The sequence below is a fragment of the Lissotriton vulgaris genome, chromosome 1_2 (genome assembly GCF_964263255.1).
Source record: "Lissotriton vulgaris chromosome 1_2, aLisVul1.2, whole genome shotgun sequence".
Lineage (NCBI taxonomy): Eukaryota > Metazoa > Chordata > Amphibia > Caudata > Salamandridae > Lissotriton > Lissotriton vulgaris.
In genome coordinates, this window is record NC_141686.1 from 362,420,094 (window position 1) to 362,492,182 (window position 72,089).

At 46.4% G+C, this 72,089-nt stretch overlaps 1 protein-coding gene across 1 annotated transcript; it reads left to right on the plus strand.

The window, feature by feature from the left end:
* Positions 1 to 11,887: 11,887 nt before the first annotated feature.
* On the plus strand, positions 11,888 to 43,629 carry LOC147736872 (uncharacterized). Its single transcript, XM_086953828.1, has 2 exons — positions 11,888 to 13,721; positions 42,758 to 43,629. Exons 1-2 carry the CDS (start codon positions 11,888 to 11,890, stop codon positions 43,627 to 43,629), a joined length of 2,706 nt encoding a protein of 901 aa, XP_086809954.1.
* The last annotated feature ends 28,460 nt before the right edge of the window (positions 43,630 to 72,089 follow it).

Below are 72,089 nucleotides of genomic sequence, written 5' to 3' on the forward strand. Positions count from 1 at the left end.
ACTACCAATATAACTCGGTGAGGGTTTACTGCATCTATCTGTTTGCATGTTAAAGATGTGGGCAATATATTTTATTATTAAAAAGCACTGTCCGCCGACCTGCATGGCCAAATTAAACCTTGCGAGGTTGCACAACGTACATTATTTGGTGAAACACTCCCCCCTCCAACCCCACAAGAAACGCAAATGAACTTCAAATGTTTTCTTTTTACAATAACTTTGTCTCGTTTATTTTAACATAATGTAATATATATATAAAACTGAAGATGATACAAATATATATATAAATCCTACACCAAGCTGTCCCCCTACCCGCCTCCCCTAACCCCAACCAAATTCCCACGCTCAATGTCATGTAAAAAAATAGTAAAAACCCAACACCCAATTCCCACCCACCAACAAAAGGATTGAAAAAGGGGCAAACAGGGTCCATCTCATAGCCGGCGGGCTTTTAAGTGTTGATCCACCAGGATCTTGACACGCTCCTCTATCTGTTTTTTAGTCTGACTGCTTTGAGCCTCCAGCCTGGCTACCCGGAGGAGAATTTTGCGCTGGAACTGGCGGCACCTACATTGGCAGCCATGTTGTTGTGGGGGGGTGGACGATGCAGGGAAAATCTGGCGGCGGGCGGCTGCCTGAGCACGCCGACGTACTCCTGCAGGCTTGGGGGCCGGGGCATTGGAAGAGGCAGCAGCTGCTGCCGCCGCCTCCTCCTCCTCCTCCTCGGCCTGAGCCACCAGCCGGCGGTAGGCCTCAACGATGGCCTGCAGTTTCCGCTGACGGGCCCGGACTGCCAGCTCCTTCCTGGTTGGTTTAGAAGGAGTAACTATAAAGAAAGAGACAGAATTGTTGTAATCAAAAATCCCAGCAAATAAAGAACGCAAAATGGATCCAACACATAGTGGGCGGCACAGTACAGTAGCAATAGCAAGCAAGTTGAGTACCTAAAATGTTGTTTTATCTATCTTGAACATTCTATTCTACGCCTTATATACTTCATTTGTCTGCCTTTTTGGCACGGCATTATGCCTGCCCTAGTAACATAGTATGGGTGTACTTGAACGGTCACATACGAACACCTGTCTTTTTCATATCTCGTTCTTTTATATCATATACTCTGTGCTTCCGGGAAAAGTGACAGTCTCAAACTAACATTAAATTAACAGTGGCCAGCTAGTACTAATAAATGTCTACTCTAGAGACTATCATTCTTTATATCGCCAACAAACGTTAGGTGGTTTGTGTTTCGCCAGCAACGACCCAGAATGCATCCAGTGGTCCCCTCCTTCCCTTGCCTTTGTGTTTAACCAAAACACCGCTGCCAACACTAGTATCCACTATCCACTAACCACCAATATTGGATGTGTCTCCCACCCACGCAGGCAGCTGTGTTTTCCACTTTCTATGCTTCCACAACAACCCACGCATCCAACTGCTCTCAAACACCTGCATTGCTGATTCCAAAGTATCCTTCTATATTATATGATTAGAGCTTTTTCCTTGCAACTTTCATCATACTTTAGTTAAATCAATCTCATGTTAATCCATCGCGGTCATGTAATGTTGTGGATAACACTTTTTTAGTCTGCCACCAACCTTTCACAGCTGAGTTGTAGTCACATAGAAGAGGCATGTATAACTAATTTTATCAATTCTGGCCGGTGGTAATGCTTTTGCTAAGCTTGGTAATGAGAACAGTGGCGTCATATATTGTCCAGTAGAACTTCAAGTTCACTATAAATATCAGAGTACAGTGAGGAAGTTTTCCCCACCCACCAAGTAATGCGGATCACTATTGAATGTAACTTACCATCGCCCACCGTTGTTGTCTCCTCCCCCGCTGCTGCCGGTGCTGCTGTAGGTGCCTCTGGTGGTCCTCCATTCCCCTCCGGGATCGCCTCTGCTGACGGCGTTGCAGCGCCGCTGCCCCCGTCGGCACTGGTGGATGGTACCGGTTCTGCAAAAATAAAAATAAGTAATTAAGTACACCTTTTTAGATGGATGCACAGCCCCCATTGTACTTGTTCACCAAGAACGGAGTTCTGCAAAACAGTTAAGTACAACGTAATCACTAGTAGTCCACATTGCCTAGTACAGCAGAGTAAGTAACACACTACACATATCAGCATTTATTTGGTATGGTATGGTACCCAAGCTCATCTCATCTATTCTATACTGGTACTCTAGTCCTTGGAAAGTTAGACTGAACCATGTAACCTAACCAGTTTACTTTGTACATCAATGACATGTCTACAGTTTTGCGCATGCTACCTCACAGCTTGTTGCGCAGTACGAGGAGACGCCTTTGAGGCCACATGATAGTTCAAAGCATACACCTGAAGAGTTTGGAAAATAGAGGCCCGTATTTACTTTTTGAATGTGGATTGTGGAGTCCAGTTTCCTTACAGCCTCAGGTTACACCTTCTTTTTTGCATGACAGCTAAAAAGTTGAATAAATGTATGTAATGTTTTCATACTGTCTAACGTGCACCACTTTTGTCATTATCTTTCGGCAGATGAGAAGATTTACTTCTACGAAGCAAAGATTTGCAGAGCTTACCAACAAGAGGCATATGCAACCAGTATACGCTCAATGGTGAGGGGTCTCGGACATTTCCCACATTTCCCTATCGTGCACTGGTAGCTGTACAAATGTAGGATACTTTTTATTGAGCCTTTTTTAACTCTGGATTTCTTCTGGTGGCCCTGCCCTTGACGTATTTGACAGAACAACTTAAAAACATTGATGTTACTTACTTAGTTACTTCTAACAAAATAAAGGTTTTGAAGTACCACATTGACTCGGGAGTATATTTTCAGTGTCTGTTGTCTTGTAGACTTACACGAGAGAGTGAGAAAAAGGGGGTTACTTAGGTTATGGATTGTGTAATAAAAAAAGCATTTGGCATCTTCATATTGGGGTTCAGGAAAGGGGTAATTGAATAATTGACCAATGACTGAGCCCATATAGGTTGTCGTTCATTGAATTGTGGGTTCCTCTGAGTTCTGTGACTGAGGTGTAAGACTGTAAGTAAGTAAGGTCCAACCTGCCTATCAACAACAACAACATCCAATTTTGGGGTGCATACATAGTTATGTATGTCACTGCATAGAAGAATACCTGCAAGAGTAGTAGTGGTATTCTTCTTACTAACGCTTACAAAATAGTAGACCATTATCTGCATGCATACTTGGTTGGTGTCAATTGCCAAAGAAGAGACATTATAGAGGAAAAAGCATAAGACAGGAGTGGACCCTGTGCCTTCCGCTATTCGATCACAGATTTTTTGAAACGATTGATACCTTAACTAAACAGTTAGGTGAAATGTCATTCGGTTGGAAAAAAAGCTCCGTTAGAAAGTTAGGGAAATATCATTGTTCCAAAAGAAAACACTGTTGGACTTACTAGGGACAGCAGCAGGATCCTCAGTAGAGGAGCTCTGTGCCTGTGGTTCACAATCACGTTCACCCGCCGACTCGGTCCCAGCCTTCTGCTTGCCCCTGGGTTCTGTGGTTCATGTAAGAAATAATAAAGAAAGAGAAAACATTGAGTGCTGTGAAACATAGACAGCAAGCATTTCAAAAACCACTGCTACAACATTAAAAGAAACAAACATTGGTCTACCAAATGACTACTGCCTTGCATGATTCACTGACTAGTGTACTTGGTGAAAACAAATCAAATGTTCCATAAACATTCTGATTGCAGATTACTAAGTAACACAGAGGCAGTAAGACCTGAACAACACCACAGATTCAAGAATGTAAGTAGCCATTTCTTTTTCATTTTTTGCCAGCAAAATAATTAGATCGCAAGGAGGAGACAAGCTTAACTTTGTGCATACTAACTAACACGAAATTGTACGTTCATGGCATCATATTTTGTTTTGCTACTGACTGAATGCTACTGCTGCCCTACCCACTCAATAAACAAACTACATCAGTTCTATGGAGGGCTGCGGCAGGGGCAGCTATAGGCTCATGGTGGTCCTGGACTCCTGGCCAGGGAGCGTAGGTGGGGGGCCCGGAAGAGGAGGTCGGGGCGGAGCACGGAGGCCAGTGAAGAGGGGGGAGTCAGGGTGTTTGGAAGTGGAACAGAGCCGGAGGCACCAAATCCCTGCCAGGGGCCGCCACGCAAATATGTATCCATCCTCTGAGGATTATTAAATTAAGGATATATATTGGTGGGGTGGCCCCTGGCGTTTGGTGGCCCTGTGCAGTTGCACAGCTTGAACATGCCTAAATCCGGCCCTGGCTGAGGTAAGAAGAACAAAGTAACTTTTGCATTCATTGCCAGAGGAGTATTATTCATGCAGAAGAGAAGGCCGTGAAAAAAAGATACAATATGCATTGCAAACACGTACAATTATCCATCAACGGCTATTTCACTGACGGACAAAGGAAGGACAAGAAGACTCTATTAATAGCATTAACTAACTTCAGTTCTCTACAATAAAGAAAATCTCACACCAATAAACAGCAAAAGCTAGCGCCAAATTGAACACGCAAGAGTCAGTGAAGATGAAGAAGCGCAGCATAGACCAGTGGCATACAATTACAGTAGATATAATAACGGAATACACCGGAAATGTAACTAGGAGCACCAGTCATTGCGTTACTTATTCAGCCAAGATTTACAAAGATACAACAACAATACTTATACTACTATAGTATAGAGATATATTACACACACTTTTTTTTTGGGTAGCCACTCACCAAGACCCACGACCTCGACGCCAAGCAGGTCCAACAGGTCCTGCTCCCGGTCCAAAATGTCTGCCCAACGGTGGGTCAGCTGGTGGTGGGTACGCCGGATACCGGAGCAGCGGAAGACTGCCCGGCGCACCTTCACCCACCGCCGGAGACGCTCCTCAATATGCTGGTAGCCGGAGCCGGGCCTGCCACCTGCTGCCAACATCAAGGGGAGGTAGCGCTGGATAAAAAAAACAAGGGCAGCCACCTCCTCCTCCCCAAAAAGTTGGCGGGGCCTCACCCCTTGGGGGCGCATTCTGCCGCAAGGCAGCCTAGTTTTTTGGGGCACTGGCGCCTTGCCCTTTGAGCCGCCGCTGCTGCTGGCGCCCTTGACCATGGTTCTGGGTGGAGGGTAGAAGAAAACTAAAAGTTCAAGACAAAAAGGTAGGGGAAAGAAGAAGCAAGGTAAAAGAACAAGAAGGAAGTAAAAAGCAATAGAAAAGTTGTAAAAGTAGAAATAAAATGAAAAATATAAACCTAGGCACAGAGAGAAATAGGTAATAACTAAAGAAAGTTAGAAAAAGTGGGTAAAAAGACAAGGATTAAAGAGATTTTAACAGGATGCAAAAGTAGGCCCAAAACCATAGCCAGAGTGTGTGATCCACAAGATGGCTGCGCCCATCGCGACCGCATGGGTAGGTTCGCGCGATATTTAGCGCGATCACGCACTTTTGTAGTGCGAACGAGAAGATGAGTTCCCGAACATGTCTTGCACAACGCGACCACGTTAATTGTGACCCGGAACAGGAAATAAGGGAACGCAAGCAGGCGGGACAAACCTCTGTGGTAATTTAGCGCGCTAGCCATCCCGAGCATGCAGGCAACGCCCCGAACACGCGCACCGCGCTCCCGAAGACGAAAAACGGCGCGCGAACGGGCCCAGCAAGCAACTCCGCATGTTTGCGGAGCTACGCGTAGTTCGCGGAGTGCAACTACGTCTTCGCGTAGCTCCGCGGAGTCCGACTCCGCGAACTACGCCCAGGGTTATTATTTATCCAACATTCACACTGTTGCCTCTGTAGGTCATTTTCTTGAAGGAACGAAAAGCTGACTGCAGAGCGCAAGGAGGCTAGTCGGGGGGGAATTCTCAATTTTTATAAATCCTGCTTAACTGTAGACCACGGGGAAGCTTGAAAAAACCTGGCGCCACGAACGGACAACAGAAAACCTGACAGCCCTCAAGAACGCAACTCGCGAACACCACCAGCTGATCCGCACCACCAAAAGAGCATCCTTCAAAGAGGGGCTAGACAACAACACCAACAACAGCAAAGAACTCTTCAGCAGCGTCAAAGAGCTCTCCAACCCGAGCGCCTGCAACAACGACATCACCCCATCGCAAGACCTCTGCAACTCCCTAGCCACGTTCTTCCACCGCAGGATCGCAGATATACACGACAGCTTCGGACCCCAGACTCTGCCTCCAGCCACCGAAGTATCGACCCCCCCACCACCCTCCGCACCTGGACCCCCATCAGCACGGAAGACACCAACCACGTCATGAACACCATCCACTCTGGCTCCCCCTCCGTTCCTTGCCCCCATCATATCTTCAACAAAGCCGACAGCACCATCGCACCCCACCTCCGGTACATCATAAACAAATCCTTCAAGTCAGCCACCTTCCCTGAGTGCTGGAAACACGCAGAAATCAACGCCCTTCTGAAGAAACCCACAGCGGACCCCAAAGACCTCAAGAACTTCCGCCCCATCTCTCTCCTTCCCTTCCCGGCTAAAGTCCTCGAGAAGACCGTCAAACAGCTGACAGCTTTCCTCGAGGCAAACAACTCGCTCGACCCGTCTCAGTCCTGATTTCGAGTCAACCACAGCACCGAGACCACCCTCATCGCAGCCACGGACGACATCAGGACCCTGATGGACAACGGAGAAACAACCGCCCTCATCCTCCTAGACCTCTCGGCAGCCTTTGACACTGTCTGCCACCGCACCCTAACAACCCGCCTCCACAACACTGGGATCCAAGGAAAGGCCCTGGACTGGATCACCTCGTTCCTCTCCGACAGAACCCAGAGAGTCCGGCTCCCTCCCTTCCGCTCAGCGGCCACCAAGATCATCTGCGGAGTACCCCAAGGCTCCTCGCTCAGCCCTACCCTCTTCAATATCTACATGAGCCCCCTCGCCGCCATGGCACGCAAACACAACATCAACATCATCTCCTACGCCGACGCCACCCAACTGATACTCTCCCTCACCAAAGACCCAGACACTGCCAAAACCAACCTCCATGACGGAATGAAAGACGTCGCTGTATGGATGAAGCTCAGTCGCCTGAAGCTGAACTCAGACAAAACGGAGGTCCTCATCCTCGGACAATCCACATCCGCCTGGGATGACTCCTGGTGGCCCACAGCACTGGGCTCAGCGCCAACACCCACGAACCACGCACGCAACCTGGGATTCATCCTGGACTCCTCCCTCACGATGACCAAACAAGTCAACGCCATCTCGTCATCTTGCTTCAACACCTACGGAAACGCCCTATACGCAGGAACCACAGCCGAACTTCAGACACGACTTCAACGCATACAGAATGCCTCCGCACGACTCATCCTCGACATCCCTCGCCACAGCCACATATCCGCCCACCTGAAAGACATGCACTGGCTCTGCAAGAGGATCACTGTCAGGCTCCTCACCCACGCACACAAAGCGCTACATGACAAGGGCCCGAATACCTCAACAACTGCCTCTCGTTCTACAACCCCACCCGCCAGCTCCGCTCCGCCAGCCTCGCCCTCGCCACCGGCCCACAAATTCTTAGAACCACCACCGGAGGAAGATCCTTCTCCTACCTGGCAGCCAAAACATTGAGCTCCCTCCCCGTGCACCTACGACTGACCCAGGTCCATCTCACCTTCAGAAAACACCTCAAGACCTGGCTCTTCGAGCAGTAGCGACACCCTCCCTCCCTTCAGCGCCTTAAGACCCTCACGGGTGAGTAGCGCGCTCTATAAATGTATTGATTGATTGATTGATTGTTTGTGCTGTAAAGTGCAGGGCAGGTTGTGTTTGTGCTGTGAAGTGCATGGCAGGTTGTGTTTGTGCTGTGAAGTGCAGGGCAGGTTGTGTTTGTGCTGTAAAGTGCAGTGCACATGCAATGTGTGGAGTGTTTGAAGAAGTGACAACGTTTCTCCGTGTTATCACCTGATTCAAGGGTTTTTTACATAAAATTCACAGATCCTCAGTACTCTCACAATGCGATAGCGAAGCCTTGTACATTTTTCCATATTTCCGTGCGTCCCTAATATATGAAGTATCGCGTTTCCATGGCGGTGATAGAAAGGAGGAGTTTATTTCTTACAGAATACTCCACCCACAGATCTGCTTCCTCCTCAGATACTGACACCTTCCAACTCCATCAGCAGCATTCCACATTGGGTGTTGTCTAAGAGACTCTGGGATGTCACAGCTCTGTTGAAGAGACTGCAAGAACTTTGTGTGAATAGTGAGCCGTGATTATTTGAGGTGTTACATATGATTGTGCAGATCTGTGCCCACCCTGTGTGTAGTTCTCTGGGAGTAGGTGATGCCCGTGAATGGCTTGGACGAAGTCTAACCTTTCACTACAAAATGTATGGAAGTGATTTGTGTGTGTGAGACTGTGTGTATGTGCTGGTTTGTGATTGGTCGTCTTGAGTGGATACATTATATATGAGCGTGTAAGCGACTGATCCGTTTGATGACTTATTTCCAGTGTGTAGGTCTTTGTGCCTGGAGATGAATTGTGTTTCACATGTGTGTTTATTTATTTATTTATTTATTTATTTGGCATATTTATATAGCGCTGATCTGTCACCCAAAAGGCATCCTGGCGCTGTTTCACGTGAGTGTGTGCACTGGAGAGTACAATGCCTGTGTAATTGTGCAGCATTGAAGATGTGGTTAAGAAATATCTGGTTTGTTACATTAATCCATTTATAAATGAGGTGTGAGGCTGTACGAGTGAGAGTTGGAGTTTGTGTCACATCTGTGAGTACACATTTGAATGGACTTTTTAAAGAGCAATTTTTTGTGTGTGCGTGTGTTGCAAACATTTGGCGTGTGTGTTGCAAGCATTTTGCAAAAGACACGCCTGTCTGCTCCCAGGCACCCCTGGCCGCCACTGCTGGGACCAGAAGTCAGGTAGTATACTCAATATTTTTCATATTCTGCATAAGATCTAAAGTCTTCCAGGTACACAGATTTTAGTATCTCCCCCATGTTTGTCTCGTTTTTAGAGGCAAATGGTGTGTATGCCAGCCACACATATAGAGTAATCTGGTACTCAACAGACCTCAGTTTGGACCAACAAACAATAAGACTCTTCAACATCCTCAGATTGAGGAGTCGTTAAAAGCGCTTTACTAAACCCACCCTCCCTAGGCAAAGATAAGGTGGAAATACTCAAATTATTAGAATCTCCTAAGCCGGATATCCTGTTCTTAACTGAAACCTGGTTGTCAGAGGAATCTACTCCAAATCTCCAGAAGCCATACCCGAAGATAACCAAAAGAGTACGAGCTCAGAGAAAGGAGGTGAGATAGCAGCAATTATTCACCAGTTGATTCACACATCTCTTTTACAAATTACTCAAATTGAAGGGGTAGATCTGCTTTCCTTTCTCAAGTTTCGAATTGATGACGACAACTCGGTCCCTAAAGATAATGAATTTGCTGATTTAATGATGTTGAATTTACACATTACATGCTCAGATCACATAAAATAAAATCCCTTAGATCTGATCTGGGCGTATAATTCGAATTGACTGAATATAATCATCCTTCCTTGCATTCAGTCCAATCAGTATTTGATCAGCGTTTGTATTCCGGTAGATCTTTCTAACTTGATCCACAAGCAGGAAATGAAACCATACACACATGGCAATACATTATTATCAACACTTTCAAACCCCTCTCCCCTCTTCCCATCAATTGAAGACATTCTCTCCAAAGAAAAATAACCCACTATGTGGTTCGGACATGCTAGTGACCAACACCCCTCAAATTTACCAGCGTGTTATAAACCGCACCAGACCAGTGCCCTGGTACAAGCCAGAGTTAAAGGAGGCGAAACCTGCATTGCGTCGACACTGGTGGGAAAGGGATGATGAAGAGAGGAAAATCACATTTTAAATTGAGCTTGAGGAATATAAAGGCTAACCCATTCCTTGCAAAGTCCTCTTAATAGACAAATAATAAAAATGGTTTTTTGATATCCTGAATGATTAGTCGCCCCCAGATGAAATGAGAACTTCCCTGACTCCTGTTGAGGCATTCTGTGACAATCTAAATACTTAACAAAAACATTCTTTAAAGATAGTATAAACAAATACAGCAGTAATAATTTTGAAGTTGAGTCTGATAAGAACTCTACTCTCCTTATCCTAGTTTGAAGAAATAAACAGGCTTCATGAATTTATGATCAAGGTCAAATCCGGGTCACCAACTGACCCTTGCCCTCCAGCAGTCATAGAATCTCTGACCTCAACAATCAATCAATCAATCAATCAATCAGCATTTATAAAGCGTACCCCAAGGATATCTGAGGGCTGATGGTGCTGCGTCTCAGTCGAAAAGCGAGGTCTTGAGCAGTCCCCTGCAGAGCGTTTTCATCAATTCAGCATCTCAAGCTGTCGTTTCCAAGCGCGTTTAAAAATGCTGTAGAGCTTACGATATTGAAAAACCAGGGAGAAATCCTGGATATAACCAAGAATTATAGGGCAATACCTCTGCTCCCTTAACCTGCAAAAACTATTGGTCAGAGAACTGTCTTCAAGAGGTTCCAGGCTTTATAACTACACCAGCTCTCAGATGATTCTTATCAATGGAATGTCCGCCTCACAACTCCAGGTTCAAAATATGATGCAATTTGATGATTACTTCATGAGGTTGAATCAACTAAAACTGAATATTGATAAAACTGAGATTGTAATTCTAAAGGATAAGACCAATCTTTAGAACCAACTTTTCTCTCCAACAAAAATGTGATTGTTACCGGAGCCTAAACCCACAGCTAAAAGCATCTGGGTGATAATCGATATCAATCTTAGCAAGAACCAGCTGCTGGAGCAGTAGGATCTAAATACAGATTTATACTGAAACTACTTAAGAGAATAACCCCACTCCTCCCACTTAAGGCAAGAAAAGCAATAGTGGTGGCCGCAGTCCTATCTAGATCGCAGTATGCCAACCGAGTATATGTAAGAATGCCCAGTATCACCATTCATAGACTACAAGTTATTCACTGCGATGCAGCTTGTTTACTACATCATCTTCAGAGGTGGGCACACGCCACACCTATATTGAAATAACAAATCCACTCTAAGACCCTCTGCCTCAGCCCTAAAGGGTCGAGAGGTCTAGCCCCTCACTTCATTGCAAACCAGGCGGAAATACATAAACCCGTACAAAACCAGAGATCACCTCACTTGAATTTACTTTCTATTCCAAAATTACAGAGGATCAGATCAGGTGGACGCAGCTTTGGTACAAGCTCCTTCCATTCGGATCTCTCTCCCGGTTAAATCCATTTGAATCTAACTTCAAGTGTTTTCCCCGAAAACTGACAACTCACAAACCTATTCTTCCCTGGTCTGATTAGTTGTCTCCTCTTTTATGTGTTTCTGATTCAGTTCCAAGAAACCCCAGGTTGAACATGCTCTCTAAATATGTAATGACATGACACGCGTTTTGTAGATCCTGTAGAGGTTTGGTGTGTTGGCGCGTGCTTCAGTCACTGACCTGAATATTGCAAAAGAGAGCTGTACAGTGCAAGTGAGGATGTTAGCGCAGCCTTGTCTGCCAGGATATTATAAACCTTCGATTGCTGCAAGGCTGTTATAGTGTCCAGTTTTTGTGGTAGCACAGTGTACAATTTGAGCAGACCAAGGAACAGACATAGTGTTAGAAACATTTCAAATCCGTGCCTTTCATAATATATGAACTATGTTGCGGGTATTGTGACATTTTAATGATTCATTTTTTTCTGGTTTTAGAAATGAGCGATGTTCTCTGATCACACTGGGGTTGGTGAGACAGGAAGGAGGATTTTGACCTAACTGTCCTGTGATAACGTGTTGTCTTTTCTCTTTTCCTCTCCTCTGCAGACATTGAGACTTGAACATCAATTTACCGGAATGGGGAGAAGACGGGCTCCAGGAAAGAAAGTGACAGCGCAGTGTTCACATGAATCCGTAAGAGCCACAGTCCCATCTTATACTCTTCATGACGTCTCAGCTTCAAGATCCCGAAATGATGCTCAGAGGGACCAGGACCTGGAACCGCTTTCGGAGAACCTGCCGCACATTATCCTTCTATCCATGCTGGAGGAGTTGGAAGCCAAACTGGATAACTTGCTGAATACTGTGGAGGGCGTACCTTCTAGAGTCGCTGGGCTGATTAAGAATATCTGGATAGAAAAGGATCAAGGTTACCTAGATAATGGTACGGTGTCTTTGGAGATGGTCTGTCCGGTGAGCATTAGAGATTGTGCTGTTAGCCGGTCTCCTGCAACACCTCAACTGGACAGGCCAGTGGAACCGAGCTTGTGTCTTCAGACAGTGTTTCCTGATGGGCATGCACCAAAGCAGGAGTGTACTCTCTCTTCTCCGACCAATTTTCAAGGGTGTCCAGAGGAGCCAAACCTTTGTCTACAGCCAGTGTTTCCAGATCGACGTTACCCACGGGAGGACCAGTGCTTGCAACCTGGGTTTCCAGATTTACACGGGTCGAAGCGAGACCAGTGCTTGCAATCTGGTTTTCCAGATGTACACGAGTCGCAGCAGGACCAGCGCATGCAGCCTGGTTTTCCAGATGTACACAATTCGAAGCGAGACCAGCGCATGCAGCCTGGGTTTCCAGATGTACACGAGTTGCAGCAGGAAGAGTGCATGCAGCCTGGGTTTCCAAATGTACACGAGTCGCAGCGAGACCAGTGCATGCAACCTGGGTTTCCAGATGGAAATGGACAACAGCAGGATTGTACTCTATCCAGATGCTCTCAGATGGATCCTCCAGGCAGATCACTGGAGGCAAACCTGTGTCTTCACTCAGAATTTGTTGTTGGCCAGGCACCAGAGGAAGACCAGAGCGTACAGTCAGCGTTCGCAGAAGAGAGGGAGCCAGATGAGCCCCCGAATCAAGAACCCTCCTCATTGTCTAGTAAAAGCTGGGACCAGCAACAGAACCTCTGCCCACACCCACTCTTTCCTGAAGGACACAAACCACAGCAAAACCAATGTATACAACCCACGCTACCAGATGGGAATGGACCTGATGATCCCTTGAAGGAAGAACTGATGTGTTTTGATTTCCAAGATCCCCTGGAGAACCGCAGCCTACAACCCGTGTCATCTGATGGGATGTCATCAGACGAACACTTAGAGTCTGGGCTGTTGTCCTTTCATGAGTTGGGGTCACAACAAACCCAGTGCCTACAGCAACACCTATGCTTGAAGCAGGAACTTCCTTATGTGCAGGATCCAAACGTGAACTACGAGCTAGAAACAATGTGCCCTGAAATACAGGAACCAGAGCAGAAAGACAAGCTAGAACAGACCTGTGCAGATGCACCGGGGTCAGATCAGAGCAACACGGTGGAACCGCTGCACACTGCGGCACAGGACCGAGAGAGAGAATCAGTGCTTCCTGAAGCACAAACAACAGATCAGAACACAGTGGAACTTCTACACCCAGAGGAGCAGGATTCAAATCAGAACTACAAGCTAGAACCAGCCTGTGCTGATGCAGAGGGCTCAGATCAGAGCTACATACTCGAACCACTGCACCCTGAATCACAGCATCAACATCAGAACTGCAAGGCAGAACTGCTCTGTCCTGAAGAGAGGGGTCAGCCTGTGCCCCCATCATACCTAGAACTGGACACAATTACTGCAGATGAAGACGTCCCCTCAGACTCGATGGAGACAGGACCAACACAGTCCCATTTATTGATGTCCAAAGCCACCCCAGGTATGTGTTTCGCTATACATGGACACGCGGAGGGCATACTAACGCATGTAACCTCTTGAGAATGCATATTAGCAGAAAGTCTCCGAGGGGATCATTTGGGTTTGGGTGGAACCCACTGAGCGATACTGACCCCAGAGTACACTGGGTGCAGATGTGTCGCTGCATTCTTCTCTGCTTCCACACAGGACTGCATCCTTCCTGTGCAGTAGCAGGCCTGGTAATGGGACTCTGCATGAGACGAATAGGCCAGTAGCTCTCGTCCTTCCTTGTCCGTCCCTATTCAAGGCTGAGGAACTGGAAATAGAGCTATTCATGGGAGGAATTACTGGGCAGAATCACACGTAATAGTCGGATACAAGTGATGTGGTGTTCATTGAGAATAGCAGACATGCGCAGTCTAGAGAGGGAACTGTGTTTCCAGTTGCACAGTTACATTGGGTAAGACGCAGTCGTCTCCAGTTCCTGGTATAAAAATCCTAGTCTGTATTCGGCCTCAACAGCAGGGTTGACTAGGGATGTTCTTGCCACTGCAGGGTTCTCCAAGAGTGCACACGGCCTTGTTGTGAAAGACAGATACACTACGTGATTCGTTGTATGTGACTTGTGAGTTCACCCACCCGAATTCTAGCTCAGTCCCAAGTGTGCTATTAATGGTTTTAAGGGAAGATAAAAGAAGCCATGATCTCCCTACAGCAGCATCCTGCCTTTAGTAAACTCTTTAACTATGTAAAATGTCATCGCATCATCAAACGTAACATGCTGAGTTAGGGTTTGCACACCCGTAGTGCAAATTATGGATTGTGGTTCTAACTATAAATTGCATATTGCAGTGGTTTGTTCAGTTTTAAGTTTTAACTATAAATGCACTTTACCCTTGTGTTATAACAAAACCAACTATAATTTCACTTTAACCTTATTCAGTGGAAATATTTTAGGGATAAAGTATCTCCGGCCACACATGATAAGGATATTGCATGTCAGCGAGGAGTTCCATAACTATATAGAGGAACGAGGACGAAGGCAGAGTTACTTTATAAGGTTATTGGACTCCGAGGTGACTTGCAGTAATCTTATAAGGTGCGCCAGGTGGTACTTTATCTCATACTAGCAGCCTTCCCGACATTGTCCGGGTATGAAATAGAATGTGTGCAATGTGTGTAATAGGCAAGGGAAATTTATTTTAAAATCTTGCGGTAGATAACATTTTTAGCATGAAGTGTCACAATAGTTAGGCATGTGTGTGCAGATACTGTGAGTACCTCTGAGTAAGAAGTATTAGCAGATGTCTCTAGTGTGTATGTACTCCACTTCCATAGGTAAGCGTGTGTGAAAGTGCATTCAGTTGTAAATTTTGTGTCCCCGCAGGCCTGCTGAATCGCGTCATCCCCCGCTTGAGGCCCGGCTCCAGTTTTGTTTGATGTTAGGCTTGTGGTGTAAAGTCATTGATGCAGAGAGTTGAGTGGGTGACAGCGCGCGCTAGAGACCCTGCGCGTGTGGGAAAGTGCAGTCGGTTTAACAGTTAGTGTCCCAGCAGGCGCGCTTCGTCTCGTCATACGCGCATGGGCGTATGGATATGGATAATACATGTTCACACCATCACCTTTCCCACAAACCACTTAAAACCTTGTAGGGTAGCTCTTTCATATGAAAGAGCAAACATGTTTGCAAACAATAAAAATAAAGCCTCTAGTGCAAAATTAAAGGCATCAAAAACCTGTGGGATATTTTTTGGTATATTTTTTCCCACAAATATTAGAAACCGTTTAATACAAGTCATTAAAAAAAAGCTGCAGTACCTCAGAAAATGTAGATAGAGATCGGAATTCAGAGCATGGGGAGGGGTGACTCTTCCATCTGAGCAAGGCCGTGCCTGGCAAGTGAATGATGGCTCCACCCCCCCACTGGGCGTCTGATAGGAGACCCCCGCATTCTGAAAGAGCAGGATGTCGTCTCGTAAACCAAGTGCGCCCTGACCCCACCAAACTGGTTCTGACTGGATTTAGTGATTTGTGGCTTTAGAGAACAAATACTATTTTGGTATAAAACGCTGCGCTGGAACCTTGTCCAGGTGTGTTCCTTCTGGATGTCAATATGAAACTCTGTCCGAGTGAACAGAGGAAAGGACTTTTGAAACTTTCACCAAGCTTGCTGAAGAAACTACCCGAGGGCCTGAATCAAGAGAGCCTCCTACCGAAGTCTCAGGAACATTAGACTTCACCCCATCAGCCGTCGGAATTCCAGTGTGAGGAATTCTGCTTGCAGGTGAGGCCTCCGTCGAGCCTCTAGTTCTACTGTGAGGAACGCGGACTGGGAACCTTTGCTGAATCTGTGTGACCGCTGCAGCTAAGAGAGAGCTGTCGCAGCTGAGAGTTTGCCTGAATTTGAACCTCCGGAACCTTCGATGAATCTGTGTGGGCCGCTGCAGCTAAGAGAGAACTGTAGTCGCTGAGTGCCCACCATTGTGCCAGCCTGGTTGAGACCATCCTTCATCCTGTGGGCCGCCGCAGCTAAGAGGGAGCTGCTTCCGCTGAGTGCTCGCACCTTTGCCAACTTTGCATCATTGTGTTTCGTCCTGTGGTCTGCCGCTGCGAAGAGCGAGCTGCTGCCGCTGAGTGCCCGCATTTTTGCCAACTTTGCATCATTGGGATCTGTCCTGTGGGCCACCGCAGCTAAGAGAAAGCTGCTGCCGCTGAGTGCCCCCACTTTTGCTAACTTTGCATCATTGGGATCTGTCCTGTGGGCCACCGCAGCTAACAGAGAGCTGCTGCCGCTGAGCACCCGCACCTTTGTAGTATCGGGTTCCAAAGGCCTACATGCTCCGTAGATAACCCACTTACTCTGAAAGAACTATTGGCACGGAAACTGAAAAGTACAAAGAACAAGTTTATTAAGACCCCATGGGGTGGTGGTACATTCCTACAGCACCCTTCGGCAATGCAAGAAGTATCACACCGAACGTTGGTGTGATCCGGTCTTTTATATGATTTTACAGGTAATAAAAAGATAGGCGGTACAAAATTACAGAGCTTTATGTACATATATGGTCATTTTTGGAACACAGCCAACTCATGGGAGGGGTTACAACCCCACTGGTCAGTTTGGCGGCACATTCCTGAGGGGTGACTGGTCAGTTGGAACTGCGCATGAGCGGGCTTGACCGTGGCTAAAAATAGCCTGTTGCTGGGCAGAGTCGAGTGGTCAGTTGCACGGACAACGGACTAAAGGGCATGCTGACCACGAGGCCGCTCATTCTCTAAAATGGCCGCCGCAATTCACAAAATGGCGTTTCCAAGTATAGTCAAGTTAAGGGGGAAAAACGTGTAGCACAGCTAAGCGCTAACTCAGCCATCGTCAAATTACGACAGACGACCCTTTTAGCGTTTAGGTGAAGCTACCTCATAGTGGACATAATCAGGATGTTCATCTTCAATATCAATTAGCATTATTTGGGCTACTTCTTTATGAAGCATCAGTTTGTTTTGAGTAAGAGCTCGTCGTGATGGTATACAAGCCGATAAACACATGGAACATAAAGCTGGGCCACATTGTATACATAAAGTCAAGTCAAGTCAAGTCAAAGAATTTATATAGCGCACTACATACCCAGAGGGTCTCAAGGCGCTTAGGGAGGGGAGGAGGATTACTTGTCGAATATCCATGTTTTTTTATTTTTTTTTTATTTTTATTTTTGGTGCAAAATAAAGATAGTATTTACATCTTCATCCATCGCGTTTTCATACATTAATTACTAGGTGAACGAGGTAATACAATATACAGAAATGATGAAACGTATATCATCCACATTAGTGTCAAAGCATTTCAGGCCTCATCGGCGACGTGATGAATAGGGATATATATGTGTCGTAGAAATACAGTTTGCAATTTTGTGTTTTGTTGGCTACTATTCGTCTGAGTCTTGCCTTTTTTTGTCCTTGCAACAAACATAAAACTGTAAAAACAGCACACTTAGTCCGGCACGTACATGAAGTAGTAGCTTTCGGCACTCGTAGCACAGTCCATCTGTAAAGAGAGCAATTAATCGTATCAAAGCCCCCCAATTCCCACACCCTCCCTTACCACCTCCTGAAAGTAGGTCCCACCCAATTCCGTTGCACACACCCTACATACATATGTACTCCCAATCAATGCTCCTCGTCACTCTCAGATCCTTCGAGGTCATCCTCATCCAGTGGTTCACAGATATCCCCTCTATAGGAGTTCCAGGGTTTACACACCCCATTCCATTTACGTGGATTACCTCTCAATTTGTACACCGCCCTTTCAGTCAACATAAGCATGTCCATGTTGCGGAGCCATTGGGACAGTGTGGGGAGATCAGCCGACCCCCACCTCTGAGCTATGTCCCGTTTCGCTGTTACCATCCCCACTGTGACCCAGGTCCTTGCGTAAAAGGTGAGGTCAGTCGGCTCCCAGATGTTCAGCAGGCAGAGCCGTGAGTCTAGAGTGAGGGTGGTGTGAAGTGCCTGAGCCATTGTGCGCACTACCCGTTGCCAGTAACCGACAATCAGCGGACATTCCCACACCGTGTGTATGAAGGTCCCTTCTGCTCCGCAGCCCCTAAGGCAGTACGGATGATCAGCCCTGTGCAGTTTATGAAGCATCGTGCGGGTGTAGTAGATTCTATGTAGGATTTTTAGCTGCACTAGGCGAAATTTGGAAGATATGCCTGCTTCACGTGGGGATGCCATGGCTGCGTTCCAATCAGTTTCGTCCAGGTCACCCACCTCCACCATCCATTTGTCCTTCAGTTTCCCCAGTGGATCAGGCATATTGTTAACCAATTTGCGGTATGTTAGCGATGTCGCCCCTTCTTGCATGTAGTCAGTAAGTAGACGGTCCTCCAGAGGGGAGGATTCGGGCGGGGATGTGTCGGGCGGGATCGCTGCTTGCAGCGCGTGTCGGACCTGGATGTATCTGTAGAGCTCTGTGTTCCCCAACTCGTATTGTTCTTGCAGAGAGGCAAAGGAGATCACTCCTCCCCTCGTCCACATGTCCCCCACCGTGGAGATGCCGATGTTGTCCCACTGCGTGAAGCCCTTAGAGCGCCGCAAATGGCCCAACGCCTTCGCGTCCCATAGGGGCGTAAGTTTCGTAATGATGCCATCCCACTTCAACTTTGCCTGTGCCTTGTACCATATGCGAACTGTGTGTTTCGTAGGCCCATTGAGTTTTGCCGCCACTCCACGGTGGTACAGTGGGGCCAGTAAACTGTTCGCACCCAGTTGTGCCCTGTCTGCCTTGAACGCTGGGTCGTCCTGTGGGGCATGTATCCACTGGTTAAGGATTTTGAGCTGAGCCGCCCAATAGTACAGCTGTACGTTTGGGAGTGCGATTCCCCCGTCGTACCACCCCCTGTTTAATTTGGCGTGAGAAATGCGGGCTGGCTGGTTGCCCCATAACAGGCCCGAGATCTGTGCCGTTATTTTCTGGAGGAAGCTATCTGGCACCAAATACGGGGCGTTTTCCAGCACATATAGGAAACGTGGCAGAGCCATCATTTTAAATAGCGCTGCCCGGCCAAGTAGCGTTAGGGGGAGGTCCTTCCAATGGCGCACGTCCCCTCGGAGCCGGGCCAAGGGAGGTTGTAAGTTCAATCGTGCGAAGTCCGCCTCATCCCGGGTGATATGAATCCCCAGGTATTTGAACGACGTATGCGCCAGTTCTAGTGGACAGGAGTCCGGGAGAGGCGGGAGCGGCCCCCGCAGTTCAAAAATGATGGATTTGGCCCAGTTAATGGTGTAGCCCGAGATTCGCCCATGAGCTGTACAGAGAGCCAGGAGGTTAGGGAGACTCTCTTCCAGGTCCGTAAGATAGATCAGCATGTCATCTGCGTAGAGGGATACTCTGTCCTCCCATAACGGGGTCCATTGTATTCCTTTCAGGAGTTGGGTGGTACGTATCGTAACCGCCAGCGGTTCTAAAACTAATGCGAAGAGCAGGGGCGAAAGCGGGCAGCCCTGTCGTGTACCTCTGCCTAGGCAGAAGGTCCTCGAAATGTGGCCATTGGCCGTCACCTTCGCTACGGGGTCTCTGTACAGCATGCGTATCCATGAAAGGAATACCGGGCCAAAACCCATACGTGCAAGCACTGCAAAAAGATAGCTCCATTCCACCATGTCGAACGCCATCTTGGCGTCCAAGGAGAGGATGGCAGCCGGTTCCTGCAGTAGTGGAACTCGCGCCAGTACTCCATGTACCCTGCGGAGATTTAAAGCAGTGCTACGATGTGGCATGAATCCGGATTGGTCCGGGTGGATCAGGTGGGACAGACTCGGTAAGATCCTGTTCGCCAACACCTTAGCAATAATTTTGGCCTCCGGGTTCAAAAGGGAGATCGGTCTATATGACGAGCATTCGTTGGGGGGCTTACCAGGTTTCGGTATCGCCACAATAGTTGCCATCCGTTGATCTGGCGGCAGTGTACCCTGCATTCTAGATTCCTCGTACATATTGAGTAGGGGTGTGCTTAGGGATTCGGCCATGATTTTCAACCATTCAATGGGGATCCCGTTAGGGCCCATCGCCTTGCCCGGATGGAGGGCGCCTATAGCCAGCTGGATCTCCTCCACCGTAAGAGGCGCGTCTATGTCCTTGGATATCTCTGGTGTCAGCTCTGGCAAGGGAACGTGCGCAAGAGCAGTCTGGACCTCACCCTCCCTCACCACTATCTCTGGGTTATAAACTGTGGTGAAATAATCGGCGAGGACTTCCACTATCTCGTCGGGGCGGGTGTGGTTGTTGCCATGTGAGTCCGTAAGTTGTAGGATATTCTTCCCCCCCCCCCCCCCTGTCTCTTGTCCAACCACGCCAGCAACTTACTGGCCTTGTCCCCAATGTCATATACCCTGTGCTGTGTAGCCGCAGTGTCCGACATCGTGATCTTGCGCATGTGGTCTGTAAGGCGGTGCTGGTGGACCTGGAGTTCATGGAGCGTGTCCTCTGAGGGGTTAGCCATATGGGCTGTGTTGGCCCTCTCGAGGCCTAACTCTATATCTAGGGCCTCTTGCCTGTGCGCCTTTTTGTGATTCGCGATCACAGCTATGGCCTGACCCCTGAACACTGTCTTGTATGCCTCCCACAATATAGAGGGGGAGTCCACCGAAGACTGGTTTTCCTCGAAATATAGCCGTGTTGCCCTCTTCAGGTCCTTATTAATCCGAGGCACTTTGAGATAGCCAGGGAAAATCGGAAATAATCTGTGTCGTGTCATGGTCGTAGTGGTGAGTGTCAAAGTGAGTGGCGAGTGATCGGAGACCCCCCGTGGCTGTATATCCGTTTCCGCTACTGTAAGGTGACCATTGATCAAAGTAAAAAAGTAATCTATCCTAGACAGACTATTGTGCGTGGCCGAGTAGTATGTGTATTGTTGCTGAGTAGGGTGTAGAGCGCGCCATATGTCCACCAACCCCTGTGCAGTCAGGAATGTCTGGAGCCTGTTGGGCCCTTCTGCGTGCGTACGTGGGGGAAAACGGTCCACGGTGTTTGTAAGTGTCATGTTGAAGTCCCCACCTATGAGCAGTTCCCCATCAGGGAGGGTCAGCAAGAATTTGCCCAGATCCGGTAAGGCCTCAGAGTGTAGGGCTGGTGGTATGTAGACAGAGACTATGTTGAAAAGCCTCCCCTCCCACTGGCCATGAACCGCCGCGAATCTGCCATGGTCATCCGTTGCAGTAGATTTGACAATAAATTTGGATGATTTTTTCTGCAGGATGCCAGTGCCACGGGACCCCGAAGTGAACTCAGCATGCACTATCATATGATAGCCTCTCCTATCTAGGGCCTTCGTGGCCGCTCCCGTCAAGTGTGTCTCCTGTAGGAGAATGAGAGCCGGCCCCCGTCTCCTTATCCCCTGCAACACCAGCCCTCGCTTAATCTTATCCCCTAGGCCCCTCACGTTCCAGGACATGACAATCAGCGGGTTCTTCGTGGTTGGACTATCCGTTGCAGCCATAGTGAGACTCCCAATCAGACCTCCCTGTGCCGAATATCCATGTTTTAAGTTGCTTTCTGAATGCTAGGTGGTTCTGGGTAAGGCGAAGGTAAGTGGGGAGTGAGTTCCAAGTTTTAGCTGCCAGGTATGAGAAGGATCTTCCTCCCATGGTGGTCTTGTTGATGCGGGGTACAGTGGCGAGGGCTTGGCTGGAAGAACGTAGTTGGCGGGAGGGGGTGTAGAAGGACAGTCGTGAGATGAGGCATTCTGGTCCGATGTCGTAGAGTGATTTGTGTGCGTGGGTCAGCAGTCGGAAAGTGATCCTCTTATCGACAGGCAGCCAGTGGAGGTCTTTCAGGTGGCCAGAGATGTGTTCGTTACGCGGGATGTCTAATATGATCCTGGCTGAGGCGTTTTGGATTCGTTGGAGTTTCTTCTGGATTTTAGCGGTAGTACCTGCGTAGAGGGTGTTTCCGTAGTCCAGTCGGCTCGTGACCAGAGCATGGGTGACTGTTTTTCTGGTTTCGGTGGGGATCCAGCGAAATGGTTTTTTGAGCATGCGAAGAATGTTGAAGCAGGATGAGGATACGGCGCTGACTTGTCTGTTCATTGAAAGTGAAGAATCCAGGATAACGCCTAGGTTCCGTGCGTGGTCTGTCGGGATGGGTGCTTTTCCAAGGGCTTCTGGCCACCAAGAGTCGTCCCATGCAGAGGGAGATGTACCTAAGATGAGGACTTCTGTTTTATCTGAGTTCAGTTTCAGACGGCTGTGTTTCATCAATTCGGCAACTTCTTTCATTCCTTCGTGTAGGTTGGTTTTGGCGGTGCTGGGGTCATTGGTGAGAGAAAGGATCAGTTGAGTGTCATCCGCGTAGGAGATGATGTTGAGATTGTGTTGGCGAGCGATGGCCGCAAGGGGGCTCATGTATACGTTGAAGAGGGTGGGACTGAGTGAGGATCCTTGTGGTACGCCGCAGATGACTTCAGTGGCCTCGGACTTGAATGGTGGAAGGCGGACTCTCTGGGTTCTTCCGGTGAGGAACGAGGTGATCCATTCAAGTGCTTTTCCTTGTATTCCGATGTTTCTGAGGCGTTGATACATAAAATCGTTAGCAGTTTCCAACCCCAAGTGGTAAGCATTGACCAGAACCACCCTGAAAGAGTCCAAGTTCCATTGTCCGGGTGTATTTCAGCTGCTATTTTGTGCAATTTAGAAATGGCATCATAAACGGATGGTGAATTATCAGGTACATATACACAGCAGCTACTTCCGATGATTCTACATGCCCCCCCCCCCCGATCAGCTAGAACCACATCTAGAACCATTCTGCTCTGAAGTGTAACAATCCTAGAAATCTGAAGTTCTTCGGTAATATTTCCTAATGCAATAGCAGTATCATTGGCTACAGCCTCAACAACACGGGTCAGTCGTCGTATACCTACTATTCAAAGCAGCCCCCACAAAGGAGAACAGTCCCAAATTAAAGTCCACATATTGCTGTAGTGCGGTATCCGTCTGGTCGATATCGTCCAGAACAACAGTACGTTTAACACGAAATCGTGATAAAGTACATAGTCATTATGATACATTGGTGGGGCAATGAATACAGGGGGCAATACAAAGGATACATAGCAAGTGCCTAACCATCCCAACGGAAGCTGATGATAGCCCTTGGTTCCACAAATAAAATAAGTATTACGAGACGCCACAAACGATATGCCATTCGGGCTGTCAAACGTAAGTGTAGTGTTGCATTCACTTTTTCCAACCGGGATTGTACCTTTATTACGTATGCACAAATCAGCTTTAGTTGCAATAACATTAATAACATGTGAACTGGATACATTAATGTTCCTTTGGTTGCTGTAAATACGGGGTGCAGATACATTGTCGGGCGGTATTCTTCCCATTCAAATCGAGTACCCTCAGCTCGTGGGTACCCATCCCGGTCATGGTAGCAAATTTTATTCAAACGGAAAAGCACCCCCCCTTTCGTTGGCCATCGCAAAGTGAATAGAAGAGTGTACCAGGCATTGCAGGACCCATTATGTGAAAACGGGAGTGGAATGAGTGGAGTGCCCCCTTTCTTCTGATGACCAGGCACCATCCCACACACCCAACAATTGGAAATATTTGTCATGTTATGTGTATGATGCAGGATCTGAATAAAGCTATTGTTCAAATAGGTCTGCCGGTGCCGTTCTTCATGGTAGGGCAAGGTGAAGTGAAAATGTTCAGATGGAGCCGGGGTAGTCGGCAGCAAATGTTCACGTGCAGGCACCACGAGTTCAACTACCCAAGCTATCACTGCTATTACCACAATTGTCAAGACAAAAAGGATGGCACCAAGTATTCTTTTGTCTCGTGATGCAGAAGACGCCATAGTTCAAAGAGTTCTCAATGTCTCAAATAGTTCAAAAAGTTCACAAAGTCTCAAATGTACATATATATATATATATATATATACCTAAAAAAGAAAAATACGGTGCTGAGCTCCGAGGTAGCCGTTGTTTTCTTCTCCGGGGTCAAGACGGGTGTCGCTACTCTTGGCAGAACTGATCCCCCCCCCCCCCCTTGAGATTCCCGGTTTCCGTTTCACAAACCCCAGAGCGGTAACCAACCAGTCTCGAAAACCCCCCCAAAAAAAAAATTCTTCTCCTTATCTTGGCCGCAGATCGTAACGCTGTCGTCCAGAAACAGTGTGGTCCGGGAAGGCTCCCTCGACTTCGGCCGATGTCACAGCTGGGCTCTTTTCTTTATCCAGAATCTCCTTGTAGTCGGTCAGCACGGCAGGATTCACCAGGTCCGGAGAGACACACCGGCCATGAGTTGAGTGTATCCACCGCTTTCTGTTGGTCACTCGTACAGCTGTTCGAGTAGCCAAGAGGACCTGCTCGGGCCACGCCACCTTGGTTCCAAGCTGTTCGCCCTCTCAAACGATCTGACCATAACGAAATCCCCAGGACGGAGATTATGAGCCTCTCCAGTAGAATTGTCAGGGAGCGCTTCTCGAACCTGTTGATGAATAGAAAGCCTTTCGTGTCTGTGTTCAAAGCGCCGGGATGCCCCTGGGTAACTGCGCGCGTTACAAATTTTATATAATAATAATAATAATAATCATTTGTTAATCGTGCCAAATAGTCATTCATCATTATACAAGGCACATCATGTATCAATCGCGGCTTAGGCACTCCCCATATATTCATAGGCCTACCAAACACCACTTCATACGGTGTGAGGCCAGTTCGAGAGTGGGGCACTGACCTGAGAGAGAGCAATTCTAACGGTAAAGCATCCGGCCACTTCAATGACGTAGATGCTACAATCTTAGCCAGTTTTAGTTTCAAGGTGGCATTGTACCGTTCGACAAGACCTGCTGACTGAGGGTGGAACACAGCATGAAACTTCTGGTGGATCCCCAACCCCTTCAGTACATACTCCACAATTTTCCCAACGAAATGAGGCCCATTATCGCTCCACAAAAATTTGCAAACTCCAAAGCGAGGAAAGTACTCCTTGAGCACCACCTTAGCTGTTGTTAAAGCTGTATTATCTTTCGTGGGGAAGGCCTCAACCCATTTGCTAAAAGCGCACACCACCACTAGGACATACTTAAGGTTATTGCAGCGCTCAAGCTGGATGTAATCCATTTGGAGTACCTCAAATGGTGCAGATGGTGGAACGAACCCTCCTTTCGGAGTATGGGTTCCTTTCGCAGGATTGTGCTGTAAACATATCAGACAGGTCTGCACTACTCTCTTGGCTGTATTGGTGATCTCGGGATGCTCCCAAACTCGTGATAACAATCGAGTGATCGCAAGAGCTCCCACATGTGCTAATCCGTGTGTCATCTGAACCATCGCTTGCAAGTAAGCTGCAGGCAATTTCCATTTCTCCATGTCTTTGCTTCTCCAACAGCCCTCATCATCCAGCACCCCATCTACTGCCCATGCCGCAAGTTCTGCTTCAGTCGCTGATTTTTGGATATCTAGTATCTCCGCTCTAGCATCGTACCATCGCTCAGCTTGTGATTTTGTACATACATGGGGGAGTCAGTTCGAGACATAGCTGTTTGTCTCGCTATGCTGTCTGCAAAAGCATTCCCTTGACCCACTTTATCAGTGATCTTTTTATGGGCACTACATTTAATAATCGCTACTTTCTTTGGACAAAGCAACGCGTTTAGGAGATCACGCACCAATTCTCCGTGCATAATGTGTACTCCATGAGAAGTTAAAAACCCACGTTCTCTCCAGAGTAGCCCGAAGTCATGTGCTACTCCGAAGGCGTACCGGCTGTCTGTGTATATGTTCACACATAGGCCAGCACTCAATTCGCAGGCTCTCGTCAAAGCTATCAGCTCTGCTGCCTGAGCCGATTTTTGTGGTATTCGTGCTGTTTCTACCACTGTCTTAAGGGTCGTGATCGCATATGCTGCGGAAGTCGTGCCATCTGGCAGCCTCAAACACGATCCATCAACCCACAGCTCCCCATCCACATCTGGAAGTGGCATATCCTGTAAGTCGACACGACCCTTTGTCTGTTCCTCGGTCAGGAAAACACAGTCATGATGTTTTTCTTCCTGACCCTCCTCAACCGGATAGGGCGATAAAGTGGCAGGGTTCAGGGTAGCGCATCTTTTCAGTGTGATATGTGGCGCCAGAAGTGTAAGCTCATATCCTGTCAAACGTGCACTCGTGAGATACTGGGTTTTCGTCTGATTCAACAGGGCATCAACTGCATGGGGAACTAACACCAACAATTTGTGCGATAAAACTATTCCCTCACTCTGTCGTATAGCTACCGCTGTTGCTGCAACTGCTCGAAAACACCCAGGTAACCCTCGTGCTACAGAGCCAGGAACCGCCGAAAAGTATGCGCATGGCCTTTGTTTGTCCCCGTGTGCTTGCACTAACACTGATAACGCGCACCCATCTTTCTCGTGTACGTACAATGTGAAAATCTTTGAATAGTCTGGTGTACCTAACACAGGTGCAGAGCAAAGGGCCTGTCTCAATTGTTCGAAAGCATTTTGACATTCATCTGTCCATTCAAGGGGCATAGGTGTAGTTTTGGACAGCAACGCCAACAACGGTTTGATAATATGTGAAAACCCCATGATCCACTGTCTACAAAAGGACGTTAATCCTAGGAAGGCACGTACATCTCTCTGTGTGCGGGGGACTGGTGTATCTAAAATCGCCTGAATTCGATCTGATGTTAATGCACGCCCCTCCTTAGACAAAAGATGACCGAGGTAGGTCACCTTGGGTCTACAATATTGGAGCTTTTTCTTCGAAACTTTATGATTGTTCTGAGCCAAAAAGGAAAGTAAAGCAAGCGTACTCTCCTCGCATTGAGCATAAGTGTCAGCAGCTAACAAAAGATCATCGACATACTGAATAAGGGCAACTCCAGATTGCAATTGAAAAGAATCAAGCTGTCTCTTCAGAGCCTGGCTGTAGATACTCGGACTCTCAGTGTAACCTTGAGGAACACGACAAAATCGATACGATTCATTATTTAACGTAAAACCAAATAAGTATCTGCTATCGGGATGGATGGGAATGGAAAAGAACGCATTTTTCAAGTCGATGACACTAAAGGTCATCGCCGTTGGGGGGACCAATGTAAGCAATGTCGTGATATCAGACACCACCGGATATTGAGGAATGACAATTTTGTTAATTTCTCTCAAATCAATAATAAATCGATAGACCTTGTCGTCAGTATCTTTCTTAAGGATTGGTAGAATAGGGCTATTGCAAACATTATAGGGGACTTCCTCCACTACCCCGGCAATGATCAAATCTTGAACAATGTGTGTCAGAGCAATTTCACCTTCCCTGGAGATCTTTTACTGTGGTACACGTGGCAAAAGCACTCCCTCCTTTACAGTAATGCGAATAGGTGGAATAAGCATCTGTCCCACATCCGTATCTGAGGTTGCCCATAACGTGTGAGGGAGAGAAGCTAATGCTTCACATTCTTGTATAGTACAAAACCTGTCGGAATCGGGATAATTATCATTCAAAATGACTCGCACTCCCTCCGGAGCGCACCGTATCGTTGCTCGAAAATATTTGAGCAAATCAATGCCCAGAATATTATCCGGGGTATAAGGTGACAGTAAAAATTGACCAAAACTGAAAAATTTATCAAGACAAAGTGCAAGAGGCTTCGATAATGGGCTAGGAGTGGGTGTGCCATCAAACCCTATACATGTTATCATGTTGCCAGACAGGGGAGCCCTCGGAACCAAGTTTTTAGACAAAGCGCAACGAGTAGCTCCTGTGTCGACTAGAAACTGATCAGTAGAACCCAAAATGCCCGCTGATACATATGGACCACTCTGATCTACTGGCACTTCAACTGATTCCGTACCCCATCCTACGCAATCCTATGCATGAACATAATCCTGATGTTCCACATTCTCACCTTCTGATATCTGATACTGGTTCCGTCTATCAAAAGTATTACGCTCATCCTGGCCACGGCCCCTCTCTTCAACCCTACTACGATCACCTCCACTGCCTCTCGCCCCCGAATAACTTCCCCTCGACCGTCCACCTCCACGACCACGCTGGCTACGCTGCTCACGAAGTACCGGACAATCATCAGCCCAATGCCCAAACTCCTTACAATAGGCACATTGATCCTCCGCTATATCCGTACGCCCGTACGACGCATTACCCCCTCCTCGTCTGCCCCTATCATTCCCTCTAGATTGCGTTCCACGAACCTGTGCCAACATCACCTTCGTTTTCGTCTCCTTCGCTTTCTTATCTATACTTTCTTTAGCCTCCATTTCCTGTCGCTCATAATACTGAGCCATAGTTAGCAAAGATGCAGGGGTCGCCGTGGCCCAGGAACTTTCACTCGATTTTAATCTCTTTGCAATCTCCGGTAGGAGATTAGCCACGTACTTATCTACAAACAAATGCCTACCCGTGTCGTCCGTTAACGATTGACCACTGTAATCATGAAAAGCCTCTTCGAAGCGTGTAAAGAAATCTGAAACCGTTTCATCTGACTTTTGTTTGCACGAAGCTAACATGGTCCAATCTATCTTTTTAGAAGGAACAAGCGTTTTCAGTTTAGTTAAGATAGCCGCTGGAAGGTCTAAAATCAAATCACATGGCTTACATGCAGGCTCCCTGTTTAAGTCTGCTTCATTTATTTCTTTCCACGTTCCCCCAAGTATTGTTTCATCATTATTATTACGAATTAATCTCCACATGTCAGGCGGGAGAATTAACCCAAAAAACAAATCTATATCAACCAGAGTCATAACACAGGACGAAATAGCCCCTTCCACCCCTTCATAAAAGGCTGCTGGATTTTTCCGTAGATCAGGCAAAGAATTTTTATGTGCCATAACATCTGCTCTATTCCAAGGCGTATACACCCAATTGTATATAAAATACCCCTTCGCATCCTTCGACATCTTATCTTCGTCTGTACCCTCCCCCTTAGGGGGAACATACAGAGGTGCGGCTTCACGCATAGGCATAACATGCACTTTGGAACTCTTATCTGAACCCCGGAGAGAACACTCCTTAGACAGCCCAGTAGACTCCGGCCCGGACTCCTTATTCTTTTTCCGCTCGTCCCGCAATCTGGAAGTCTCATCCCGCAGCTGGATCAGTTGCTTGAAACATGTATCAACATCTGCAAGAACAAATATACCTTTATCTAAATTCTCATGATGAACCGATACAGCCTTAGGTTCTAATGTATCCGAATATTTACGGAATGCGGTAATAACTTCGTCAGCCAAACTAGACATAAAACACATCAAATCTTGCTCTGTCCAGTTACACCTCTCGGCAAGAACGTCAGACACAGTTACAAAATTTGTATTCAATTTACGGGCCCAACTACGCAAATCCGCGGCTCTTTCCGCAGATAACCTGACACTCGACTTGCTCCCTTTTCCCGACTTGTCCTGTCCGTCATCGTCCGAATCCACAGTCGGAGCCATAGGTGGAACGTACGGAGGCGGCGATCGATCTAGTAATGAAAAATCATCAATTTCATTAGTAAGGACAGGATAAAGTGGTCGACGAATAGGGAATTGACCAGTCGTTTGCAATTTACGTTCCCGTTCCTCCCTCTCTCTCTTTTCCTGAGCTTCCTTTTCCTCAAGCTGTAAAGCCTTATCTCGAGCAGCCTTGCGCTGCTCTTTGTCCGCCAAGGCAACCTCACGTTTCATTCGTTCACGCACCGCTTTCTCCCACATTCGCACACAATCAAACATGTTCTGTCTAGACCTACGTTGAAACAAACACTGCTCCACAAATTGAACCTTTCACAAATCGAACGACCCATGTAGTGGCCATTGCAATTCAGGATCGGTTTTTTGTATATTTATGCCATAATTTGCTATACATTATAGGGGGAAGGCCAAATTTTATGTACATTTCACGATTTGGAGTTCCTTCTGGGGGAGCCGGCTGTGATTCCGCTAACCTAATTGTGGTACCATTTCCAAGACAGCACATCCCTCGGAGTGTGCTTAAAACAGGCATGTTCGAAAAGTATCACGAAAGCGTGATACCGTATAAACTGGCACTTACAATACTTCACACAAATGTGCCGCTCAGAGGAAAAAAACAAAATTAGAGAAACATCTCTACATGCCTGCCTATGTGAAGTGCACTACACATATAATTCAAAGATCACAAAAGTCACAAAGTCACAAATGTTAGCTAACTCAAATCATAGACACAAGTCATAGAACTTCGGCAAGCGTCCGAGGACTACCTTACCGATCACAAATCATAGAACTTCAGTAAGCGTCCGCAGACTACCTTACCGATCACAAATCTTACCCAAATCTCAAAGGTCCAGATTCCAACTGCCAAGGTCTTTAATCGAATCAGCCAAACGGCACTTATCCAGCAACGCAGACGATCAAGAACTCAGTCGGAGACCGGCGCCACCTGGAAGGTCAGATCGGAAGGAAGGGAAGAAACACCGTGGGTGCCAAGACTCGGGTCACTCGGTGGCAGCGTACGCGTCCATGGCGAGTTTCCAAACCTTCGTCACGACCTCTCCTTCGGGCATCCGAGTCGCCGATGAGTCCCTTCGTGGTTAGCCAATTTGTAGTATCGGGTTCCCAAGGCCTACATGCTCCGTAGATAACCCACTTACTCTGAAAGAACTATTGGCACGGAAACTGAAAAGTACAAAGAACAAGTTTATTAAGACCCCATGGGGTGGTGGTACATTCCTACAGCACCCTTCGGCAATGCAAGAAGTATCACACCGAACGTTGGTGTGATCCGGTCTTTTATATGATTTTACAGGTAATAAAAAGATAGGCGGTACAAAATTACAGAGCTTTATGTACATATATGGTCATTTTTGGAACACAGCCAACTCATGGGAGGGGTTACAACCCCACTGGTCAGTTTGGCGGCACATTCCTGAGGGGTGACTGGTCAGTTGGAACTGCGCATGAGCGGGCGTGACCGTGGCTAAAAATAGCCTGTTGCTGGGCAGAGTCGATTGGTCAGTTGCACGGACAACGGACTAAAGGGCATGCTGACCACGAGGCCGCTCATTCTCTAAAATGGCCGCCGCAATTCACAAAATGGCGTTTCCAAGTATAGTCAAGTTAAGGGGGAAAAACGTGTAGCACAGCTAAGCGCTAACTCAGCCATCGTCAAATTACGACACCTTTGCCAACGTTGCCTCATCGTGATTTGTCCTGTGGGCCGTCGCAGCGAAGGGAGAGCTGACGCCACTGTGTACCCGCATCTTGTTCACCATTGTCAAGGATTGTCGCTATCGTCTCGTGGGCCGCCGCAGCTAGGAGAGAGCTGCTGCCCCTGTGAGCCCACCACAGAGCTGCAAGACGAGAGTTATCGCCACCACCAGCCCGGGCCAACGCAGCCGCGTGCTGCTGCCGCTGAGAGCCCGCCTGTCCCCGAGTGCCCGAATCATTGTGGGTGCACACTGTGGACCCCTGCAGCCAAGACTTGTGGTCGCTGGAAGTACGCCTGTCACCGTGTCCGCTTCATGAGAAGCTGCGTGCTGTTTCCTCTTTTAACGGCAGGTATCTGGTGCGCAACGGGTCGCGTAGGCCCTGGCCTTGAACTCAGTCAGTGTCACGTCTGGTGAATACGTTATTGCCTTTTTGAGTCCCTACTGGTTTACGTGCATTGTAGCTTGTTAAAACGCTTTGAGAGTCTTGAGTTAAACCTTAGATAATGATATTATTTTTCTATACCTACTTGAGTTGTGTCCTTTTGTGGTTTCGTTACTGCCTTATTGTGCATGGTCATAAATGCTTCAGACACTGCCTCTGAGACCGGCCTAACTGCTCGTGCTACGTTACCACAGGGTTGAGCTGGGGTTGTCAAAGGGGGTAGGCCACTTGCCCTGACTTAGGAAGAAGGGTTCCTATTTGGACATTGGCGCCAGCCATTGCCAACTAGAGACCCCCATTTCTAACATGTTTCATGACCTGGCCTGCCATTCACCCTGGCTGCTGGCTCTTCCAGCAGGCATTGACCTCAAAGCTCGACGGTAATAACTTATAATAGTCGGGATCTGATGTCTTTTGTTTTTAATCAGCGACTCGCTGCGTCACAAGTTGCTGTTTATAAAGAAATTAGGGCCAGATGTACGACCATTGGGATTTGCGACTCGCAAATTGCGATTAATTGCAAATCCCAACGTACAACATTGTCTCAGACAATGTTTGCGCTTCCCAGTGGGGTCGCAAATTGCATGCCTCATGAATATTAATGAGGCTGGAATGGCTGGCTCTCTCAGGGATGGTGGCCTGCTGGGATCAGCAGACCACCATGTCTGGGACTGCTTTGTCAATAAAGCAGTTTTTAAAAAAATGCAGCCCGCTTTCCTTAAAGGAAAACGGGATGCATTTAAAAAAGAAAGATTAAGCTTTTCAGTTTAATTTTTTAAGGGCAGGCAGTCGTCCCTGGGACCACTGCCTGCCCTTAAAAAATATTTGGGCTTCCATTCACAAAGGGGAAGGGGTCCCCTGGGGACCCCTACCCGTGTGCGAGTGCTTTACGACCCTCTGAGAAGGGTGATAAACTGCGAATGTTTTGCGACTGCAATTGCGGTCGCACAACATTCATACATAGGTTTTAGACTCGCTATTAGGAAGGAATGCTCTTGGCACGGCCCTTCCTAATAGGGAGTCGCTAACCCCATTTAGCGAGTTGCTAATTCTTTAGCGGCTTGCGAAATAGGGTTAGTACAATGGGCAGACCTATTTTGCGGTGGCAAAGGGTCCAAAATCCCCTTTGCGACCGCAAATAGCAGTCGTACATCTGGCCCCATGAGACTGCCTCTTATACAGGGATTACACAATCCCATGTAATATAAATATATGAACATATAATAACTTTGACATAGTTCATTGACTCTGCACAAAGCTATTTGGGTGTGGCTTGGCTAGTTTTATGCATGTCTGTCAAGTGGGTGGCCAAGTGCCATTTTCCATTTAATTCCCATTGAAAAAGTTATTAATAGGGAATGAGAAAGCGCATACGTTCTGCGAGGCAAGATGGCGGCCGCCTTGGTCGGCTGAACGGCAGCACGACTGAAGAGATGCCGGCAGATGAGATGACCCGTATTGGCGATTAAACCTGCACCCAGCATCCAGCTTTTGTACAAACATACAAACGCGCATCCCTGCGGTTTGTAAAGGATTGGCCCCGGAAAAGTAAAACGGAGATTGTGAACTCGGCGTATGCCCCGTATGCTCCGTACCTGTGATCGACCGCTTAGGCGGCTCCTACGGGAGCTGACACAGACCGCGAGGAGGGTTGCGTCAGGAGGCGTAACAGGGGGAGGTTTGATTGCGGAGCTCACGGAGTTCGCTGACTGGAAGCGGAGCCTGCGAGGCGGGCGGCGCTTGCTTCACAGGTCTCGGCAGCAGCTCCTGAGAACGAAGAAGAAACCGAGCCCTCAGGGGGAAGGAGAGCATAAAGGATTACGGAGCAAGCTGGAAGCTCCTAAAGAAGAGGAAGGAAGCGATCAGGACTCTAAAGCTGCGGGTAAGGTGCAATTTGGGGCTAAAGAGAGGAGAAAATTGATAATGGCTCCTAAAATGAGTGCTGCAGCCAAAGCGGCTGCAAAAAGGAAAGCTGCTGCAGAGCAGGCAGAGCTGACATTGGAAAAAGGGGGAGATGGAATAAAAAGGAAAAATCAAAGCCCAATATCCCCAGTTAAAAAAGCAGCACAGCAAGGAGTGGCGAAAGCTAGTCACGGTACTACCCCAATTTCGAACATCTTCCAAAAGATAAGGAAAGACAAGGAGATTATTGGCGATGTGCTGGAGGACTCTGAATCAGGGGCCACAGAGAAAGATAACTTGAAGGAGGAAATGACGGGCGTACAGGTCTTAGCTTTACAGAGTCAGTTGATGGGCTCCATAAATAAAGAGGAGGGCGGTAATGTGCTGCTACACGGAATGGAGAATACTGAAAATCCGGAAAAACCTATTCAACCTGTATCCCAACCCGAGCCTAATATATGTACTATGTCGGTGCTAGACCAAGCCACTAAAATCCCAAATCAGGAGCTGGAGGGGGGATTGGAGCAGGAACAGGAGCAGGAGCAGGAGCAGGAGCTCAAGGAAAGTGCAGAAACTGCAGAGAATGCAGAGAATGCAGAAAATTCTGAAGATAAAAAAGAGGCTCCTAGCGAGGCCTTCTTCTCACTCTCAGAGGGAGGGGAATGGTCGGATGAAGATGAAGGCAGCTTGGACCAAGAGGACAGTGGCTCTGCCTCAGAAAGTGATCCTGATCGGGAAGAGGTTTTACCCTCAACATCAGCGGGAAAATCTAGTATAAGGCCTGGAGTATGCGGTCAGAGACATGATCAGCCTCAGCGTGATCCGCTAATAGAGAGCCCTGGTGGAGATTTAGCACAGATGTCATTGCTGGAGGTAATACATCAAGAAATATTGGCGCACAGAGAAGAGGCTCGACAAGAGAGCCGTAAGTCACAAGCAGCAGCCAGGAAAATACAAGGAGCGGTAAGAAAATTGGCAAGAGTATGTACGAACTTGGGAGAACGGGTGACTAATCTTGAGGAAAGAATTGTGACGACAGAATCAGAAACGACAACTACCTCGCACAAAGTGGCTCAGCAAGGCGAGCAGCTGATTGACGTGCAGTGGAAGCTAGAGGCGTTGGAAAATAGAGCGAGACAAAATAATCTACGTATTCTTGGAATACCGGAGGGGTCAGAAAATACGGACACAAGAGCCTTTGTAATAAAACTTTTTGAGCATGCTTTCACTGAATTGAAGGGGTGGGATTGGGCGAAGGAGATACAGAGAGCACATCGTACCCCCGCTAGAGTTCACAAAAATGCTAAAGAGGGAGATAAACCCAGAGCGATTTTAACCTTTCTGGGTAATTTTAATCTGAAACAGGCAATTTCAGAAAAAGCAAGACCGGATTCAAAAAAGAATATTGATGGCTTTTCTTTCTTTGTCCGACCGGATTTTTGCCATGTCACAGTGGAGAGACGTTGGCGGCTCAGACAGATGATAAAACCATTTCAGGACAAGGGCATGCAAGCTTATCTAATTAATCCGGCACAACTTAAAGTAATTAATGGGGGTAGAACCCTGTATTTTTCCTCGGAGATCAAAGCAAAAGAGTATCTCGATTCTCAAAGTTCTTAGACTGTATTTTGCACATTGGATGTTTGATGGTTGTATTATAGATGTGACTAGATAGAGTTGTACAGGGTGTTGGAGTTGGTGCTGGTGCTGGTGTAGGTGGCACATAGGTCTAAGGAGGTAAACGGGTCTACGGGTTCATGATGGTTAATATTGAATCTCTTCAGTTAGTACTGCAACCATCACATGCACAGACCTCTGGGTCTGAGCGCCTCTGAAAAGGGGAGGAAGGGGAGGAGGGGGGGAAGGGGTGGGAGGGGCAAAAGCGTTGAAGGGGAGGAAGGGTGGAGCTGGGGGTTCAAGGGGAGGGCAGGGGGGGTGGGGGTGGGGAAAAAGGGGGAAAAAAACATTGAGATGAAAAAGGGCCAAATACTGGTTTGGGATGGATGTGATAGATGTATGTATACAATCAGGTTGGAATTGAAAAAAGATAGTAATGCCAGACATTAGGATATGCACTATTAATGTAGGGGGCTTAAATGACTGGAAGAAGAGACAGAGACTGAATCAATTCGTGAAGTTTAATAATATTGATGTAGCTTGTATCCAAGAAACACACTTACCCTGGGCTAAAAGGAATTTATTGAATATCCCCGGTTATAATCTACTAGGCTGCTCGTCCCAAACATCAACTACAAGGGGAGTTGCCATCATGGGAAAATGCAATCTGGGGGGAGTGAGACGCACCAAAACAGATGGCTCAGGTAGATGGGCTTTGGCTGAGCTGGAGCTTGGCATTACTTTGGGTGTAATTTATGGTGCAAATGAGGATGACCCAGAAGTGTTCAATTTGATGGAGGAGGAATTGGCTAACTGGGGTACCCCTGTAGTGTTATGTGGCGATTTAAACATTTCGGTAAATTGGGGTCAAAAAGACAATTACAAAGGACGTAAACAGAAGGTATATAGAGCATTAAGCTCTCTTATAATGTCGCATGGTTTGTCTGATGTATGGTCGGAAAAAGTTATCGGAGACCCAGGATACACATACTTTTCATTTCCAGCTCAGAAATTTTCTAAGTTAGATTATTTTTTTATCTCTACGGGTGAATTAGGGAAGGTTAAAATTGCCAAATTGCCAAGACTGATCTCAGACCATAACCCCTTGATATTGACATACAGAGTATGTAATGTAGCTAAAAAGACAACTAAATGGACTTTTGAAAAGAAACTTCTAAACGATGAAAGATTTGTTACACATATAAAACAGTGGGCAAAGGAGTTTTTTGAAATAAATAGATATAGCTCGTCCAGGAATGGGGTTTGGGAAACTTTTAAAGCAGCTTTAAGGGGGGAAATCATTAGCTGCTCTGCAAGATTAAGAAAGGAGGACAGAAAGAAACTTGAAACGCTCCTCTTAGAGCTAACAGAATCAGAAAATCGGCATATAGAAGAAATAAGATTAGGTAACGATGGGAGGGAAACAGCTAAAAGTATTGCGCTGATTAAAGGGGATGCTCTAAGAATATTTACGCAAAAAGAGACTAGAGAGTACCAGACCTCGCGAGCTAAAAGATATGAGACAGGAGAGCAAGCTGGCAGGGTGTTGGCATTGCGCATAAGGCAAGATCTCAATAAGAATAATATAAAGAAGCTTGAAGAGAATGGAATTGGTTACACTGAACCTAGTGAGATAATGGGGGTCTTTCAAAGATTTTACCAAAATTTATATGATCAAGAGGCCAGTCAGATACCATCTAGACTAGATTTCGGAATTCCTTATCCAGTTTTAGAAGAAAGGGATATAGAGCAGCTGGAGAAAGATATATCACCTGAGGAGATCAGAGTTGCGCTACAAGAACTTGCGGCAGGTAAAGCTGCAGGCCCAGACGGGATACCTATTGAGGTATACAAAACTCTAGGGGAGGAATTATTGCCTATAATCCTAGATCTTTTTAATGGAATAGTTTGTTCAGGGAAGATTCCAGATTCATGGAAACAGACTAATATCGTGGTCTTCCATAAAAAAGGTAAACCGGAAGATAATCCAGGCTCTTATAGGCCTATTTCTTTAATAAATGCAGACACTAAACTGTATTCAAAGGTGTGGGCGAAGAGGATGGGAGGAGTCATTGGACAACTTGTCTCTCCTTGGCAGCATGGGTTTGTCCCGGGAAGAGGTACGACGGACCACATCTCGCGGGCAATTTCCATGTTCGATGCGTCGGCTGCCACGGGGAGGGAGATGGCCATGATTCTCCTGGACGCTGAAAAAGCCTTCGATCGAGTAGTCTGGAAATTCTTATGGGAGGTTTTGCTCAGTAGAGGGTTTGGAGGAAAATGTTTGAAAGCTATAAAAGCCATGTATGAAGATCCAGTAGCCCGAATTACAACTATGGGGCTACAGTCAGACGAAGTGGCTATTAGGAGAGGGACGCGCCAGGGGTGTCCCTGTTCCCCTATACTTTTCGCGCTGTACATAGATCCACTAATAAGAAAAATTCTGGCTTCAGATCAAATCTCTCCGGTTAAACTCAATGGTCATGCCACTAAAATATTGGCCTATGCAGATGACTTGGCGATAACAACTACCAATCCACAGATGGCCATGACAGAATTGATTCAATTAGCTAAAACTTTTGGGTCTCAATCGGGGTACAAGCTAAATGAAGGAAAAACCATAATAATCAGCACTAAGAATATATATAAGGCTGATCGAAGCTATGTGGATTCTGCAGTTTATTTGGGGGTGAGGATTAATGCGAATGTGGAGAAAATTGTACAAGAGAACTATGTACCCTTGATAATATCAATAGATAAAGAGCTGAGAAGAATAGACGTCCTACATCTATCATTAATCGGTAGAGTGAACGTTTTGAAGATGTCTATGTTTCCTAAAATTTTGTATCTTTTCCGGGCCATACCTTTACTGATAGATGAGAGTGTATTTAGGAAATTGGAAGCGGTTTTCTCACAATTTCTATGGCAATATGGGAAAATTCGAAGATCTTTAGCTAGACTATCAGCTCCATTGGAAGGTGGGGGTTTGACGGCACCAAACTTGAGATTATATCATTGGGTTTGTCTAATACTACAAATGAATGTTCTGTTTAAATATGATGATAATGAGGTCTTAAATATATTAGATAGAACTCCAACAATATATGAATTATTAGTTGGTAGAAAGGCAGTGGGTTTGTTTACTCGAGAAATAAACTGTAGATATTTTAAAAGGAGTGGGAGTAGGTTGATGATGAGTGCCTGGGGTTTATGGAAAGCATTAAAGAGATATGTGAAGATCCCGAAAATTAATTGTATTACAGATATTTGGCATGCAAAACCTTTTGAGCATCTAGGGCAGAATAGAAACAGTAAGCGATGGAAGGAAGCGGGGATTAAGTGTGTTGGTGATGTTATGGTAGAGGATGAAATCTTGGGCTTTGATATTCTTCAACAAAAATTTGGTATACCAACTAACCAATGGTTTCTATATAGACAGCTAGAAGAAACAGTGAAGGCTGTTAGACCTAGGATTCGGATTCAGGAGCTCAACCCAATTCTGAAATATGTGAGGAATGGTGGTAAGAAGATAAAAATTGGCTATAGCTATCTTCTCCAGGGCTTGGGGGATGATATTGGGCGAGTGGAATCAGACTGGGCGGAAAGAATTAATGATCCAGATGTGGATATTGATTATGTTCTTGCAATGAATAAAAAGGTGTTAAGAGCTTCGAATTTAAAAGCACAGCATTATAAAACTATTTTTAATTTATATTATACACCTGCCAAACTGCATAAATGGGGTAAGAGGGATAATGATAGATGCCCCAGGTGTGATCAAGGACCAGCAGACCTACCTCATATGTTTTATAAATGCCAGAATTTGAATCCGGTCATTATGGAAATTGAAAGATTTGTAACAGGATTGTTAGAGGAACAGATCACCGTATCCCCTACTATGGTTCTGATCGGTAGGGATGCTAGTCTAAGGTTAGGATATGAAGCGGAAGCCTTTATCTTCATCTCCATGGCTGTGCTGAGGATTTTAATCTCGGCTGGATGGAAAGACCCGGTAGCCCCCACCTTCCAGCTGTGGATAACTAAACTGTTGGGAATACATAATAGTGAGGAATGTCTGTACGAGTTTAAAGGAAGAAGAATGAGGGAATTGGGTTTGAAGATATGGGCCCCGTTAAAGAAATGGAGAGAAAATAGATGAGTAAGAATGTAAGGATCATAATGATGAGATTTAAGTTATTAATATTATTATTATATGTTAGTCGCATGTCTTATTGTCTGATTAGGTCGAACTTTTTTTGATTGTTTATATTTTGTTGTTTTGTGTACTTTTTCTGTATATCTGATTTGTATTTTGGTAAGTTATGTATGTATGTGTTTTTCTTTTTTTTTGCCCTGAATCTTCTCAATAATAAAAAAAAAAAAAAAAAAAGAAAAAGTTATTAATAGATCTACAGAAAAAAGGCTGAACGAAATTACAACAAACGTTACTCATGGAAGGGCCTTTGATTCATTTGCTACAAATCCATCAGTTATGTTTGTGAAGTTGAGCATTTGAAAAGTGTGTTTTTTGTGGGCTTCAAATCAAGACACTAGTCAATTAAATTAAAAATGTAAATGTAAATGTAAAATGCCAGCATTTGTAAAGCGCACAGCTACCTCCGACGGAGGTGTCCCGGCGCTGGGGGCCCTCTGGAAGATTAGGCAAGCTATTGCCCAGAGTCACATGGTGCTGGGCTGACCTGCCCCCGGAGCAGGGGATCAAACCGTGAACCCTCTGGTCCGAAGTCAGGCACCCTGGCCGCTGCGCCACACCTCTTCCACGCTAGCTGGATCTTTAGCCTAGAAATGGACAGTGAATCTGGACTTGAGGACCAAATGTAAAAATATATCAAATCCGATTGGATTGAGGAGCTTTTTCTCCTGTCGTCCATTTCGGATACATAAACCCAAAGTTGGATCCTCTGAACTGAAGCTCCCTGATTGGCTGGCTACAAATCGAACCATTAGTGGATAAAGGGACTTGTTCCCCCCCCATCGTGAAACAATACTAAAGTCTTAAGGAGATGTGGTGCCATCCTGTCTCTTCCTGACACAGGAGCTGCCTAATGTTAAAACTGAAAAACAAATTGCTGATTTTAAGACAGATGTATATATGGGGGGGTTTACCCAGACATAGTCACTGGGACCTGGGTTATATAAGTACTGAGAGGAAGGGGTCCCAGCGTAAGTGTGAACAATATATATGCAATTTGAAAAAAGTCTATAGAAACAATGAATGCAGCCACATTGTTTTAATCACAATGGGGGTAGGTATATTCAATATAGTATCACTTGATGACATATTATAATCGGTTATACAGTGCCCCAAGGGGAGGAGGACGTGATTAAGTGAGGATAGTGTGATAAAGGGATAGTGACAGTAAAATCAACGACGTATCAGAGATGCATTGGTAAGTGAATTTCTATACACAAAACAAAAGACCATTGGTTCAGTACATAAATCAATATATGTCATACTTCACAAACTACATTAAATGTCAGAATATTGGCGTGAAGTTGACAACCAAGAAGCTATTGTCGACGTTTCGACCCTCTGTAATTCGCAGGGATTAGTGGTGCCCTTGCTGCGGGGTCTTCATCAGGACAGGGTGCGGGCAGGCAACCTAGTCAATATATATTAGAAAGAATTGCTTTAAAAAAATATTGAGGGGATTCCCAAATGGTCATAAGACACAACACAGTTTAATTAGGAATCATGCGCACACAGAAAGAAAGAGAGCATACCGTTCTAGTTAATGCTCATGTTGTAAATTGAGGACAGGACTTGCGTCGCCGAGGAGTCGTTCAATTCTTAAAAATGAGGAAAGAGAAATATATGGATTTACTAAGTTGGCTGAGACCGTTGGGTCCAAGAGTGGCGGAACAGACAAGTTTGTTGTTCCTTTGAAGGGCATCATAGTGCCTGATAATGTGTATAATCAACTTACAGTAAAGACGTTTTGTAGAGCGGTGGAGGTCGAATCAGGCCCAGGGGCGGTGGCAAAGGCAGAGTCTAAAACAGGATATTGATGTATGATTAAAATTAAAAATCATGTGGGATCAATATATCCAGTCTTACTGACAGTTTGGACAAGGCTTACCAGAATTATAATGTTGTTGGCACAGGGTCCAAGGGTAATAATATTTGCAGAAAAAATCACTTCGCGAGATCTGCAAAATAACACGGAGAGCTAGTCACAAATGTAAAGAAGCTATGGCGGTAACAAATTAACATGGATTAGGGGTTGTGTTTCGAATCATTTAACATGTTAAACAGGAGCTGCACAAAGCCTTCAAGGCAGGCGTTTCGGCAACACGTTGTTCTGTAACATGCGGCGGGCCAGCATTTTGAGGCTCATTCCAGCCAGCCTCGCCCTCTGGTTTTAACGCGTATACTGCACGAAGCTCTCAACGTCGGGTCCCACTCCCGAGACATGACAACATTGTTAGCAAGTTACAGATGCCCTGAGGACAGTGACCCTGCACCCACAAAGGTACTGTGAGGCGGGTTGGGTCCAGAAGAGTGGTAAAGCCGCCCTACTCTCCTTCACGGGTGGCTTGGTTTCCCTTGGGCAAAGAGACGCGATTCAAGCGGCCCCGGCGGGCTCCAAATTCGCATGAGAGTGAGAGGCATTTCTTGTTCAGCATTGTCTCTGCTCTGGAGATGACCACAAGAATGGTGCAGGGCTGTTCATAGAGGAGAACTGCTGGAAGACTCAAGGTCAATTACTGTTTAGCGTTTAGTAGGTGCTCCTGCGCCGTACGTTTGGTTTCTAAATACAATCGCGTCAACCACGTTCACTACAGTTACCATATGAAGTGTAATAGGAGCGCAGGTGCGATGTGACCTATGTTTTCATAGTAATTTGTGTTTTTCTCTGTCAAACCTGCATTATTTGCACAAACGGTGTGATTTAAGTCATTTTGGTCTTGTTTGATTTACAATATAGAATTTATTTTTACATAATCCTGCGTGGATTCCCTTTTGTGGTTTACTCACTGTGTTGCTGCTCTAGTGTGTTGCACAAATGCTCTGCACATTGCATCTTTAAACTAGCCTGACTGCTCTGCGCCAAACTACCAGTGTGTATCTGGCTTATCCTGACTAGAGTGGTGGATTCTGCCTGGCTTAGGTGCTTACCCTTGCCAACCAGAAAGCCTGTGTCGAACAGTGGTCCTTGTGAATCACTTGATTTCCCAGCATGCTCCTGCTGCAGGACTCGGTCAACGCACTTTATGTAGGAGGACTAGCCACCATTTGTGTCTCAAAGGGAAGTGTGACTCTTTTTCCTAGAACATACATTTTTTTCCCCTGAATTGTAACTGTTCACTTCCCCATATTATAACAATGCAGCTTTTTCAAGAAATATTTTCTTCATGTAATTTTCAATGTTTTTTCTATTTTGCAGAACAGCAATCACATCTAGAAAGTATGAATGGGAAAAAAAGCCATAAAGGTTCTGGAGGCAAGATGAATTTTAATCAAAATATCTACTTAAAGAAACGGCGCAGAATGCACATGAGGGAGAGACGCTTTGCTTGTAATGTGTGTGACAAAGGATTTATCAATGAGACACTTCTTGTGAGGCACAAAAAAGGACACACCAGCCTCAGGCCATATCCCTGCGAAAAGTGTAAAAAGTGTTTCACTCAAAAGGGAAATTTTTTACAGCATCAAAGAACACACACTGGAGAGAGGCCTTATCACTGCACTGAGTGTTCCAAGCGCTTTGCTCATAAGAACAGCCTTGTACGGCATCAAAGTGTACACACAGGAGAAAAGCCTTATCACTGCACCATGTGTGAGAAGAGCTTCAGTCAAAAGACAAATCTACTAAAGCACCAACTAATACACACCGGAGAGAGACTTTATCACTGCACTGTGTGTTCAAAGCGCTTTTCTCATAAGTCGACCCTTGTACGGCATCAAAGAACTCACACAGGAGAGAGGCCTCATCATTGCACTGTGTGTTCCAAATCCTTTTCTCAGAAGACACACCTTGTACTGCATCAAAGAACACACACAGGAGAGAAGCTTTATCACTGCACTGTGTGTTCCAAGCGCTTTGCTGATAAGTCGACCCTTGTACGGCATCAAATTGTACACACAGGAGAGAGGCCTCATCACTGTACTGTGTGTGCCAAGGGCTTTGCTTATAAGGGAGGCCTTGTACGGCATCAGAGCGTACACACCGGAGAGCGGCCTTATTACTGCACAGTGTGTTCCAAGTGCTTTGCTGATAAGGGATCCCTTGTACGGCATCAAAGCGTACACACATGAGAGAAGCCTTTTCACTACACTGTGTGCGAGAAGAGCTTAAATCAAAAGTCAAGTCTCGTAACACCAAATACACTGGAGAGAAACCTTATCACTGCAAAGTGTCTTCCAAGCTCTTTTCTCAGAAAGAAAGGCCATGTACGGCATCAAATAGCACACACAGGAGAGCTGCCTTATCACTGCACAGTGTGTGGGAAGAGCTTTACTGGTAAGGCACATATGCAACGGCACCAAATAATACACACTAAACTGAACCCTATCACTGCACAGTTTATGCCAGTAACTTCACTCAAAATGAACGTTTCTACAACACCAATAAATACAAACTAGATCCATTTTCATTGTAACAATCTTATGTCCTGCTTACCCCAAAGTAAGTTTTACTGGAATGTTGTAACTTAGCGAGGCCTTATAGTCATAAATTCCTAATGGCCAGTGTTTCCTGTAAGAAGCGTGCATTTAGTGTAATAACCCTGAGTGCGCAAACTCCGTTGCGAAGCGCATAGACTTCATACATCACTGAGGCACCATTTGCATCTCTTGCTTTTAAAAAGCGAGTAGCGTGGAAAAAAAGATCTCTTGCGTGAAGGAGCACAGAGAGCAGATCTTGGGCGTAGCAACATACCACCGTGGAAGAGGGGAGAACTTTGCAGTGTGCCTCTTAAACTGCAGTGTATCGGATTGCCGAGGGTCACAAGTTGTGCAGCATGTTTCTTCTTTGCATGCTGTTTGCTGCACTAGTTTCTGAGAGAGGTTGCAGGGCTTTACAGGCTAAAGTGGCTGTCCGTGCCTTGCAGATTAATTTATTTTAAAAGTCCATGTACTAATTAGCATTGTTCGGGATTTAAGGGCACGATGTACGGCATACTGATGTTTAAGTCCCAGCTAAAAGTGTTCAAAAGGCAAGCACTCCGGGCATAATGGTATGCCTGTGTTAAACTTATTTAGAGAAGTCATTTCTGACCCTGCCGCAAGCATGCCAAGTCATATGTGCCCCCAGTGAGGCAGCATCATTAAGATGAGTCATTTCTCGGCCAACACCTGGGCTCTGTATTTGCAGCTCTGGTCACCTGTGAAGCGTGATTGTGAGCAGCCGTACAAGAATGTAAGGAGATATGATCGATAACCAATCACATCCTTGTGTTATTTCTTTATAAATGTTCTGAGTCTTTCTCACTGCGAGTTGATTCTATTGTACCAACCGAATATAGGATTCATTTACCACCTCGCTCACGCCATTACATGAGGGCACACCTGCAACGCTATCACACCGTCTTACAAAACACACACTAAACTACTACTTACACGTCACAACAACTTTTAGCTCACAGCTAGGGCTCTCAGCACAGACCCCTATTCACAGATGCCAAAGCCCCTACTCGCCTCTCGGAACGGACTTGCTTCCATCTTAAGCCCAGGTGCTGCTCGCTCTTTGTGGTGCGTGATCACCGTTGGAGCTGCAGAAAGAAACATGGGCTCTTTTCCCTTCCCATTATACCTTTTATCACATATGTTTAAGAGTTAGTAGTTGAACTGTGGTTATTGCAGATGTATGTAGACCTCTTTTCCTCAATAAATGCTGCTGTATCTTGCATTACAATGGGTTCAAGTCCGCATTCTGTGCATTTAAGATACCCTCCTTTAGGGCTTTATTTTTTTGCCACTCTGTAAGCTCTGCAGCGCTCAGGCTTCGGTAGTGAAGAGTGATGCCGCAACCAACTGCAAAGCAGCTAACCCACTGAGCAGCCCCTTATCTATGAGTGCCGCCAGGTATAACTTGATTTACCTCTTGTAAGGATTAAGTACGGTATCCAGACTGACTTTTTAAATTTCTTTTTTCATCCCAGTTCTTTTTTGCTTATCTCATTCGAAGAATGCAAAATACAACAAGACTTAGGGCAGGATGTACTAGCATCAGGAATACCGATTTCCTATTTGCAATTCTCTATGAGTCGCAATTTGGAAATCGGAATTCCTAATGTATGAAAGCAACTCTTTTGAGTTTCATTAGCGATTGCTAGCGAGATTGAAATAGACTTACCTCATGCATTTTAGTGTGGTAAGTTGCAATTTGAGACCCATTAGGAATCACAACCATCACAGAGATGGCAACCTGCTGAGGTCAGCAGACCACAATGTCTATGATTGTTTTTTAACAAAGCAGTCTGGGGGCCGTGGGACAGCCGTCTGCTCTCAAAAATATTTGTTTTCCATTCTTCAAAGGACCCCTACCTATTTGCAAATGGGTTACCACCTCCTTTAAGGAGTCAGTAAAACTTGACCTTAATTCTGCCGCAAAACTTTCCTACAGCCCATTCAGATTCAGTAGTTGGAAGAAATGCCGTAAACACGCCCCTTTTAAATACTAAATCGCAAACTCTAATTGCAAGTAGGTAGCGTGTTACTGAATCACAATTTGTAGTCGGTACATTTGTAAAAGCATTTTTGTGGTTGGGCATTTCTGACTGCAAAAATGCTTTGTACAAGGGGCCCCTAATGATTTACTCCCCCAGCAGCAGAACTAGCCAATAGGGCACTAAACTAATGGGGCAGTGCCAGTTTTGCACGTGTGCAGCAAAAGCGGTGGCATGAGCACTGGCACAGGTTTTTTTTTTAAAACAAATTAATCACTGCAAGCATTCATTTATTTGTGCTCCTCATGATTGCAGATATCTCTTTCAGTCTTAGGCTTGGAGCTAATATTTTGTTTTAAGTCCATGTTCGTGTTTTACCAGCGGACGGCAGATGCTCCTGCTGTTCTTGGTCCATTCATCACACACTCCTGCTGGTGCTTGGTGACTCTTCATGCTTCTGTGCGCTTTACCATTGGTGCAGCAGGTGCAGTGGCACGGGGACCAGGGCTGTGAGCGGCCCGTTGAACCTTGTAAATTACTGTATATTAGCTGCCCAACAACAGTCAAATTGGTGATTTCCTTTGCTTGCACCTGAGCTCATGGCAACCTGGTCTTTCCACAAACATGCATAAACCGGAGCTGGGCATCACTGCTAGCGCTGATGGAGGGCTGTACGCTTTGGAAGGAGAGTGGATCTCTCAGGACCATGCTCAGATAAAATGATCATTATTACGAGTCACTGCAGTGCCGACGCCTGAGCAGCAGGAACCCTTCGTCTACCTCTTCTTGGTTCATGCAGGACTTCATTCTACCTAAAACATGTTTCCTGTATGTTTCATTTAACAACACAGTTTGCTTCCTAAATGCAACGGCAAAGTTAGATTTTAGAGGGATGAACAGCACATAGGATTATACCTGCAAGCGTTTTGGAAATATAAAACAGACACACACACGCATCAACCCTTTTAATAATATCCACACCTTATGTCCATAATACTCCACTCCACATGTTGTATAGCATTCCCCCTCATAGGGAGGGGACGGCTTCACAAAAGAAGGGTCGAGGACGTGTTGCATCTTAAAAGGCTTCAAGCCTGTGCTCTGCGTGCTGCAGATGTCCGCAGTGGATGCCTTAACAATCTGCGCTACCTTACATGCTTACTAAGACACAAGAACAACGGTGTGTGTGTGTCAGTTGTAACTGAGGATCAACAAACGTTTTGGTTTAGAGGATCGCCTAAACCTTTTTGTTTAGTAGCTACAAGCACTTTCTTTCTCTAGCACTTTGCATTTCATGTTCACTGTGCTGCGGCTCACCATTACCAGTCCAACGAATACAAAATGCAATTGAGAATTGGTTGCAGGTTGCAGGCTCCACTCATCCTCCACCGTTCCACAAGCAGGTAGTTTGGATCTTCCATTTATTTAAGGTAATTCCTGAAATATCAGAAATAGCTGTATAGTCCAGAAAAATCTTTCACACTCTCAGGGTATTCCTTTCTTTCCTTGCCCAACTCCTCTCTGCTGTTTTTTTATTTGAATTCTTTTTTTATTAACATTTTAAAGATCACACGTGCCTATTTGACCACCTCATAGTCCCACTGCACAGCATAGTTCTTGTATGATACAGAAAGTAGTACAAAGCATTCAGTGGTAAGTGGCGCTCTTCATTATACCTTTCTGCTGCTGACAGTCATTCGATATACCTATCTCCACACATCTGCCCCAGAGGACCTGTCGTCGGTACATTCTTCAACTGCATACATTTGTTTGTCCTTTGCAGGGGTCTGGTGTTACCGCAGCCCCATTCCATAGCCCATCACGCTGCACCCTGCAATCCTCTTTTAGTATTCTGTGTCCAGCATCACCCTGTGGTAAATATTTGATTTACCGTCCTAATTTCTATGCAGGTAAGTACTTAAACAAAAATAACTCAATCGGAAAGAAAGACGCAGAGTCCGTGGTGTTAGAGTTCTTAGGGGTTTTATTCCTTAAAAAGGAATGGTTATGGTACCGGATATCGGGTTCCTGCCACCACTGGGGTGCAGGAAGGGATAGAGCAATATTTTATTGACAATACATAGCTTATATACTTAAATCATATAATAGAAACCAATACAGTAGGCGTAACAGCTGAGAGAAACAAGATAAGAGCATACACGTGGTAGTAACACGTAATCAGAAGGCGTGAACTAGGCGTGAACATAGAGGCGTGTGCTAGAAACGTCATATGTAAGTGTCACAAGTGGGTGGGTACATAGCAGAATCTTGCAATGTCAGCAGAAATCTGAGGTCTGGATGCGCGCGCAGCTGCATGACGTGTAATTGACGTGAAGCTGGAGGGTGCAGGGGACTTGACATTTACACTAGAGGAAAGAGACAGAAGTCTGGCATGTCAGATCAACTCGTGCCTCTATCATATCTGATATCTGATGTTTAGGAACCATATCATCTAGAAGGAAAAGGTCTCTGGGGCAGAAGCTATTCTATACTGACTGTGAGTGCGTGTATAAGCGTCTAAGTGTCTGCATGAGATGCGAGGGGGCATGGGCCTACCATGGTAACAGAGGGTATGAATTACTTGCACGGAGACAGTGAGGCCGGGCCCTTTGCTCTGCAGCTGGGGGAATGTTTACTTAAACTAGTAGGTAGGAATGTATTTTCGAGGAGCGGAACAGATAATGCGAAGGTTGAATACAGTCTTGGCAGGCAGCAGGCTGAGCTAAGCGCCGTGAGCCGCGCAGGGAGTAAGGCAGAGGTCACGGGTACAGAGACAGACCAGGCTGAGGCATTCAGAATCAGAAGGCAGGGAAAGGCTTTAAGGCAGAATTCAGGGCCTACTTCGCCTGGGCTGGAAAACGTGTAAAGTATACCACAAAAAGACGTTGGCATGGCATATTTAGAAACGGAATATATAACCCGTTCATGGCGGATCTGAAAGAGGACATGTTAACGTTGGACGCAAATGTATTTGCGTCTTCATAGCTGGCACAGGAGGGAAGTTACATGCACTTTAAGCTGGTACATGGAGACGGTGGGGTACACGCTAGGGAACATTTCTTGACCATAAAATTTATATTTCCTCATTCCCTCCTTGTTCCCTACGGACCCTTCATGATATATCGATCCTCATGAACCGATCAGTCTGTTCACGTAACATCATTTGCTCTTCTTTCTCCTTTTCGCGTTTTGAATGGAAACTGGAATGCGGAATGCATGATGTGGCGCACAGACCACAAATCGCTGGCCCACACTGTAGGCACAGGCAGCAACTGAATACTATAACAAGGGCAATGCCTAGGAAGGATAGGATCTTCCATCCCCAAGCGGTCAACGTTGTCCAGAACCAACCGGACCAAGTCCAGGTGCCTGGATTCTGATGTATCAAACTTGCAATTTTATGAAGACGTGTAATAGCTTTATATACAGTTGGCGCGTTTTCTGGAATGAAAACACAGCAACTTGACCCGATGACCTTACAAGCTCCGCCTCTGTCTGCCAAGATGACGTCAATAACAAGACAATTTTGAAGAACAACAACCCGCATGGCGGATTGCTCCTCTGTTAAGTTGCCTAGAGCGGAGGTAGTTTCATTCACTACTGCTTCGAGGGTTCTAGTTAATTTGCGTATCAGTTTACTATTAAAAACAGCACCTAAGTAGGGGAAGAAACCTTTATTGAAGTCTGTATATTGCTCCCATGCCGTTTCAGTATAGTCGACAATTGGGAGATCTCTTCGGAGTCTACTGTTTACTAGATTTGTATTTCTATGATAATCAGGAGGAGCTAGGAAAACAGGGGGCAGAAGGAAGGCAATGTAACAGGTACCATCCCAGTCTGGAGGTAAGCGTATGTATGCAGTATGGCCACAAACAAAGTAGGAATGACGAGTAGCTCTAAATGTGGACCTGCCCTGATCATTGAATTCGACCACAGTAGTACATTTACTATGACCTAAGTGTACTGAACCCTTCTTTCTGACACATAAATCACCAGTGACTGGTAATACTGACATAGCAGGGATAACGGGTGCGGCTTCGGATTCAACAGTAAGAATCATGAGGTTAATTGTATAATTACCTAATCCATATACTTCATTTTCTAGATCAGTTCCTGTCCTAATGGGAAGTCTCTTCTTGTCAGGGTAGCAGGCGTTGAGCAGAACTAGGTTCAGGTTTCCCCAAATCCAATTCCCCTCGAAAACAGCAATATCAGAATCTAAAGAATTAATTAATCTAAACCATGCACCACATGAGCCATTGTGAGTGAACGGGTACGGAAAGAGAGGCAGAACTCCCTTGTATTTCTGGTAGGGAGGGAGTCGGCCACATATCCAACAGTTTGTAGCATTGTTAGTCTGATGGGAGTGATGTAACATACTAATGAATGTATTGTTGCGCAGCGCAAGTCTGTAAGATAACTCATGTAAGGGTAATTCACTAAAAGAATGTTCGGCAGAGACATTGTAAGCAGGTTGTGTATGCTTGAAGATAGGGTAGTACACGTGCAGCAATATACTAGCGGCAATAATCAGGAGGCTCAGAAAAAACAAAACCAATAATGTCACTATACAGTGACTACGAAGTGATTTACAATATGCACGTTTCTTGAGTTGTCTCTCTCTCTCTCTATCTCGATCTAGGGGATACATGTCAGAAACTAATTTAACCGATTCACCTAGGGGAGGACTTAAACAATTAAACTGTCTGACTTACTAGATCGGAGTTTTGTTCTATATTCCTCTTGCGTAGTTTTTTCTCTTTTTGGAATTTTAAAGTCACTAGATTCGGGACAGTCCTTTGAAGGGGTGGAAGAGTCAGTTTCTGGCAACAGTTCATTACATTTCTTTATATGACTCGTATGGATCCACCCTTTGCGGCCTTCAACTTTAATCGCCGTCCTCGTGGTCAGAAGGACGAGCTTCGGCTCCTGCCAGCGGGGCTCCAGCGGACTCCTCCTGTCGAAGTTGCGGATTAGCACAGTGTCACCGGGACGGACATCGTGTGGCTTTACATCAGTGTTGTCAGGAAAGGCTGCGGCAACCTGTGAACGACATGATTGGAGTGCAGACATCAAGGAGGCAAGGTAATCTGTCAACATGTTACAATCAACATCGGTTATTTTCTTAGGCATGGGCGTCCCCCACATATTTGGTGGTCTGCCAAAGACCACTTCATACGGGGATAGTCCTGATCTCGAATGCGGGACCATTCTCATGTAGAACAGGGCAACTGGCAGGGCGACTATCCAGTCGACCCCTTTCTCTTTGCATATTTTCGCTAGACGTGTTTTCAGTGTCTGGTTATGTCTCTCTACAAGGCCAGCTGCCTCGGGATGTCGGACGCAATGGAATTTCCACTGGTATCCTAACAGGAGTGAAACTTGCTTCATGAGCTCGGACGAGAATGGCTGTCCGTTATCTGAGTACACGATACGAGGCAAGCCGTACCGTGGGAAGAATTCTCGAACCAGCTGCCTGGCAGTGGTCGGGGCAGTGTAATCTGGGACTGGATATGCTTCGGTCCAACGGGAAAGTGCACAAACAACTACGAGTACATACTTGAATCCTCGACATCTGTCCATCTGGATATAATCCATCTGGAGGACTTCAAAAGGGTGATCGGGAGGATGAAATCCACCTTGCTCTACAGGAACGCTTTTACCTGGATTGAACTGACAACAGATCATGCAAGTACGCACTTTCTGTTTTGCTGCTGCTCGTAAATGTTTGTTGTACCAGAGGTTCTGTAAACTTTCTAACATAGCTTTTTCTCCTAGATGTGCTGGACTATGTGCGGTATTTATTATGACTTGAACCATAGAGTCGGGGAGAAACCATGTAGATTTTCCCTTCGTCACCCATCCCTGATCTGTCTGGACCCCTCCTAGTTCAGTCCATTTCTTGATTTCATCTGGAGTGGCATGTGTCTGAATATCGATTACATCTAGTGTGGGATCTTTAACTGTCATACAATGTGTCGGTACTATGATTTTTGTCACGTCAGTTGTCTGGGTGTGAGTCAATGCTGTATGTTTTGCTGTCTGGTCTGCCAGGTCATTACCCTGGGAAACAGAGTCTGTAACTTTAGTATGTGCTTTACACTTCATGATGGATATGCCTGAAGGCAGATGTATTGCTTCTAACAGTGCTTGAATGAGGGGACCGTGTTGAATCTTGGCACCATGAGAGGTCAAGAAACCTCGTTCTTGCCATAACACTCCGAAGTCGTGTACGACTCCGAAAGCATAACGGGAATCAGTATATATGTTAACATTTCTGTTCTTGGCTAGTATACAGGCTCGGGTCAGAGCGATGAGCTCCGCTGCTTGAGCAGACAGTGTGTCAATACGATGTGTTTCTTTGACTTCAGTTTCAGTGGTCACTGCATACGCGGCCACTAACTCTCCTGTACTTGTTCTCATGCATGAACCGTCCACGTAAAGTGTCAGGTCTGGATTTGTCAATGGAACATCTGTTAAGTCTCGTCGGGGCTTTGTTACTGCATTAATGATCTCTATACAATCATGCGGAGCTGGATCTGTCATAATCGAGGGTAACAATGTAGCGGGATTTAGAATGCTACAGCGTCTGATTTCTATGTGGGGCTGGAATAGCGTCAATTCATAACCTGTCAGTCGTGCTATAGTCAAGTGTTGAGTCTGGGTTCGGTTTAAAAGGACCTCTACAGAATGTGGAACTTGTACTGTCAATGGATGTCGTAATACAATTGAGTCACTCTGTCTGATTGCTAGGGCTGTCGCTGCAACTGACTTTAAGCACGCAGGGAGTGCCTGGGCTACTGAATCCAATGTACTTGAAAAATAAGCGCAAGGCTTATGTGAACCTGCTTGGTCTTGAGTGAGGACAGACAGCGCTGTACCATCACGTTCTGTAACAAAAAGTGTAAAAGGTTTGCTGTAACATGGTGTCGCTAAAACTGGTGCTTGACATAAAGCTTTCTTTAATTCTTCAAAAGCCTGTGTATGTTCCTGAGTCCAAGGAAGGGCAGTCGAAGTCGCTGCCTCCTGTGTTGTCAACTGAATGAGTGGTTTAGCTAGAAATGCATACTGAGGAATCCATTGTCTGCAGTACGAGGTGAGGCCTATAAAGGCCCGCACTTCCTTTTGTGTCTGGGGTTGTGGCATATTTACAATTAGCTGGATGCGGTCAGGAGTGAGCTGTCTCCCCACTTTGGACAGCAAGTGACCCAAGTATACAACTTGCTGAACACAGAATTGTAGCTTCGAAGGAGACACCTTGTGTCCCTTGTCGGCCAGAAAATGTAAAACTGTCAGTGATGCTTGCTCACATTCGGGTTCACTTCGTGCGGTGATCAGCAGATCATCAACGTACTGTAGTAAGGCAGTGTTAACTGGCATTTGGATACAATCAAGTTGTCTTTTCAGTGCTTGGCTATAGATGCTGGGGCTTTCTGTGAATCCTTGAGGTGCGTGCGAAAATTTGAAACTTCGTCCATTTAAACTGAATCCGAAGAGATATTGGCTCTCTGGATCAATGGGCACACTGAAGAAGGCGTTCTTGAGGTCAATTACAGTAAAGAACGTCGCTTCTGAATCAATAGCAGTCAATAAGGATGAGATGTCGGGAACCACAGGGTACTGTGGAACAATGCATTTATTCAGTTCTCGTAAATCAATCACCAGCCGATATACTGGCGGTGCATTAGGATCAGTACGTTTAAGAATCGGAATGATGGGGGAATTACAGATATTGGAGTCGGTTTCTACGACCACTCCTTGGGCAATGAGCTCTTCAATGATTTCCAGTAAAGCCCCTACAGCATCGGGTGGTAACTTGTATTGTCTGATTCAGGGTAAAACAACTCCTGGTTTGAGTGTGACACGGTATGGTGTGATGTGCATGCAACCTACATCGGTTGGGCCTTGTGCCCACAGGTGTTCCGGTACATTTTTCAATCTGACATCAAACTCTCGTAATACATAGTGACCCTTGAAGTCACGCAAGAAAAGTCTAACTCCTTCCGGAGAACAACATATCACAGCTCCTAGAGCCTTCAGCGTCTTGATTCCTAACAAGTTTTCTGGACATGATTTCGTGAGTAACAAGTCTGTAACACGTGATAATGGACCTACTGCTAAGGGGACGGGTTTCGATACTTCATTTACAATAGGCTGTCCTGAAAAACCAAGGGAAACATTCTGTGAGCCTGAGAGGGGTGCCCCTGGGACTTCATCATGGCTGATTGTTGTGCGGCTTGCCCCTGTGTCAATTAAAAACTTTCTGTCTTTTCCCAATACTTGACTGTGTACATAAGGACCCTCTTGATCTACAGGAATCTCAATAAGAGGCAAGCCAACCTCCCTCTCTAGGCTGTTTCATGTGTATCGCTGATAATCGGGATAATCAGATTGGGCATACTGGTACATTTGCTGTGAAACTTGCTGAGTCGCGGCAATGGGCTGTGGCTGTGACACCGCTACGGTCTGTGCTGTGTGTGAGGAAGCATGCATAGGCTGTGGATTCTGTGAAGTCTGTGGCTGGACCTGGTCTTGTCTAGGCTGACGCGGTCTTTCTTTAGTTTTACCAGTGGCTATATTGTGTTTCAGGACTGGGCATTCATGTACGTAATGACCTGGCTGCTTGCAATAGTTGCATGTCCCTTTAACGGGAGCTGCTGGATTACCTGTCTGTGTCGTACCCTTTCTCTGGCCGTCGGCTGGAACCGACTGGGCCACTAACATTTTCATTTTCGTGTCTTTCATACGTCTCTGTTCGTGATCCTGTTCTTCTCTAATTCTGTTCTGGTGATACTGTAACATCTGTAACATCTGGGATGGCGTATTTGCTTGCCATGTACTTTCAACTTTGTATACACGGTTCTTAACTGATGTCAGGGAATTCTCGACTAATTTAGTTACAAAAAGATGTGGGTATGACTCGCTACCTGGTTTCAGGCCACTATTAATAATGAAACATTTCTCGAATCTTGAATAGAAGTCACTAGCATCTTCATCGTGTTTCTGTTTACAAGCTGAGATTGCGTCCCAGTCTTCCTTTTTAGTTGTCAATAGTCTTGGCAAAACCTGTACTATCAAACCTGGTAATGCTTTAGCTTTCTCCCCAAGGCCTAGCCCTGGAGTACGAATTTTTTCCTCGTCTTCTATTTCAGTCCATATAATCTTTTTATCTCCCACCTCCCATTCTCTTTCCTTGAGTTTCTCGTAGATGCCGGTGGGCAACAGTACCTTTAACAATTTCATAATATCCGTGTATGTGTAATCTCCCATGAGTAACATATCTTTAAGTTCTCTGTGAAAACCTGCAGGGTCTTTATTGTGACAAGGTACTAGTTTCTTCATCTCTAATAGTTCTAACTTGGTCAGAGGTGTGTACACATACACACGTTTCAGGGTATTATCGGCACCCATGACTGGGTGTACTTCTCGTAAAGGATTCTGCCTGTCAAAATGCTCCATATGGAACATTTTTCTTTCTGGGGGCGGAGCGGAAACATATTGTGGGCCTAAGAAAGCGTTGTATCTGTGCCGTTGTTCTAGAATTATTTGAATTAACTTGGTACTTAGGCCTCTCCATCTATTCATAAGTAGTGCTTCTAATGTATCAGGTAAGGGACCTGGGTCTGAATGTTGATTTCTGTATAACGTGAGGAGGTGCTGAATCATGTATACACCAGCTAATTTCTGCTCGTCTGGGGAAAGGTTCAAAAATGTCTGTGCTACTGTGTCATCATTGTATATGTTAGGATTGTCAGCCCATAATACTGCTGACCGGGCTAGTTCTTGTTCATCCATAGAATTGAGTACATGGTACCCCATTCGTTCTTGAAGCATTTTATCGGTATCTTGAAACAGATATTCAGGAGAATTTGGTTTTGATATGCCAGAGAGAAAAACTCTCTTGCTTTCTGGACGGATGCCTTTCCTAAGGTAATTTCCCTTACCTACGTACGCTATCATTTCTTTAGTCGTCTCGGGTTCTTCAGGTTCGTCCTCCTCGGAGGAGTTGTCATTTTCTCTTTCCTTTTCTTGTTCTTTTTTGTGTATTTCTATTACTTCTTTTCTGATTTTCTTGTACATGCTTGCTATACAATTCAGTTTATCATGCTTTCCTTCGGCTATATTTTGACCCCATCGGTTTAGTCCTTCCATCTCTTCCTGGTCTACTCCAGGCCTGTCTCGGTCTCTTATTAAGCAATTTATGAAGAAACGTAATATATATGCTTGAGTGTCAACTTTCTGATGTGCCATGGCGTCTTTAATACTTTCAGGCTCTTCCCCAGTCTGAACAAAATGGTATATTCTATCTAGGTGGTCAGTCATCCCTGGGAATAACACTAGGTAATCTGTAGCTTGTCGTATGCGTAGTGATGCTATCAACATTCTATCGTCTTTACCGGGTACTGGATCGTATCTGCAAACTGGAAGGGGTTCTTTGAGCCTGTCCAAACCTGGTGATTGGGGTGTACGTTGTTTCAGCATGTCCCTAAAGTTTAATCTGTGTGTTGCTGGCGGGGTCTGGAGACCCCCTGTCGCACCTCCTGCGGCTGAGGCTTGAGCATTATCTCTCTGTGGAGTCTGTATGTGTACCTGAACTTGTCTCTTAATAGGATCAGGCGCAAACGGATTCAGTATATTAACTTTAGGTGTGGGAGGTGGTGGAGGTGGGGGAGCAGGTGGAGCAGGCCGTCGATCGGGTGAACCTTGTTGCGGTAATGGCGGGACATTGTCTTGGAGTGGGTTGCCACCTCCGTCACCGTCAACAGGCGGCACGCGGGCAGGTGGATTGGTGTAACCGGGAGCTACATCATCTAGATAGGAAGCCAGGAATATGTCTTTTGTAGTCCTGTGACTTACTTTAGTTGGGACCAATGGTGGCGGCAGATCTTTCGGTATTTCTGAAGTGGCTTTAGGCAGACCCTCGGCCACTATATACATGCCATTTACAAGATTGTTTCGCATGCGGTCCACTTGCTCTGCTTTTACTCGGATCCCTTCATTAACTAATTCGTTTTCTCGGACTTCGTCCGACTCTTCTCTATGTTTATCTTCTTTTCGGAGTGCTTTTTCGGCACGTTTATGTGATTCTTTACGCCAAAATTCTATGGCATCTTTCTGGGATTGTCTGGCTTTCTTTTTCCATAGCGCTTCTTCTACTTTCAGGATGCACTCGGGATCCCATGTTCCTGTAACGGGCCATCTGTGTCTCTCTTCTAGGTGCTTAGTATAATCGGCCCATAAATCTAGGTACAATATGGCATCTAGGCCATGCTTATGGTACATGAAATTTCCAGGCGTGTCCCTAGGGGGGATAGGAATTTCTTCCTCTAGCATCCCTTTCCTAGTTCCTATCTGTCTTAACTTATTGAAAAACGGCATCTTGTTTACTTAGTACTGGATACTCGATACTTGTTACTTACTCTGAACACAGCTAGTTACACAAAAACACAGTAATGTACATCAAACAGTCACTCATACCACGACATTAATCACATGAGACATTTTGAACACGTATGACTACCCTTGATACTAGATGTACTGCTAAACAGCACAGATACACTGTCTAAAATAGTGCAAGAACTTGAATGCTTGATATACTGCTAAACAGTACAGATACACTGTCTAAAACAGTGCAGACCGTGTTTGTGTACCCAAACCCGTCTTTACCGGATACACGATAATGCACCCGTCTAGATGCGTCCCCAGCAATGGTACTCACCGGGAAGCACGGAATCGGAAGGCCTCGGAAAACTCGACTGGACTGGACCGGACTGGACTCGACTCAATACGTGAATACTTCGGAACTGGTGGGCCTCTTGACACCTCGGACCTTGCTTCTTTCGGCAAGGCTCTGGTCGGGATCCTCCGCACTCCTCACCGCCTCGTCTGGGTGCTGATCGCAGTCTCCGTCACCTCCGTGGGCCAGAGGGAGATACAGGAAATCCTGCAGGTACGCGTAATTGTCCGTCTTGACTTATGGCAGGGGGCAAAGGTTGCAACGCACCAACCGGCGCGTGGGGTGGGGGAGGGGTCCCTATTCGGGCGCCAAAATAATGTGGTAAATATTTGATTTACCGTCCTAATTTCTATGCAGGTAAGTACTTAAACAAAAATAACTCAATCGGAAAGAAAGACGCAGAGTCCGTGGTGTTAGAGTTCTTAGGGGTTTTATTCCTTAAAAAGGAATGGTTATGGTACCGGATATCGGGTTCCTGCCACCACTGGGGTGCAGGAAGGGATAGAGCAATATTTTATTGACAATACATAGCTTATATACTTAAATCATATAATAGAAACCAATACAGTAGGCGTAACAGCTGAGAGAAACAAGATAAGAGCATACACGTGGTAGTAACACGTAATCAGAAGGCGTGAACTAGGCGTGAACATAGAGGCGTGTGCTAGAAACGTCATATGTAAGTGTCACAAGTGGGTGGGTACATAGCAGAATCTTGCAATGTCAGCAGAAATCTGAGGTCTGGATGCGCGCGCAGCTGCATGACGTGTAATTGACGTGAAGCTGGAGGGTGCAGGGGACTTGACATTTACACTAGAGGAAAGAGACAGAAGTCTGGCATGTCAGATCAACTCGTGCCTCTATCATATCTGATTTCTGATGTTTAGGAATTATATTATCTAGAAGGAAAAGGTCTCTGGGGCAGAAGCTATTCTATACTGACTGTGAGTGCGTGTATAAGCGTCTAAGTGTCTGCATGAGATGCGAGGGGGCATGGGCCTACCATGGTAACAGAGGCTATGAATTACTTGCACGGAGACAGTGAGGCCGGGCCCTTTGCTCTGCAGCTGGGGGAATGTTTACTTAAACTAGTAGGTAGGAATGTATTTTCGAGGAGCGGAACAGATAATGCGAAGGTTGAATACAGTCTTGGCAGGCAGCAGGCTGAGCTAAGCGCCATGAGCCGCGCAGGGAGTAAGGCAGAGGTCACGGGTACAGAGACAGACCAGGCTGAGGCATTCAGAATCAGAAGGCAGGAAAAGGCTTTAAGGCAGAATTCAGGGCCTACTTCGCCTGGGCTGGAAAACGTGTAAAGTATACCACAAAAAGACGTTGGCATGGCATATTTAGAAACGGAATATATAACCCGTTCATGGCGGATCTGAAAGAGGACATGTTAACGTTGGACGCAAATGTATTTGCGTCTTCATAGCTGGCACAGGAGGGAAGTTACATGCACTTTAAGCTGGTACATGGAGACGGTGGGGTACACGCTAGGGAACATTTCTTGACCATAAAATTAATATTTCCTCAACCCCTCTGTGTGCCCTTCCTCCTCAGCAGTTTCGCCTTTATCCACTAAGTATGCCTTATAAAGGGCCCAGTAGTCCCTAGGGTGGTTCTGCACAGACTGAAGCTCATTAGAAGTGTCCAACTACTCATTACAGTATGCCATGTCCGAGTGCCGATCCCCCAATTTTGGAGCTGGGCCCCTTGCCCAGCGCATCGCTACTCTGCGCTTAGCTAATAGTAGTCCAATAACTACTAGCTTCCTGACCGATTTTCCTAGGTCCTTATTGTATCACAATAAAGCTAGGATTGGTTCCATCTGTATAGTGAGGCTGTTCTAGCCGTCAATGCCTGGAAAACTCAATCAATCAATCAATCAATTAAAGCATTTATGTAGCGCGCTACTCACCCAGAGGGTCTCAAGGCGCTTGGGTGGTCCTCTACTGCTCGAAAAGCCAGGTCTTGAGTTGCTTCCTGAAGGAGAGGTGGTCTTGTGACAGGCGGAGGTGGATGTGGAGAGAGTTCCACGTCTTGGCAGCCAGGTAGGAGAAGGATCTTCCTCCCCTTGTGGCTCTTCGGATGCGTGGAACGGCGGCTAGGCCGTGGGTGGTCGATCGTAGCTGGCGGGTGGGAGTGTAGAAGGTCAGGCGGTCGTTGAGGTATCTGGGGCCTTGGTTGTGGAGGGCTTGGTGTGCATGGGTGAGGAGTCGGAACGTGATTCTTTTGCTGACAGGGAGCCAGTGCAGGTCTCTCAGGTGTCCGGAGATGTGGCTGTGTCGGGGGATGTCCATGATGAGTCGTGCTGAGGCGTTCTGGATTCGCTGGAGTCTTTTCTGGAGTTTGGCTGTGGTTCCGGCGTATAGGGTGTTCCGTAGTCCAGTCGGCTGGTGACGAGGGCCTGGGTGACCGTCTTCCTGGTTTCGGTGGGGATCCACCGGAAGATCTTCCGTAGCATGCGTAGGATGTTGAAGCATGACGAGGAGACGGCGTTGACTTGTCTGGTCATCGAGAGGGAGGAGTCCAGGATGAAGCCCAGGTTTTGTGCGTGGTCCGTTGGTTTGGGTGCGTTGCCGAGGGAGGGTGATGATCCCAGGATGAGGACTTCCGTCTTATCTGAGTTCAGTTTCAGGCGGCTGTTTGTCATCCACTCGGCTACGTCTTTCATCCCTTCCTGTAGGTTGGCTCTGGCGGTGGCTAGGTCGTTGGTGAGGGAGAGGATCAGCTGGGTGTCGTCGGCGTAGGAGATGATGTTGAGGTTGTGTTGGCGTGCGATGGCCGCGAGGGGGCTCATGTAGATATTGAACAGCGTGGGGCTGAGTGAGGATCCTTGAGGTACGCCGCAGATGACTTCGGTGGCCTCTGATCTGAACGGGGGGGAGGCGGACTCTCTGGGTTCTTCCGGCGAGGAAGGAGATGATCCACTCCAGTGCCTTCTCCTGGATTCCGATGTTGTGCAGGCGCTGTACTAGGGTGCGGTGGCAGACCGCGTCGAACGCCGCGGAGAGGTCCAGGAGGATGAGAGCCACCGTTTCCCCGTTGTCGAGCAGGGCTCGGATGTCGTCGTTGGCTGCGATGAGGGTGGTCTCACTGCTGTGGTTGGCCCGGAAGCCGGACTGTGAGTGGTCGAGGGATCCATTTGTCTCAAGGAAGGCAGCCAGCTGTCTGTTGACTATCTTCTCGATGACTTTGGCAGGAAACGGCAGGAGCGAGATGGGGCGTTAGTTCTTGAGGTCGGTGGGGTCCTCTGATGGTTTCTTCAGTAGGGCGCTGAGTTCGGCGTGCTTCCAGCTCTCTGGGAAGGTGGCGGTGTTGAAGGAGGCGTTGGTGATGTCCCGGAGATGGGGTGCGATGATGGAGTCGGCCTGTTGAAGACGTGGTGAGGGCAGGGATCAGTAGGTGATCCGGAGTTGATGGAGTTCATCGTGGGGATGATGTCTTCGGTGTTGACCGGTGTCCAGGCGCGGAGGGTAGTGGTGGGGGGCGTTGGTGCGTTCGTGGGGTGCGTCGGCTGTGTGCGAAAACTCCCTCCCAGAATTGAAGTATCGCTGGACAGTACCAAGCAGCATGTATAAACCCTTCTTCCTGCTCACTGCATTGCAGGCAGTTTGCAGATTCCCGTCGGCCATCTCGGTACAATCTTTCCAGTGTATAATACACATGGTTTATGTACTTAAAGTGTATCAACTGGTGTCCCCATTTACAGATCCCTCCTTAGTTCTAGCGCAGCAGGACTGCCATACCTTATCTTCTATGGGCCTACCCAAGTCTCTCGGCTAGTCCGATCTTGCTTTAGTCACACGCTTGCGACTGCAGAAGGCTCCAGCTGGGAACTGCGAGGCCCAGAAGGCAGTGGGCACACCGGAGGACAGCTTGCCCCTCCCCCTAGCCACCGGGGGCTACATAGACCTCTCGCGTCTCCCGCTCCGTGGGAGACGCTCGCGACAGCTGAAGGCTCCACCTGGGAACTGCGAGGCCCAGAAGGCAGTGGGCACACCGGAGGACAGCTTGCCCCTCCCCCTAACCACCGGGGGCTACATAGACCTCTCGTATCTCCCGCTCTGTGGGAGACGCTAGCAACTGCAGAAGGCTCCAGCTGGGAACTGCGAGGCCCAGAAGGCAGTGGGCACACCGGAGGACAGCTTGCCCCTCCCCCTAGCCACTGGGGGGCTACATAGACCATAGAGCCACCGGGGGGCTATATAGACCTCTCGCGTCTCCCGCACTGTGGGAGATGCTCTCGACTGCAGAAGGCTCCAGTTGGGAACTTCGAGGCCCAGAAGGCAGTGGGCACACCGGAGGACAGCTTGCCCCTCCCCCTAACCACCGGGGGCTACATAGACCTCTCGCGTCTCCCGCTCTGTGGGAGACGCTCACAACTGCAGAAGGCTCCAACTGGGAACTGTGATGCCTAGAAGGCAGTGGGCACACCGGAGGACAGCTTGCTCCCCCCCTAGCCACCGGGTGGCTACATAGACCATAGAGCCACCGGGGGCTACATAGACCTCTTGCGTCTCCCGCACCGCGGGAGACGCTCGCGACTGCAAAAGGCTCCAGCTGGGAACTACGAGGCCCAGAAGGCAGTGGGCACACCGGAGGACAGCTTGCCCCTCCCCCTTGCCATCGGAAGGACATAAGCGTCTGGTCCCTCCCGCTGCGCAGGACGCGTGCGGGCGGGCGCCGGGCTAAGCCCGGGCAAAGGGCGAGCGTCTGTGGCCGTCGAATTGTTATCGCGTCAAGAAGGTACTGTTGACATTGTAAGAGTGCCTTAATAGCACGAGAACCTAAGTAATGGGGAAGGAAAATGTATGGAGGGAGGGGATTAGGGCCCAAGTGCACTGACAAAGGGGAAGAAGTCAAAAAAGTCTAAGAAAGTAGCAACGCATGCAGGGGGGAACTGTGTTATGGACCGTGTTGACGAGCTAATCGAGGAATGTGGAGCACAACTTACAACCAACCAGCTCCCTAATCAGAAACCAGAAAGTGGATGTAAGAGCCCCGTGGAAGTACTAAGGGGGGGGGTTAAACAAGGCCCAATAGTGGTCCCTGACATGTTCCTAGGGAGAAAACACGGTGACAGAGTTCTAGTTCAAGGGAATGCTGAGGGGGAAATGAGATCAGTAATTCTGGTATAGAACATAGAGCAATATGCCCCCTTGTGGTTGATCCAATTATTATTTGTAAAAATAGGTTTTCCGCCCTAGCAAATACTGATAGCTGTAGCGCTACGATTGATGGTGAAGGAGCCCAACCCAGTGCATGTGAGATTGTTGTTCCCCAAGGAGCTAGTGAATCAACACTGGGGAGACTTCTTGACTTTCTCGTTCCCACTAAGGAAGACAGCACTGCCCTGACCATTGTGGTCAAACAATTATGTAAACTGGTTGAGGGCATGCAGGTTAAGATCGAAAGCCTTACCGCTTCAGTAAATAAAACCATATTAGGCCGAGGTCCCTCTTCTACTTGCATAGCAAATAAGAAAACAAATGGTATGCCAATAGATCAGGGCAATGTGGCAACTCAGTGCATCGTGTCTCGCCCAAGCAGAGATAGTGTTTTGACCCAGGCTGGTGCTTTGTATAGCGAAGCGGCTAGGGCAAGGAAAGGGTTGTCGCAAGTCCCTTGCACTAATGTTGGCAAACAGCCAATTGCAACGTTAGGGGAAACACAGCTAAGGGAAAGAAGTGGTGAATCCAAACTGAGCGGTAGACATCGTGACCAAGCTAGCATGTCCAAACCAATTAACAATAAAATTCCTACAATGGACAGAGGTAAACAACAACACCAAGCCGATATGAATGAAGCACTGAAAGTTTATTTGGTGAATGTTCCAAAATTGGGCCCTGGCAGGGATCGAGACTCAAGTGAATCTCTAATTAATAAGGCTATTCATTGGATTAGGCACACCAGGGGTTGTCGATCAGTGATAAGCGATGATATTTTTAGGGCACAAAGGCTGTCTACCCAAGGGGGCAAAACCGACTGTATTGAACCAGTTTTTAAACAGACAAATATAGCAGAGAATTTAATACTGTTGGAATTTAGAAGTTGCTCCCCAGATTATTCTGCCATACAAATGAGACCTTCTCCCCCCCAACATTGGCTGGCTGAAACAGGAAAGCGAGCACTCAAAAGTGAACAAGGCTGTTCGGGCTTAGAGCCTAATGACTGACTACCAGATAAAGGTGACCAATCAGGCCTCTCAGTCTCTAGCGTAGCGGAAAGTCCGAGCCTGCATGTAGATCTTAATCCAGGCATTCTTTGCACACCAGTAACCTCGTGGTTGTTGGAAGATCACGATAACCGCATGTCAGGTCGCGTTCTAGAAGGCCCAAATTTAAATATGAACCCTAACCTCCCTGATGGCCTTGAGAAATTTGGTTCAGTCTATGTCGCAGGATTGAACACGAAGATTCAAACCCCGGAATGGGCCTCGTTTATTAATCTGTATAATATCTGTCTATTCCAAGAAACCTGGCTACTTGAAGTACAATATTTCCCGGGTTTTTTAAATGTTATCGTACCCGCGGAAAAGGGCGAAAGAGGGCGACCTTTAGGGGGTTTAGTTATCTGGATTGGGCAGGACTTAGAAGTTAGTGTAAAGGTGCTCCCCTCAAACCACAGGGATATACAGATTGTTACCCTTAAGTATAGACCGGCTAAACCTGTAGATATCTACAATGTATATGCGAGGAGTACAGTGGGCAAAAAATCAGAGACTATTGCCAACCTAGAAGAACTTATAGAAAGATACTCCACGCAATCATATATAATTGTAGCAGGGGATTTTAATACGACTTTTGAGCCGTTGTTAAGTGGCGACTGGAACCTCACAGATGAAGAAGATAAGCAGTGGGGAGTTCCTAAATTAGAATTGGAGCCTGTAAAGAGGTGGACTGAGCCGACAATTCCGATTAATTCAATTTGCATGAATAAGGGGTTGAGGGCAACCAATCGCAGGACATCGCAGGATAAGCTGGGTGCTACTACTTTCAAGAGCGGCCTACGGGAAAGTAGAATTGACTTCATTTTAGTGAGTCTTGGAATGTGGGAATACATAGAGGATATGATGGTTGTTGATCGGTTGGAGAGCGATCACAATCCTCTATGTATGTTCTTGTCTTATTGGAAGGCGCCTACGGCTGCCAGGGGATCGAATGAAGTGTCTCCCCCAAATATAGTTCTTGTGAATGATATGCGCCACATAAAATAGGCAAAATTGCTAGAATGCCAGGAGCATATAGATTTAATTTCAAGCAAGCAACAAGGGAGTTGGAGGTACATGCCAGTAGTGGTGGTACGGACTTAAATTTAGAATCTGGTACTAGGACACACGAAACATTGTTTAACCAATTAAAGGGTTTGTTTGTTAGACCATGCAGGGTGAATAAGGCACAAACTAACCACTCTCCACGCTGGTATTTCAAAGAATGTAGGCAAGCACGTCATGATTTGGGTCAGGCTATAAAGTTTGGATCTAGTATTGCTGTACGCCTTGCAAGGGCAGCCTATAAAAGTGTAATATCCAAATCAAAGCGAGCCTGGGATGAGAAGAGGTGGCAAGAGCTCAAGGAAGCCAGCGCCCCAAAGAATTCCAAATGTTTTTGGAATATACTTAAGTGGGGTTGTGAGGGCCGACCTGAAAAGCCACAAAACTGGGTAGCCCAAGAAGAGTGGGTGGCTCATTTTAAGCCGCAATATGCTAAAAGTGTGGAACCAAGTACAAGTCTAGAGGTTATACGCACACCCTTTTCGGAAGATCCATTCAATATTGGGGATATACATTGCGCCTTAGGTTCTGTGGTACCTGGTAGGGCGCCAGGTATAGACGGCGTACCAGCTGATACCTTTTTGCATGATAGAGAATCTTGGGGGGGGTATATATTATTGTTGGCAAATCTAATAGCAAAGGGAACACCTATACCCGAATCGTGGAATGGTGCGGAAATTATACCAGTTTTTAAGAAGGGGGATAAGTCACTCCCCGGTAATTACCGCCCAATCAGTCTGATTGATACCATGTAAAAGATCTTTGGTAGACTGATTTTGAACAAAGTGCAGGAATGGGAGCGCGAGCAGAATATTTTATCCCACCTCCAAGCAGGATTTAGAGCCTGTATTAGCACAGTCGACCAAATATTGCATTTTGCAATGCTTCATTGGAAGACTGTGCAATTAGGTGGGGGTAGTTTATATGCTGCCTTTATTGATCTAAGGGCAGCCTTTGATCTTGTTCCAGTCGCGATCCTGTGGTCTGTGTACATGATATGGGTATGCCTCGTGCCCTTCTTTCGCTAATTATGAGACTCCATGAGCATAATTATGCGCAGAAAAGATGGGGTTCTCCTAGAAGCATTACCAGTCAGTTTCCAGTAGAAAGAGGGGTGCGACAAGGCTGTGTGCGAGCACCAACCCTGTTTTCTCTATACATTAATGATGTGGCTAAACTACTGATTGAAGCTAATGTTGATGCTCCAACTCTAGCAGGTGCGAAAATACCCATTTTAATGTTTGCTGATGATTGTCTAATTATTGCTAAGACCCCGAGTGGATTGCAAAAAGCTCTAGGTATTTTTGAAAATGTTTGCACCAACCGAGGTCTAGAAGTAAATGTTTTAAAATCCAAATGTATGTCTTTTAATCAACATAAATCATATAAAGGCAATATATTCATGAATGAATTACCCCTTGAGCAAGTCAAGGCTTTTAACTATTTGGGTGTTAGTATTCAACATGATTTGCAATGGAACCAACAGGTTGAGCTGGCAACGCTCAAGCATCGCCAACTGGCTGGAGCCTTGAGCTTAGAGACTGCTAAGTCATTAACAAAACCAGTTGCCCCTGCTCCACGTGTTTACGATGCAAAGGTGGTTAGCTCAGCCCTTTACGGCGTAGAGATCTGGGGCTTTGAGAATTTAGGTAAAATTATGTATCTGAAAATAGGTTCCTACACAATCTTATTAATCGACCCCCGAGTACCCCTGTGCGTCCTGTTTTATGATTTAGGAATGAGACCAATTGAACTTATTGCTAACCTGCGACCAATATTGTACTGGAGGCGCCTATGGTCAACCCCTGAACTAAGAATATTTGCTGCAGGACTCATGGATATAATTAGGAGTGACGCCTTTCACAAAATCAATTGGTTATCGGGCGTTGGCGGGATCCTGGCAGAGTTAGGAATGCAAGAGCTGTGGGAGGATCCACTCAACGCTAGGTTTCCACCGAAGAAGGTCTTAAAGGGTATGTACTGGGTGTTAGTGGCCTCAAAAGCTTTTAGGACTACTGCTCCACTCTCGCTCACAGGGATCTTCCGGGATTTCAAAGATGAGATTATTTTAGAAACATTCTGGGATGACATAACCAAACCACTGGATAGAAAGCCCTTTTTCCAGATTAGAATTGGTAGTTTACCAATCAGAGCATTCACATCTAGGTGGTCAAACGGTGGAAAGGCATCTTGTCCTTGTTGTCCGGCCCCCTTGGAGTCAATCGGCCACATGCTGTTTGGGTGCCCTGCGTATTCTGCCTCACGGAGGGCATGGCTGCGCCCAATTTGTAAGCTATTGGGTACCCGGAGTGGTATGGCAGCTACTAGAATTATTTGCACAAGTACTAACCCTCCTGTATATATAGCAATGGCAAAGTTCCTAGGGTGGTCTTGGACTATTAGGAGTAAAATGTTGAAGGGGTAATTTGGCCATATTGTGCTTATGTGGTATTTTGCGGTATATTGTGAATTTTAGCTATTATGAATTTTATGCCGAATTTTAACATGAATTGCACTTTAGATATTATGTATTTTAAGCTTTTTAACATTTGAGATACATTCTATGTATCTTATGCTTTTATGACATTTGTCGAATAAAGCTTGCTTGAATGAATGCTTTAGTCACACTGGATCTGCGCCTGCCTGTGCGTAAGCATAGAGCACTCTTACTAGCTTGTCTGGGGCTTCTTCTGATTCAGGGCAGAACGTGCCGGCATGTCTGGTGGCTCTTGCAAGACTTGTCCTAATAGTTCTCCCAATTCATGGCAGTGATATCGAGTCAGGGCTGATGGCGGGTACCTTGCTCAGGGATATTCCTCCAATTCCCAACCTTTACTTTGTGAAAAAGATCTCCCATCTCTGTTACCCCTTGCGTTTGCAGGGCAGTTCTCATACTTGTTACCGGTACTAACGAGAGCCAGGTGCACCGCTCCAGTTTAACATGTGGGAATACAAGAGTGTGCCCCTTGTTTATCTCACAAGCTCCACCGTGCATGTGATGTAGTGTTCAGTAGATCAAAGACTCCAATTTGGAGGGTTAGAGCCTCGAAAGTTTCTGTGGGAGTGTGTGGGGGTGTGCGTTGTCTCTCTCCAGGCACTGATTAGGCAGATCATGTGGGCCATGAATCCAGTAGTAGGTGAAGGAGCTTTGTACCACTTTATAGTACAATTCTAGGTCTGGCGCTTTAAGACCCCCCATGTCATGAGGTAGAGCGAGGACCTCCCACCGAACCTTTGGCTGCTTTCCCGCCCATGCTAATTTTGCCAGAAAAATGCATAATGTCGCAAAAATTGCTTTAGGCAGGAGAATAGGTATGTTCAGAAACAGAAACCTAGGGAGGACTACCATTTCCATAAAAGCTATGCGCCCAATGAGAGAGAGTGGTAGTTTGACCCAGCGGTTCACATCTTCTAACATTTGTATTGCCTTACCGTAGTTCTCAAGTATGACTATTGCTGGGTCTGTATGAATCTGTATTCCCAAATATCGTACTGCTTCTGTCGTCTATCGTAAGGGAAATTCCAATACTGGTGGCGTTGTGGATGGGGTAAGTGGAAAAATTATGGACTTATCCCAGTTAACCTTTAGCCCTGAAAGACCCCCAAATCTTACCACTTCTCTTAGCATAGGCGTAAGATTCTTGCCTGGTTCCCAACATACAGTCTTTCTTTTTTAAGGGACTATTTTTAATGGGAAGAGACTTCCTCTGCATAGTACTCGATATCAAGATTTTAATACTTTCAAACTAGGAGATTGGATTGGCTCTCTTCTTGGTTTGCTCAAGCGACCGAAACTCAATTATCCTATTAATTGTTTTGTTAATTTGCTTCTGAATCTCGCTATTCCAAAATATTCGGGCTGGCTTTTGTTTGATTAATACCTCTCCCCTACCATGTGATAGAGACCATGTAGAAACTGGCTGAAGACGGAGGTCTATTTCCAGACGAAGTATTGTGTGGTCACTGCTTTGGACAGATTGTGTTGATAAACTGAAAAATGTATTGAAAAAGTCATAACTGCTGATAATATAATCTAGATAGCCCTGATGGACCCTTCCGCATATATGAACCTGGCACATCTCCTCTCGTTCTTCCGTTTAAAATTATTCTGTTGATTTCATTGATTCGTTCCAATATGATTTCCTTCCTTTATTAGTTTTGATATGGTCTGGTAAAACTGCCGCTGGGATAGAGCAGGACGGAATTCCAAAATGCATGCAGTAAAGAATTATATATTTTTGCATTAAAATCACCTGTTAGGAGTATCTGTGCATTCTCTTTTGAACCTAGGGTAATATTTATTTGTAGAATATGTTTAAGAGTATTGTATCGTGTTCAAACCCAGGAGGAACAAAAATGTTAAACAGAAATATTGACTTAGTACGAGCATTTGTATCTAAGTGCTTTAGGTTAAGTCATTGTACATTAGGGCTAGTTAGGGGAATTATTTCTTGGTCCCAGCTTAATTCTTCTGATAACAGGATAGCAAGGCCTCCCTTTGCATGTCCTCGTCTGAAGACGAAGTAGTTTTTTTTTGGTCAGAATTATCGACTAACCAAGTTTCCTGTAGGCATACTATTGAAGGTTGGATACCTAGCAACCAAGATATTTTATCAAATTTTAAACTGGTTATGTTCCACGAGACGATAGTGGAGCTGTTGCTAAAAAGGAAGCTTGGGGGGGCGTGGCTTGGCCGAGCAGCGGAATGGCCGCATTGTAGAACGGCTCCGCAGGCCGAGTCATTTAATGTGCTACACCATCCGTAAGAAAACATGCAAATGCAAATCAGGTCCACCAGCTGTGAACCGTCTCGGGACCTGCCCAGTAGTAATTGGTGACCCGACTGCCGGGAGAAACGGCCGAACGAAGACTGCCTGACTTGCGCGTCGCTGTGGGGCCTGGATGCGCTGTGCTTGCTTGAGGCCGGGGACTGGATTCCTACGCCGCCCGTGTGGAGACGAGACGGCGCATCTGTGAGAGGGCGCATCGGAGCATTGGAAGGTGGGGGCTGGTGGCGCTGCTGGAGAGAGACGCCGGAGACCAGGAGACTGGATCGGCTCCTAGTGAGACCCGCTAATTGAAGGCATATCGGAGGCAGTGCTGACTGGAGAGACCGCCTCTGGAGCCGCAAGATTGTGATCGAAGGTGCCCAGGCGGTCCCGGCTGAGTAGAGATGAGCTGCCGGGATACGCGTGAGAGGGGGAAGTGCTACGGGAGACAGTGGAGTTGTGCGGAACCTCCCCCCCCCCCCCCCGTGGCGCGGCGGTCTGTGGGAGAGAGACAAGGCAATTAAGGAGTGGGGGCCGCCATTTTGAGTTATTTTGGGCACTGGCGGTGTGCGGCATCCCCTACCGGCAGTCAGGACACTGAACACCCCCACCTGAGTGTTTGGGACGGCAGAAGGAGACCGGGGGTAAAATATTGGCTGTGGGAAACACCCTCCTGAGCATTTGGTACAACAGAAGGTCACCGGAGATAGAACATTTGATGTTGGTGATACCCCCATAAGTGTTTTGAACGATAGATGGCCACCGGGGGTAGAATATTGGCTATTGGTGGCAGCACCTTTGGACCAAACTCGGTGGTCGAGGAGGAGTACAGCGGGGAGCACTGGAGGGCGATTTGCAACCTGGGAGGCACGGAGTTTTGAAGGCAGGACTAGGAAGCCTCCGCACAGAGAGAAGTGGGTAACTCCAGCGGAATGTGAGGGAGTGCGTGAGCCATTCCTGTAACTTTGAGGCATTGGGTTGTGACAGGGAGGCGGAGGCGGCAGTGCAGAACACCGTGTAGAGAAAGCAGCATAGTGGTAGAGAGCCGGATTGCGGGCTGCTCACCTGGAGAAGCACTCTAGGACTGTAGTGACCGTATTTTTGGCTCTATTTCTGAGTGATGGTGACTTTAGGCTTGCTACCATCCTGAATCCTTATTCTTGCCTTGTGTTGGTCCTTTTCAGGCCTTTTTTCCAGACCTAGAAGCATAAACTAGAGGATAGCTGCTTTATATGATGATAGATCCCTTATTCTTGACTCTAATCCATCTATTGCCTATTGGCTTTGACATAATTATGTGTCCTTTCATCATCCTACCTATAGTAGAGGGTGGATCCTGTAGTCCTGACTTTATATTACATATTGGTGTGGTTTGTGTATGTACTCTGATAGAGCTAAGTGCTATTTCATCCTTCTCAGGCCTACAAGACCTAGAACTAGAGAGACTCCATTTTGCTTTCTATCCCTGCAGACTGAGATGCTTGCAGGGTAAAGGTGATGTTTTAATTATGAGGTGTTGTTCGCCCTTTGCAAACTGGAGAGAACCGGCCAGAGCTGAATCTAATCAAGAAGTGTCCCTGGGCTCAAGTCTCTAGACGAAACAAGCAGCTGATCACTGTAGGAGCGTCTAGAGCAAGGAGCCTGGTGCATGGACCTGGTGGGAGGAGGCTACTAGCTGGAACTTTCCACTAGAGGAGAGCATTCCATATTAGCGAAGTGCAGGAAAGGAGGAGTGTCAGTCGGTTCTTGGAGAGAGAGAAGTAAGATGGTTTTTGGCGCTGAAGAGAACAGTTCAGTTCATTTGGTTTTCTGGAATGGAGAGAGAAGGCAGATAATTGCTGAAGCTGGAGAGAGCAGTCAGATGAACGAAGTTGGAACTGTCAGCTGGAGCTGCCAGTTTATCAGGATGCATTAAAGCAGTTACCAGTCAGATGGAGGAGTTGAAGCTGCCAGCTGGAGCAGTTGCACCACAGGAGTGAAGCTGTGGTGGCGGAGGGAGAGAGAGAGCCCTGATTCCACCAGAGAGAGAGAGAGAAACATTCCTCCTAATAGGGTGAGGTATTCTAAACTAGTTTGCTTTACACTTACACCTTAATCTTGTATTTTATTTCCTAGGCTAAATTCCCCTACTGTATTGCTAATTCTTTTTCTTTCAGCGGTGTGCAGTATAATCCATTCCCTCTTTAGCTATTTACAGTCAATTACATGTGGATGTATTATAGTAATAAAGCTTTACAGAGACCCCGCAGATCTGTGTATGTGTCTATTCTCCTTTTACTCTTCAGGCTATGTGTTATAGTGTGGTATTATATTGTTATTGTTAATAA

What these genes read in the sequence shown, in the direction of transcription:
- LOC147736872 (XM_086953828.1), top strand. Translation starts at nt 11,888, where the DNA reads ATGGGGAGAAGACGGGCTCCAGGAAAGAAAGTGACAGCGCAGTGTTCA. An exon ending in GATGTCCAAAGCCACCCCAG is followed by an intron (nt 13,722 to 42,757) that starts GTATGTGTTTCG and finishes TCTATTTTGCAG; the next exon opens with AACAGCAATCACATCTAGAA.